The 72,089-nt window shown below is 41.0% G+C and overlaps 1 protein-coding gene across 1 annotated transcript; it reads left to right on the forward strand.

The window, feature by feature from the left end:
* Window positions 1-18,605: 18,605 nt before the first annotated feature.
* Window positions 18,606-53,743, forward strand: SAMSN1 (SAM domain, SH3 domain and nuclear localization signals 1). The gene is made up of 8 exons (XM_084226483.1): window positions 18,606-18,702; window positions 35,369-35,440; window positions 36,020-36,175; window positions 38,132-38,252; window positions 39,621-39,772; window positions 42,316-42,522; window positions 44,000-44,150; window positions 52,573-53,743. The coding sequence occupies exons 1-8, from the start codon at window positions 18,646-18,648 to the stop codon at window positions 52,776-52,778; spliced, it is 1,122 nt and encodes a 373-aa protein (XP_084082609.1). The 5' UTR covers window positions 18,606-18,645; the 3' UTR covers window positions 52,779-53,743.
* The last annotated feature ends 18,346 nt before the right edge of the window (window positions 53,744-72,089 follow it).

Genomic DNA, 72,089 nt, shown 5'->3' on the forward strand with positions numbered 1-72,089 from the left:
TGGGTATATGTTTATTTTACTAGGTCTTGCTTGTAGTCAATAATGCTCAGGTATTAAAGAAAAGCAATATGTAAACAGCAATATGAACACTGGCCTAAGCTTGATGTTTCTTGTGAGTGGCCTTTTCCCCGTTTTGTACCTATTAGTCTGAAGCAAGGAAAAGCCTAAATTTCAAAGCATTGTGTCAGCAATCAGTTCTTTGAATGCAACACTTTGTCATTCCCAAGATAAACACCATGTTACCCTTAGTTTTTATTTTTTGGATTTGAATGATTTTAATGCCTTTCTTGTTTTGTTTTGGGGTTTTTTGTTTTTTTGGCAGGGTACAGAACCAGACAATAAAGCTGAGTCCAGGGGAACATTAAAAAGATTGCAGAAATTGGTCCGAACAAAGAAAACAAGTACACAAAGCTTGGAAGATGTCAAGCACGTTCTGGTTCCCCTCAGTAAGTACAGCATCACATCAGCATTCTTTCCAACATTTGGCAAATGACACTGGATTGAACATAACTGTAAACAATCCTGTCCTGGTCTGTCATTCACCACCCACAATTTTCAGCCCCCAACTGAGATGTTACTGTGATACCACTCCAGTGCTGACTTCCCCATAGTGTGAAAACCTGTTTCCTGTCGCTCTAGCTGGAGTTTTGTAACAGTAGATCTCGCAAGTGGGGATTTTAGATAAATGGAATTGTATAACAGTGGTGCCTCCATGCTGGGGACACTTTGGCTTTCCTAGTTTTGTATCACATTTTGGGTCAGGAAGGCGAAATTCACAAATGGGAAGATAATTTCCAGTGCTAATCCACGGGTCAGTAGCGTTTGCGAGTGCAGGAAGGTCTCAGGTATGACAAGCAAGTCGGTCTCTCACCACACCTGAGTGCCCAGGGCTGTAAGACAAAGGAATTCTGAACTAATTCTGGCCTCAGCTGATTTTCTGGAGTTTCCTATGGTTCTCTGGTCTGACTGCAAAAGTTCTTCCTCTGAACTTGTTTTGCCAGCATTGTTTTAACAGCGCCCACATTGGTTGTACAACGCACTTGTTTGTATGATTATTTATAATCCAGTATTAGCAAACTGACTTTAAACTGTCTGTTGAACTACTGCTCCAGCCAAATCACTTCTTGGGCTGAAACACATGAGGAAATAGGGATTTTTGTAACGCAATATTATATACAAGGAGTGGGAGAGCAATTGTCCAGAAAGCTTCCTGAGCTTTTCCAGCTCAACTCATGCTGCCTGAAACTATCAGCAATGTGACATTCAGTTAGCAAATTTTCATGGGCAGAACTAATAAAATTTTCCACACCTTTGAGGGAACAAGATGGATATATCAAATGGAAAATAAATCTCACTTTTGGCTCAGATGCCTGACCCAGTAAAAAATCCTTTCCATCAACCTAATTATCATAATTATTTGGTTTTGGTTTTGTTAGGGGTTTGTTTGTTTGTGGTGGTTTTTTTTGTGTGCATGCGTGGGTTTTGTTGATTTTTTGTTTGTTTTGTTTTGGGGTTTTTTGTGGGAGTTTTTTTGTTGTTAATTTTTTTTATGGAGTCGTTGACTTCTTCATCATATAGAGTGAAAGACAGCTATAAATTTTAAAAAAAGTGTGCTACTTTCTCTATGAATTGCAACATACTATAACAAGTATTTGCATTTTTAAAGATACCTTAGAAGACGCTTATCTCTCTGAAGAGGATGAAGAAGCTCTGACTTCTTGCATGAAGCTGACAAAGCCCCAGGAAAAGAAGACATGGAAAGATAACACAAGAAGAAAAGAAGAGCCTGAGACCAGGACAGATTTTATTTCTGCATCTCTGGGCCGCTCATACACTTCCAGACTTAATAACTTAGGAACTATTTCAATTCATTCTGAAACAGAATTTCACTTGTGGAGTGACTGGAAGCCGTTTCCTGACAACCAGCTCTGTCCTTGTGACTTTTTAATTTCAAAAATAGAAGAATGGGAAAACTGTACTTGCTCTTCTCATCAGCCACATCTTACATATTCCCTAACAGATATGGATCTACAGTACTCCTGGGTAAGTGGAAGTGGTTTCTTTTGTGCTGATACGCATAAAAATTGGAAACTTTTTGCTCTGATTCAGCGTTAAAGAGATACTGTCATCTTCTGTGTGGTTATGAAACGCTATAAACCAAATTTAGATTTCAGGTAAATGGATGTGAATGCATTGTTCAGGCTAACACCAGGGCTTCGTATAGCCGTGGGTAGTTCATTTTTAACCATGCAGACATCAGCAGCTTCGAGATGGAAGGCTCTAGGCTATTCTGTTTCTCATCAGCACACTCATGTTTTTTGGGTTTTTTCATCTGTACTATACTCATCCTTCCAGGCTTAGAAAACTTTCTGGAAGTCTGGGCTGAGTCAGTAAGACAAAATGAAGCTAGTTGACTTGGAGCAGGCTCCTAGAGGTCACTGCAATACTAGTAAGGGACACTAGAGTTATTTAGGCAAATGTCAGAGGTTGCAGAGGTATCTGTGTTTCTCTCTTCTTGGTCAGCTTAGCTGGTGGAGCCTATTTTTGCAATTACACGTGTGGCAGCAAGAAGATTCTGGAGACAAACAAAGAAGCAGTTTACCCTTGTTCTGAAATTATCTTCCTGGATAGATCTCTTGAGGAGGTATTCATGATTTAATTGCAGGCTTTTTTTAAAAGGGATATTCAAAACTAGAAGAACAAAGCCAAGAGAAACTCTTTTTGGTGAGATATACAAAACATAGACACTGCAACAAGGATTTTCCCCCTCTCCTCACTGGGCACAGGAAGTCTTCTGGCGCTCCACATAGTGGTGAGCACATGGAGGGTGAGTGGTACGGTGAAATACATCAGAGAAGCAGTAAAAAGTAGCCACTTTTCCCTTTCTGCCTGTTCCCTCTGCAGTGCTCCAGGGACAGAGCTGTCTCTCACTGTGGAATAAGACCATCACCCCTGAAAGCAGAGCCAAACCACAGGAGGTGAGACACCTGCAGAAACCTGAGCCAGCTGAGTGTTCAAATGCAGGCCTGAGCAATCCCAGCCTTAGATCAGAGAGTGTCCTGCTGAGAGCAGCATGATCCCAGAGTGCCCATATAGCATTAGAAGGGTAATAGATGGGGGTCTGCACAGCTGCCATATTTCTGAATTCATGGGGGAGGTCATTCAGTTCCTCTCCAATGACACAGTAGCTGACATACTAGGCAGGACCTGAAATGTGGGATTTATCTAGCTGTAGATTTTCCTGGGATTTGATGTAGAAAACAAGAGTCTGAAACTTTGACTGATGGATAATTAGAAAAATAATTTTAAAAAGCGGAGGGTGATGCATCAAAGAAACCCTGGACAGCCTCAGCCCTGCACACTCCCAGGGGGAGCACCTGCAGACACACCTGCAGGACAGAGAGCTGACAGAAACGGGCTGGGAGCCATGAACAAAGGCTGTGGTCTGTCAGAGGAGTCCCCCTGCATGCCAGGGAATAGAAGTCTCTGCAGAAAATGAATTGTGTCAAGGATGCTGGCCTCCATCATATGCCTGGCTCCTTTATGCAAGCAGCTGTCAGCATCCCAAGCAAAGGCTGAAGTCCCAGGTAAAAACAGTAATAGAGGTGTTGGTCAGATTTACGACAACATAAATGTCAATTCAAATAATTTTATTTCATTTTGTCACAAACAGGCTGTTAATGTTCCCTACCCTGGTGAGATTTGTCCTACCCATGTTACTATTAAGTGCCAGCAAGGGGTTTAGTGCTTTTTTTTCCCTGAATTGTTTATTTTGCCATCTGCCTTCCTGACGGGCTCTCTGACTTTAATGTATCTCTGTGGGCTTAGTGCCTTTAGATTTAGGTTACAGCCAATGGCAAGACATTCTTTGCATCTGCATTCTACCAACTGGCTCAGTTGAAGATTACAAAGGCTGGATTTTCAGTTTTGCTGTTTAAGGATCAGAAGGCGGACACTGGTGGTTTTGCTCTGAGAGGATCAGACAGAGGGGGTGGTGCAGATGTTCTTTCTGATGTTGATTTACTTATTAGAGTAAAAGCAATATATTCCATAATACTCTTCCCTATCCTGTGAGAAAGAAAGTATGGTTTCATTTTCTTGACTTGGTAACCCCTCTGTTGTGTCTGCTGCAGCAAATTGTGGAGGAGATAGCTGGAGATGAACTATCAAAATGTTTGTTGTACGTCCTAAATTGAGACTAAACTGGTAGATGCGAGACAAAGATCCAAGACTCTGCTATTCCATCAGCAAACTGCTGCTGATCTGGCTTGGGGGACAGACAAATATCTAGATCAGACAAATATTATCCAGACATATCTCAGCAATGCACACAAAGCTGATCCCACCTGGCCTTTATTAAAGCTTGAATGGCAGACCGTGAATTAAGCAGTGCTCTCCTGTAATCACAAGGAAAGACATGGATCTCTCCATGATGGATTGCTGTTTAGAGAGACAAAATATGGGTAATCCTCATTCCCTTCCTCCAATTTCTTCCCCGACACCTTTCTTCCCTTGACTCCTTCTTCCTTTCTTCTGCCTCAGCACTTTACACAGCCTCCCTTATGGCACTTCATATTGCCACTTTTTGTCACCTAAACCAGTAAAAATGCTGACAGAGGTCATCTAGGCAAAGACTGTGGGAACAGACTCCAAAAACCATATCCCTCTTCAGCTCCATCAGGCTCCTCCAGCCACTCTCCCTCCAGCCTCCCCCAGTTAAGCCCTCAGTAACCACCTGCATTAGCTGGAGAGCCTCTGGCACAAGGGTATTGCTGACCACCCACGTTTCACCCATCCTGCCATGGTGCCACCATTAGGTTCTTTGTGCAGAGTTAACTTAACCACAGGTCTTTTTCATATATATATAAAAAATCATTCAGCTTTTTAAAATACAATTAGTGTTTGGCCAAAATTTTGCTGGAGGCAACAAAAAGCATTGCTATTTTTGGTGTGTCAAGCTCGCCATGTGAAATTATTGTTACTGTTATTCTTTCCAGAGACAAGTAATTTATATATACGTCTCTCTTAGAAAGTGGAAGAGTGTATTTAAAAAAATAAAGAATACTTGAGAGAAAAAAAAAATAGAAAAATATTCCTGCCTGCTTGGATAAAGTAACTACTGTGCTGCATATTTTTCTATTTTCACAAAGTATATTGGGGATATCTGGGCTGATGTTTGTAATGTTATGAATTGACTGAAAAGCAGGCAGAGGATGGAAGAAAAGATTGTCCAGACACCACTTTAACAACCACTTGACCCTAATGGGAAAGGTTATTGGATTTTTATACTACTTTTTATTCCTCAGGCTTAGCTCTGCAGAAAACAGTTAAGCTGTCTGTCTCAGACCAGTTTTTTCTCTTTTTTTTTGTGTTTACTAAAAGCTGCCCTTCTGTCATTTGTATGCTAAGATACTCAGTACCCCGACAAAGTAATATACTTAGAAGTGCCATGTCCATATGACTTTTATAGAAGCTCTTTCAGCCTTCTGTTGCTTTTTCTCAATCTGTGCAATTGCATAAGACTTTTGCAACATCCAACATCATGAGGCAGGAAAAATCTACAGTCAGAAGGCTAAAAACTACAGGAGCTTGCTAGGCTTAAATGGGTCTGAAAGGCACAGTGGAGCACAGTGAGGTCACAGCTGAGGTCCTCTTCACAAAAGGGTTCCCAGACTATCCTGGACAGTGTGAGACAAAAAGAAGAAAAGCAGATGAGTCTTTTTCTACATCACTGGCTGATCCATCCACTCTCCCAGTATCTGTGAAATATGGAAGACGCATTTGTAGAATCACACAGGCCTCCTTTACAGGAAAAGGAGAGGGGACAACATCCTCTGTTGGAGACAAATCAGCAGAGTGTTACTGGAAGTGGGTTTCTCTTCTTCACACATTTTAGCAGCATGGTTATGTTTTACAGAAGAAGGATTTAGTCATTGATACAATAAGAATGTTTATTTGGTGCAACCTGTGTTTGGTATTCAGTGAGAATGAAGCATGAGGGACATTCCCCAAGACTAAAAAGACCTGGGATTTTGATGAGGAGGAAGAAAAAATTCTAAAGGTGCTGCAGAGGAAGATATATTTTCTCTCCCATTTTCAGGTTAAGAGGAGATTAGAAATCTTTGAAAGATTGGTTTCTATCTGATATGAATGTGTTGCACTGTGGTGGAATGAACAAGTTTGGGGAAACTGCAAAAGACTTTATGCCAGTTCCTGTGTTCATTCTCTCCATATTCCTCTCAGGAAAGTGTTGTGATCTTATCAGGATTATGTTTGCCCTGCTGTTACTGGCCATGGTTCTCTGCCATTTCAGTAATCTTGTGGCTTTTTCCTTTCCTCCTGGTCTGGCTTGCTTCCTAGTCAGACAAGCCATTTCTCAGCATCTCCCTTTCACCCCTAGGAGACATGGCTACTTTGACACTCATTTTTTTGATGAAGAAGCACTCTAATTGTCAATCCTGGTTTTGTACATTTCCTTACTCCAGCTTTTCCTGGTACATTGTGCCTAGGTTCTGGCTGCTGGTTGCCCCATCACAGCATTGCTTCTTTGCTGTGGTTGCTCTTTACCCTGCCCTGTGCACCTGCTCTGATCATTTTGGTTCTCAAAAACGTGCTGCATATTGCCTGGAGCTTTATGCAGGTGTGGGGTGTCTGTGATACCAGGGACTGATTGCTGCTTCCTGGATGGTGGAGTTGGGGAGGAAGGGTGCTGGTAATGAACAGACAGGGCAGAGCGCTCTCCTCCAGTAAAATGTGCTCCAAAGCTGAAAGCTGTATTTGCACTGCCCAGAGAATTTGCTGGGGTAAGATTTCTGCTCCATTTCAGCCAGCAGTTTCTGCTGTACACCAGAATGCTGTGGGCTTTAATGGACTTTCTGACTGCTCAATTTTCTTAAGCAATTTGACTGTTTTCTGCAGTTTTCCCTTTCTTCAGCTAATGCCCTTCTGTTGAGAGGCACCTGAACATGCCTTAGAAGAGCTTTCTCAATTGCATTTTGAATCCTCATTTGGCACAAATATAGCACTAAAAAGAATGCCTGGAAATCCCCAAAATGCTTTTCTGAGACACCAATTTTCAGCTGCTCCGGTCACTCTGGCTGCTTTACTGTCAGTAATAAGTGGTCCTTTTAAAAGCTATGGCTCTTGTTCCTATTTCAGTCACAAGGTAGGAAGCCAGATCCTCACCAAGTATAAATCTATTTTCTATGGGTGTTAGAGAGTCCTGCTCAGCTGTAGCCAAGCTGAGGCCCAAAGTCTTTACCCAGGGAAGAGATAAAGGGTAGCTGAAAGCAGTAAACAGAACCAATCTAGACCATGATATGCGTGTTCAGGTGACAAGCTGCGGCTAAGACATGAAAACAGGATTTGTTTCCTAAGATATGAAACTGTCCCCAGCTGCCTCTCTTTCATCTTGTCATATCTTCATTTACAAGGCCCTCAACTGGTTTCCTGTTGCTTTTTATAACGTTCTGGCTAATTTCGGTGCTCTCCCCACTGTTCCACCAGCTCAGCCCTTCTCCCTCTGCATTCAGCACCTCTCTTGCAACCTAAAGAGACAGCAAGAAACACCCCCATGCTCCCCAGACTGCAGACATGAGACATACAGGAACTGATAGACAAAAAGGAAGAGTGCAACAAAGGCACTCATCTTTTCCTCGTTCAAACCCCGTTCCAGAACCTTGTGAAAACTTATTTTGAATTTTAAGATTTGTGAGTGGGTAGGGATTTTGATTTATGCAAATCTATTGTAGTAAAGTGCTGGTGACATTTGGATGGATTTGTTTTTTTAAATTGATGAAAAGACGAGAGCCATAACTAAATTTTCAGTGGAAATATGAAGAAAAATGTGGACTCAGAAACAAAAAGACACAAATGCTAGTGAACTTAAGAACACTCCTTTTCTTGGTGCTTTGGAGTCTGTAGAGTTTTACTTTTTCTGCTGTCACAAGAACCTTTATTCAGAAACAGTTACAGCAACAAGTTGGTAAACATTATAGGGCCTGCTTCAGTTAAATACAAAAAGTGAGAGAAAATCACTTCTTAAAGGGCAAGGCTTCTCCCAAGCTTTGTGCTGGGAAGACAGGAAACTGAGAGGGTGTCCAGCCTCTCTAAAGATGCACCACTCCATGGTGCTGATAGCAAATATCTGTCAGCACCATTCCACTTCCTACAGGGATTTTTGCTATTTCTTGCATAGTAATGTGAAAAATTTGATGTCCTCATCTGCGATGACTTTGACCATGCAGTCTTAAAGCAGGCTTTAAAAAATGTGAAAAATCTGATGCTGTTATTCTTCACTATGGTAACTCTTGTCCTATTTTTTATTTTTAATACCTGACTAGAATTTTCATAGCTGTATAGGGAATGATATCATACTTTCCATTAATCTTAAAGGCATGCATACCTAACTCTATACCAAAAAGCTTCCCAAACTTTTTCTGCCACAAACTTCTGTGCTGTTTAGTGAAGTTGGATTGCTAGTACTTGCAAATATATGAGGCAGAATAATAATGAAGTGAATTTATCTGCACTAAAAGGTATTTTAGAGTATCACAACATTTTTAATATCATTACAGATAACTGCAGAACAACACTGCTATTCACCTCAGCAGATTTCATGAGTTTGCTTCTGCCATAGCTGCTAGGTCTTGCAGAGCTACAGCTAGAGAGAGAAATGAAAGATTTTGGATTACTGTCATGAATGTGGTATGAAAGGCAATGTGATCACTGAAATTGCAGGGAAAACTGTGCATTTCCTAGACTTATTCTTTATAAATGGCATATGACTTCTCAATAGAAAGAGTGCTACATGCTTCATGAAATATGTTTAAGAGTGAAAATATAATTAAGCTAAATGAAGTTGTTGGTAACAAACTGTCTAGTAAAAGGATGACTTCCTGCTAGCCTACTTTAGAATTGCCAAAATGATGCACTTTTGCATACTGAAGGAAATAGATTGCATTGCCTGTCTGCTGCTTTATTTACCTAGTCTGTGACAATATCATCCTTATGTGGATCTGCTATCAGTCCTGTATAAAATACATGCTTCTTGTTGTTTTTTTTTTTTTTTTAATGTTTTTAAGGCTATCATTTCTTCCCATACACCAAAAAAAGGAAAAAGGAAAGTACACATTACTCTGCTTGATCAGTGCTCCTGCTGAATGAATTAACTAATGTTTTTAGCTGTGTTTTCATGCTGTGTTGTGCTAATGCATTAGCTCCTGGTGCTGGCAGGAATACCTTGACCAATGAAACCACCAGGCAATTTTTAAAAATTTTTACAGTGCAGTTTATCTCCTCATGCAAAGTAATGCAGCTTTACTTCTGTGTAGATTCACTTTTGAAACATAAATATTTTCTAGATCTCGTGCTTGTTGAGTTGGTGACAAGCTTCCCATTTGCAGCCAAAATGTTTAATCTTCACTGTGCTTGCAGTAGCTCAGTGCACTCTCTGAGTGTGCTCATCTTGATGCAGGAGAATGAGCAAAGTTAGCTTCCTCAGAATCCCTAATGAAACTAAAATTAAAGTGTTAATTAGGTAAGGATTTTGAGGCTTTGGTAAGGAAGCCATGGCTGAAGATGTCTCAAGGAACCTTAAGTTACAAGAATGGCTAAGTGGTGGCTAGCAGTGCACTCCTTGTCTTCTCCTCCAGCTGACTCAAATGGCTCTTCTTTTGGGGACATCATCTTTCTGGAAGTTCTGAGATGGCTCAGAACCTGATTATGTTTTCTTGCTTATTTTGTGAGTTCAGATTAAGCTTGTTATTCTTTTTGGTAGGTAACCTTTGTATACTTTAAAGTGCTATTTGTGAAATAAGCATTTCATAAATCAGAAGAAATTAGTTCTGCTTACATCTCCCTCACACAGAAGTGAAGGGAAAGTTACATGATATCAGTGCTCAGCAATGGCACAAATGGAAGAGTGAGGATTTTCAGTGCCAGAAAGGTACTAAGGTTTCCAGGGCTGCAGCATTATTATAATGAATGTGTTTCAAAGCCCTTTAAAAGAAGCCCTTCTGTTGTGACATTCTCCAAAAGCAGGGCATGTCTTGCATAATTCCAAACTTGTTTTTAGAAACTGAAAATTTAATGTGAAAACTGTGTGTTCATCCAGCTTGGAAAAAGAACTTGTGGGTGAAATTACCAAAAATAGGTCCTGAAAAATAAGACTGGAAATGAAACAATGAACACAGAGTGGACACACCTGTGATTCTGCTATTTAAATATTCTCAGATATATGGACAGATCATTGGAAGACAAAGGAAAAAATGGACAGTGATTTGTATCTAAGTATTCACTTTTATTATGAAAGGAATTCACCTATGGTAATGAAATTTCTGGACCATTTTTCTGTAGACATTTAATTGATTGAAGAAGTTCACCTTCCCTAATACATAAGAAAAGCAAATTGGAAACTTGAACATAACATAATTCTTGCTGGAAGTGCTTACACACCAATCCATTTGAAAAAATCTGGCTGAATAATTTTTGCAGAAGAACCAAATTAATTAGGTTAAATGATGTGAAACTTCTTGTTCACTTCTACTTACAACTTACCTTTGATAGCATAGCACAAGAAATGATGATAAACAGTGCGTGGGAAGTAGGAAAATCAGGAGTTCAGATAGTTTAAGATCATGAGACAGAAACTTTTTGCAGCTATCTTGAGGGTTTCTATATTTAGTTCTAGATGTGTAAGTGTTTTAATACCTAGATTTCCCTCTTTACATTTATGCTTCAGCATAATTCCCCTAAGAATTATGGCAGGATAGTATTCAGATTTTCCAGTCTGAAAGGCTGAAATCAAACTCCCCAAACTTTGCTTGCATCTATATTTCCTCTAATTTTCTGCACACCTAACCACAGGGTCACACCCTGAGAATTACATGCAGTCAATGATCAATTGCAAAGTAAATAACTTTTAACACAATTTCTTAGCACTCCCCTGAACTAGAAGGCCAAAATAAATTCTTACTCCACTTCCTTATAGCAGCATAGGTTATTTAAACCTATGAATCATGATCCAGTGATTAAGGATGTAGATAATGCAGATTCAACTCCCTGCACTACTACAGACCTCTTGTGTGACATTAGACAAATCTCTTCACTTGTCTGCCTCAGGCTTCATTTGCAAAATGGGGATGGTGTGTTCTTGTACACATCAGCTGGTTGTTGCACGAGCAAGGATACATATTCCAGCCTGTGCTCCAGAAGGGCAGCAGTTCAAACACTTTATTTGCAGGGCCTGACACTGTCATTCAGATTCATAGTTTGCACTAAATTAGACAGACATTCAGTAGAGAAAATGTGGTAAATGTTACAGCTGTCTTATTAAAACTGCACCATGAAACACACATGTGCAGGGGTGAGAATCAGGTACCACAGATAGCAAAAATTCTGCCCTTCCTTGGCTTCAAAAGTTTGTTTTCTTCATCTAATGAGTTTGGGTGTGTATTGTACATAAAGGTGCTGATTTTTAGGGGTTTAGGTATTATTCTTTCTACCTCTAGGGTTGTTTGAACCCAAAGATATTTCAAAGGTTCTTGTGAATTTTCCCCTCACAAACCAGAGGAGCATAATATCAATGTTTCTCCCCACCAGTTTCTACAGATATTAAAAAAACCCCAAAAACTTGTCAACTAGAAGGCCTGAGTCCAGCTTTCAGAGTTTCCTCCTGAAGTGAGGATCCTCTCCAGTTTGCTGTCTGTAGCTCAGTAGAACATTTAGGAGATTGAGCTGTTTGCAGGAAAGGCTTTGCTGCCTTTTCATCAGCTTCTGCTTTCTGTGGCAGCATTAAGGCAAAGGAAACAGAAACCATACAAAATAATATATGTGATAGAAGACAAAAGTATCACATAAATGAGAATAGATGGTAAAAAACATTCTCTAGAGAAGAGGTATGCAAGGTGTGAGTCAAAAGCTGTAGAAAGTGAGAGGGGAAGGAGCTGGATAATAGAATGGAAAAATATAAAGATTGGTGGAAGGAATATGGAAGGGGGTGTTTGTGAAGAGGCAAAGCATTACTCTCTTTCTACAAAGCACAGCTTTGGAGACAGCTTTCCACTTCCATTCCTTTGTCTCCCTAAAGACAAGTTACTGACACATAAGTAATTACCTTAAACATACTGAGCACGGCTACTGTCCCTGTGAGTGCATTCAGCCTACAGCCTGAGATAAAGCATGTTATCTAAAACCCTTAATGAAATAAATTTATGTGACTGGGCTTCACTTCACATGGTTGATGGGCTAAGGGCAAGTCCCCACCCTGCTAGTGTGGCTCAGCTGGCCTGGGGCAGCTTGGTCAGTTGTGACCCTGCAGCCACAGCCGGCGGCATCCCATGAAAACCTGAGTGGGGCAAGAGGAGCCCTGGCCACGACCAGCACAGGGTGCAGCAATCACCTTGCCAGTCCTGGCTGCCAAAATCCAGCAGGAAAAGCATCTCCTCTCCTTAGTCAGGGAGCCCAGCATGGCTGTAGCTTTCCCACACTCCCTCACTCCTGCCCTGGAGCAAGCAGCTGAGGGATCCAGGTAACCTCCTACACCTGCCAGAGCAGCACAGAGCATGAGCTAAGCCACCCTACACTGAGGTTCAGACCTGGAAGTAAGAGAAAATCGGCCTCTCAAGTCTCATTCCCAGAGTGTGTGATTTGGAGCTGATGGAGATACTCTGACCCACTTCCTGCCAGATTTTGAAGGTATTGCCATTAATGTTAGCACCTGAAATAAGTTTTGCCACAGTAAGCCCACAGCTCTGGTACAGAGTGTGGGGAGGAGAGGAGGGAAGGGATGATGAAGGTTGCAGATGTTCACCTTTTTTTAAATGATGAAGACTCTTTGTGTCTCTGCTGGCTATCAGTCAGGTATCACATCATTTAAATAGGTAGAAATAGATTTTTAAAACAAATTACAAGTTAAACTGTCTTGTCCCTCTCTGTCATTTCCAAATTATTATTTTCACCCACTTTAAACTGTGTTAAAGGAGAAAGGGAGAACATTTTCCTTTAGAATCAGTGTGAAATCCAAGCCCTGTAAGTGAATGGATGTGCAGTGTGCTGTGTTATTCCTTTTCCTGTTAGCCTTTGCCTAGCAGTCCTAACACTGTGATGGCACAGCAATGTGACACTCTGACACCAGTGAAGAAATTCAGCAGGAGATGTTTACTGGGAAAAGATGGTTTCAACTGCAGAGTGTTCTGACAGCAGGCTGGCATTAGAGTTAATCAGAATTTACTTCTGTTGATCTTGATTCCAATCAGAGATAGGCTGGCAGACGTCATGTACATACCTTGAAAAAATCCCCTGCTGCACTGTCAGTCTCCTGTGTTAAGCTGGTCTTCTAAATACCAAACGAAGCATGTCATGTTTTGTGTATGAGATTAAAACAGAGAGCCTAAATTTATTTTTATATCAGTTTCCCTTATTGAAAATCTCATATGTGAGCTTTTTAAACAGATGTGCAAGGCAAGCGTCGCTATTTATGTGTAAATGCATTTCTGGGAGGCTGAGCTTCAGCTGGATGACTATAAAGCAAGTCATCCAAACCTGCAAATTCCATGGGATAAAATGCCCTTGTAGCTGATTAGTAATCACAGCATTCACCAACAGAATCCACTGAGATGTTCTAGGTATGAGCACTGCAGTGTATTTTAGCATTGATTTTAACATTCACACTGAAACAGTGCGGCCGCTCCCCTGTGCGTCTGAACGCACAGCAGCAGCATCCTGCTTTCTGCTGTTCATCACAAACTGGAAAGTGCACTCCTCTGCTTGCAGAGTACAGGAATTGTACAGGAAAACCACCAGTGACGCACATTTCTGCAGCAGACTTTACACGGAGGCTGGATAAGTCTGCGGCTTCTGCTTTACCACACACCAACCTTGCTGACTTTGAGGTTTCTCAATAGGAACACCTAGAAGATATAGACACAACTTTGGCTCTTACTCTTCAAGCTAATAAGAAAGGGATTTGTTCAATAGGTGAAAGCCAATCTCCTTGAGAATCCTTATGTCACAGTAGTATAGATTTTTATTAGTATTAGGGCTAACCTGACATAGTGCAGGTATGACTGATCTGTTCATCAACTGCTAATGCAAGGGAATGTGTTGGGATCAAAGCCTGAGATAAGTTCCTGGTGCTTCAATTTCCCTTTAGGCCAGGTGGTGTTGGGAACATGCCAAGGACACAGTCTGAGGGCCTGGCAATGAGACACTTTTTCTTACTCACAGAGCATCAACCACTCTTTTGGACCAGACACCTCTTTAAACTCTGGAAGTGCTGCTCTATAGCCTGTCCCTGCCATATTTCTTCATGACTCCATTGACCTTAAAGGCAAAGGGTTAGCACAAAAGAAGGAAGAATCACAGTAACATTTTTTTTTCAGGAAGAGAAGGAAGCCCAATAATCTGGGACCTGGCATGGTGCAGGTATTCCTGCTGTTCTGCACCCTGGTGGTTGCTGAAACAAGTTCTGGTTCCCACTCTTTGTGGTGTCTTTAGCCTTTTCATTTTATGTATGTCATTAAAAAATCCACTCAATGCAAGTGACTTACCAAAAATTAAGTTTTTGAAGCAAAAATGTTTGGTTTTGAACTAAAAATTAAGCTTTTGAATTTAGGTGTTAGTTATTCCCTTGGCTGCATAGGCAGGTTTCATAAGTATTATACTTAGTATGGGATAGGAGTCTTCTTAATATAGGGTCAACACAGCCACAAATCAGAACTGCAAACTTAAAACATTCTTTAACTTAAAACTTTCATGTCCTGTCTTTCTAAGACTCTGAGGTTCTGTAGCTTCTGCATTTTCTATTCCTGATGAGAAAATCACGTGGGAGCCTATTCAATACGAAATCATGCACTTGGTTGTGTGAAGTCCCTAAATATTTTGGACCAATTTTAAATACTAAGTTCTGGTTGAGGAGTTTTCAGAGCATGTGGGAGTCTTAAAGATGGGTCTTTAAGCATCCATTTCCATTCCCCAGCAATCCAGTGGAAAATCACAGCCACAATCTTTGGCATTAAAATTAAAGTGAGTATGTTGTTTAAATAGTTACAGCCCAGCCCTCAACCTCTGTTTTCTTTCAGGGGTTATCAGTGGAGAGAAGGCCTGATTTGATTTTTCACACTTTTTCCTTTTAGTTTCTGAAGAGCCTTTGCTGTGGTAGTTTATGGAGAGAGCTCTGCTGAGGATTAGCAGCGACTGTAGCTGTGGCTGGCTCAAATCAGACCAGGAGAGGGAAGTATCTAGCTAAATTCTGGCCCATAATTAATACATTTGAGGAAATTGTGTTCTGCTCACGAACATTCCTTGAGGAAATAAAGATTAAATTTGTTGAGTAAATTATTCACTGCAAATTATTCACTCAGCTTCACTTGCTATTCTGAGATTTCTGCAATATCTAAGTGAGTTAGATGGCACAGGGAGATGCACGGCCATAAAATCACAGGCTGAAGGCAGGATTCCTTTCTTGTTCAAAATATGTCTTCTTTTAATTAAAACAAACAGACTAAGACACTCTGGGCTTGTTTAGTATTAGGGAAAGCAGTGTAGAGCCCCAAGGTATCTTTGAGCCTCCAGTTAAACTTGGACCAGTTTTGTCAGATGGACAATGAAAAACGAGTTGCTAACACAGAGAAAGTCTCGTTTCATTTGCTTTTTGACAGGTGGCCAGAGTGCTAAACCCTTCAACCTACTTCACGCCCTACTTTCTGCTTTTATCAGAATAATCAAGTGTTGAAAGGATAAGTGTGCTCTTGCAGTTTGCTCTGGAAGGGATCTCTCCTCTCAGGGAAGGTAACTGGATGGAGCCCCTGAGGGAATATGATACCATGTGGGAGGGAGGCACATAAAGCACTTGAACATCCAGGACCATTCATCACAGTCCATTCATTAAAAGTGAGTAATGATAATAATAGGCTGTAAGGGATGTTGCCTTTTATAAATATAATGACAGTGAGAATCATTCTCATGGGGTCATCTTAATTATTTTTAAGTGGATAGCCTTTTTGCCTGTAAGACTTTCCAGATAAAAGTGACATTGCCTGGTTGTTTCGGGATAGAGGAGTCGGTCCAAGCCCCATAAAAATTACCTGAAAAACTCCTATTGATTTCACTGGGATTTGGATCAGATCCAAAGTCCAGCAAGGAAATGGAATAAGTTACAGGCAGTCATGTCAAACAGAGTACTAAGCATAAGAATTTTTCTTTAAATTTTACACAGGTACTCATTCCCCTTTGAAAAATTAGCTTCAAATACAGAGGATATCAGCACAAAGCTTATTATTAATTTTTAATTCAAAAGAGCTCCTTTTGAAACCTAATGATTCACTAATTTAAATGAACTTAATGTTATATATGTTTGATTTTCTTCACTTTGCTACTTTTTAAAACTAGTGGGTCAACCTTCCAAGGGCAAGAACATAATCAGGTCAGCCTTCAAGCTGCTATAATTTTTCTGATATGTGGATGAGGAAAGGAAATAGATATGGGTGGGTACTATATCTCTTGAAATAGCCTCTTTCTTCCTGTTTAACAATAAATATTCTACAGAAAGGAAGCTCATATATTACTCTTCAGCTGAGTTCCCATTTTATTAATCATGAAGATTTTAACAGTGGCCTGAGACAGGAAATCACAGTCTAATGATCAGCAGAGTCTGATTTAATCCTCACGTTTGGATCAGAGTAAAAAGAAAACCAATATACTGCAATGTAAATCTATGGAGATAATAATCAAGTTTAATTACTATTAAACATACATGCAGCTTTTGTAACAACTTATGGCCCTACTGAATTACTGAGGCTGACTAAATATCCATGGTGAAATCTCCTTCTGCTTAGAAACTTAAACTGATGATTCAGGTGGTCTTTTCAAATATAGGGAAAAAATATCTCTGAGTTAACCATTATTATAAAATAATTAATTATTAATAATCTCAATAATTAGGAACTCTAATGGTTATGTTATTTTCAATAATAAAACCCTCACTTTCAACTTTGGTTTAAATTAGTATTGTTCTGAGTAAAATGGGAAGTGAAGCTTCATGGGCTGAGATTCAAAACATCACCCACTGCAGCCCACTAACCCAGAGATTTTTGGGCTTGTATTTGACAAAATTTTGGTACTTTAACCCCACTTCCTCCTCTCCTTCTTACCAACTCCCATCTTAGAAAGCCTGGAAAGGAAAACCTCATAATACCATTATATGGTAACCTCATGTACCATTAATAGCGTATAACAATAATTCCTTCATCACTCAGTCTCAGTCCATCCAGCTGCCCATCCATTAGAACCCAAAAAACCCTCCCAAACTTCTTTTAAGCATTTAAGGAGAAGTCCAAATAGCAAGCCAAAATGGGAATTCATCTGATGAGCATGTCTTATCCCTCCTTGGAATATTCATATGGTAGAAGAGAAACAAGAGTATTTTAAAAAGAGCTTTTATTTATGCCAAAATTATGAGTTAAGGATGCTTAGAAAAAAAAAAATTTTGAAAAAATAACAAAATTTTGAAAAAACAATTACCAATTTTTTTTGACAGTTACTTACTCCTGAACCTTTTTCTTGCAACTTAATAAGACATTTCTTTTACACAGAATCTTAACTTAAGATTTAATTGAAGCTCTGTGAGGAAACTGCAAATTTGGGGGTTGAAACTGAGAATTTTCCTCCATTTCTCAGCAAAATGTTGGGAATATTTAATAGTTTCAAGGTTTGGGGCCTATGATTCACAACAAATACATTTTACTAAGGATGCTCAAGACTTTTGTTTTTCTCTAAGATAAAATTTTCAAGCAAAATGAAGCAGGAATTTCAGCTCTTTTAATAGATTCACTTTCTTTTAGCTTTTGGGCTGGTTTTCAAGAGGTTGTAGAGCACCTCTGCCATTTCCCTTGGCCTCTTTGTTTAAAGTCTGCTGTAAGACTTGCCTTTTCTCCCAGTGACTTTTTCAGCAAATCAAGGAAAATGGACAACTGAAAAGTGCTGTTTCAGGGAGTCCCAGTTCTGTGATGAATGGCAAAAAAATTATTCCACCATGCAAAAGAAAAAATGGCTTTAGATAATTTCCTTCTCTACCAAACAGCAACCTTTAATCTCATTTCTTTTATTGAATTGCTGGAGAGCCAAGAGAGGAATGGAGGAGTTAGGGGCCAATTACACCCACAGGGTAGCTCACATCTGATATCAATAATAGTTCTTGGTCCTCTGAATATCAGCACACCTTCTTCACACACAAGTCCAGCACGGGTGGAAATAAAGGTGCACAAGGCTAGGGAGAGAAAAATTGAGAGAGGAAAAGAGAATAATTTTCTTGAGGTGGTGCAAAATCTTACTAAGGGCTGATGGTGACGCAGCAGCAGATAAGTTTTAAAGCATTTTTACTTTGACCCCTGCCCTAATTTTCAACTCGTGTCCTTGGTGCACCTCTTTCTTTCTTGTCCCCGTCACTTCCTCCCTTCCTTCCTCACCCCCTCCCCAAAGGAAGGATTCAGTTTGCTGCCCCTTGCCACAAGGCAGCCACGTGAAGTCACATCCTGATAGAATAAGGAACTGCATAACCGATGCACACGTCCGGAGTGCCCTCCCTTGCACTCAGTTTGGTCACAAATTCATAGCAGTTGCACGTCCAGTGGATTAACTGAGTTAAACATGCTGAAGAGAAAACCATCTAATGCATCTGAGAAGGAGAAAAGCCAAAAGCCAAAGGTAAGGATGTCTTGTTTTTGTCGCCAGTTAATAATAATAACAGGAGTTCTTAACAATTTTTAATACGAGGGCTTCCTCTTAAATCCTAGCTTCAGGATTTTCTTATATGCTTGCAAGTACCTCAGTGCTATAATCTCAGGAATCTGTTTGCATATATACTCACTTTATAACAGTAAAGAGCCAGTTCAAGGAATCATCATTGTGAAGCTGCTATAGGTGTGCTAACGAATTCCAGTGCTGGACTTTGTCTGTAGTTTTATGCTCTGCATCGGTCTTTTAGCAGATGGGCATCCAAAATCCCCTCTCTCCATTTCATCTATGATAAACTAATGATGTCCCAGAAAGGAGTGTGAGAATCAGTCAAGAATTAGAAAAGCCATTAAATTTGTTCCTTATTTTAATACATTTGCTTTTGCATCACCATAACCACAGGAGAAGAGGGTACTTGGCAATCAGCACATACCATCTTAATTTCTCTGGGAATCATTAAAATATCAGCCTGAAAGAAACACTCTAGTATTTCTTTCCACTTTCCACAATCTGGAATTGTAAGAAAGGAAGTGAGAGTTTTGCAAGATGCATAAGGATGTGTCCAATGCTGGAAATTTATTTCCAGTGGATTGAGTGCAAAATGACCTCTGTGCATTGTATTGCACAAGTATTGTAGAGTACTGTAAGGCTGCAGTGCAACAGCGACTGCTCAACCTGAGTGCTTCAGCCTCCCTCTCTGCCTCTTTTATCAGTGCTGAAAATTTACCAAAGAGATTAGAAATGCCTTTTAGTATTTTTCTGCTCTCAAAACCTGGTATTTCCCAATTTATAGATCCACCTTCTCATTGTTTGGGAATAGACCTCCCTTAGTGACTTCCATGTCCTAAGAGATTACTGCAGACATTTCAGCAAGGAGGTCTTCTGGTTTCACACAGCATTGGCTTTTGTAGACTGTGCTTGCAATTTTAGACCACGACTCATTAACAGCTAAAATTAGCAGCTTTTTCCATGGATTTGAAGTGATTTGATACTATTTCTGCCCACATTTTAATATTTTTTTAAGCATTACACTGGTTGGCTTGGTATGCATTTTTTTCTGCTCATTCCTAATACTGTGTTTTAAAGGCAGGGAAGAATTATAATTAATACCTAATTACATTATCGATTAAGCAAGAAATGACCACGAAAGACTCTGGGAATGGGCTTTGATGGGCTTTGTTTCCCTGTCTTTAAAATTTTCAAAAGCCAGCTTTGGCCACTTTCCTCTTCCAAAACAAGGCATTCCGTAACAATAGGCTGATTTTTATTTTTAAAGGCCCACTTTTGTACAGACCTGTGTAAACTTTCCACGAGTGGAATGCCTTTTCTGGATTTGCTGCTCACAATCAGGGCAGGGGAGCGGGCAGCCCCACGTTGCACAGAACAGGAATCTTGGCTTCTTGTAGCACGTTTCAAAACTTGTCCCAGGGAAGCAACGTAAATACTCAAGTTGCTTAATGCTGAGTTGGGTAAGATGGGACACAAGTCCTCACCTCTTGGAGAAGTTACAGGATTTCACAAGTGACCTCTGTAGGTCATGTCCTGGCTGGCCCTGCTCCGTGCTGGCCACATTTGGTACCTCTTCAGGCTCACATGGCACGACGCCATTGCCACTGGGCAGGTCTTGGGCTACCTCACCTTGCCTTTAGGCCACTTAGACATCCCAGTGTCTCCAACACATCCACACAGACCCGTGGGAGAGCCATAAGGCCTGTTTTTCATTTTAAATGAAAATCAGGTTTGCAGCCATAGACCCTCAAAGGGGGCACCAAAAAGATCTTTTTAGATAATTGAATCTTAACCATGGTGACTACTTGTTTTTACCACAACTGTACAAATTTCTGTGTGTTAATTAGGGTGTTTCACCAATATTTTCTTTTTAATTATTTTGATTTTATTACTTTCTAATGTGAAGAATACTGGCATGAATTGATGCCTCTTGATAAAGATGAATGAATATCACAGAAGGCTGGTGTTAGAGCATTTCTGTCCCTGTATAAAACCTCTCATGGAGGTGGGCAATTCAATGACCAAGGCAAGAGAAATACAGGTTCAGGGTCTCACTGTTCACTATGTGCAATGCAGTTACCTTATTTATTATTGTGGTGCTTAAGGGACTTCTGCAGATGTGTTAGATGCTGCATAGACAAAAATCTATTTTAATGCTCTCAGTGTATACACTATGAAAAAGTGAATCTATGCCACAAAAGAATAGTTTTGCCGGGTTTTTTTGTCATTCAGCAAGATTTCAGTAGTGCTGCAGCCATGCTAATAACTTCTTCTGGCAGTTCTTGTGTATTCATGGATATGCATATAACTACTGAATCTATTTATATAAATAAACATTCATTGTTAGGCAAAAAGACATCTAAACCAGGGGTAATTTCAGAGAGAACTGGGAGAGAAAAGAGAAATGAATTCAAAAGAGATACTGGAAGGATTCTGATCCTTTGCAAATGTTTATCATTGTAGCTGTTCATACTAGTGCATATTTATACCTTGTATAACAGCTTAGGAAGCTGAATTATAAAGGAAAAGTCTTAAGGGTTAAAAATACCCTGCTTAATGTTGAAGAAATTCAACCAATTGAAGAGTTGAAGCTCTCTATTCTAAGCCTATCTAAACTAACCTATCTGCCTATCCAGGACCTTAAATGACTTTCTACCACAACAGAATGTGTGCATCTCCCATCCCTCCCTTTAGGGAGTCCTTACCTGCCCTCCTTTCATTTCTGCCAGATGAGACACAGCTTGGTTCACACGGTGTAGCTGCTCAGAGCTGCAGAATTATTTGTGGGCAGGTGAGGTCAGACAAAGTAGGTCTTGCACAAAGCCCTGAGGTCCGTGGTCACGCCGATGGCTGGAGTGGCTCACTGTGGCTCCTGCATTCCTGGAGCATGGCAGAGCAGGAAAGTAAGTGGGGAAAGGACATGTGTCCTAGATGAGCTTCAGCTATGGGTCTGTTCAGTGTGTCCCACCACCCCTCAGAGAGCTGGGGAGGAGGAGAGCAGTTGGTTTGGAGGATGAAGGAAAGAGCCCTGAAATCACCCAGATTTCAGCCTCTCTGAGCTTTATGATGTTACAGATGTCAGTGCATCTGGGGAGTGGAATGAAGCAGATTTAGAACAAAGAAAAAACCATTCTAACAAATTATACAGGTTCTAGTCCTCTTTTTCATACACCCTTCAGGCAGCACCATACAAATAAAATCCCATTAAAGCACTTCACAGCTATTCTGCATTTCACTTCGCACTGTTTTACACATTTGCACAGGTGCAAATAATCTGTAAAACATCCCTGCATTGTCTTGCCCGCTTGCCAGCGCATGTAATGTGCCGGGCAGAACCTACTCCTTTCTCTCTCTCTCCCCCTCTCTCTTCCCCATTCCTCCGGACACAGCAAACTTGAGAACTGCCTGATGATTCTTGGCTTTACTTCAACATGAAGCAAAGACGAATTTGTGCCATTTTTCCTGGCTTGACTGAAGAAAGTCTTGTGTCATTATTCTACATGACAGTTGATCTATGTTTATGCTAAAGGTTTGAGACGTTTTTGTTTCCTTATTCTGCTTCCAAATGCACTTGGTGCTTTAAACTCAGCTTACTTCTGGTGTGTAAGACAATTCAGGGTCAATGCCTCTGCATTTCGTTTAGGCAGAAAAGATGTCCAATCTTCTAATTAAATCAATATTTACTTACTTAGGTGATAAAACATTATTTGTTTTCAGGGTTATGAGAAAAAAATGGCAAATCCAACGGGAGGAAACATTTTAATATGCAAATTTGTTCCCTAGTACAATTTCATACCAGCAATTTTACTTTTTATAAACTTGAAATGAAACCCTGATATTGCAGAAATCAATGCACATTTTTGTCATATTCTTGAGGCTAGAATTTCACCTTTTTATATTTTCTTCACAGAAGGCCTGATCCTGATTCTGACTTAAATGAATAAATTAGCTGTGATCCCATTGATTTCAGCAGGATTATCTGAGTTAAGTTTATTGCTTGCCTAGGTGTTTGGAGCCTGTAATGCAGACAAATGCTATAAGGAAATTTTTTGGTGCTGCATTTGTCTCAGATGGTGGCTCGTGCCTCTCCAATGGGGAATACTAATGAAAGAAAAGAAAATAGAAAATAGGTACAGCAAACCTAAACACCAAAAATAATTTGAGACATAATTAGAACTTCTGTAGGACAAGATCTGCAGTGAAGAGATTGCTCGCTGTTAATGAATATTAACTAGGATTTATCCTTGAGTGGGGAAAGCTGAAGGTTTTAATTTTATTTCAAAGGTAAAGACTGGTAGAGTTATGAAGTTTTATATTCTTTTCTTTCCCCCTGAAATTTCGAGCGCATAATAAATGAGCCACGGCTAATGTCACAGATGCTAATTTTCACAACCATGACTGAAGTGATGTTCGTTTCCATTTGCATTTCATTCTAACAATGATGAGAGGTGATGAGTTGATGATAAGCTGTTTTCACCGTACTGCCCGCTGTGCAAATTTATGCTTATAGGCAAAGATGACACATAGTTCTGTCATTAAAGGGCTTTAGTGCATTGCCTCTTGAGCAAAGACTGTTTGTCAAAATCCATTTGAACTCTGGTAAATAAGCAGGAACAGATGACAACATCTGGGAAGTATTTTTAAGAACCTGGTTTATGGTGTAAATACCTGTGGGCCTTTAGGTGGTGGTGGGGGGGGTGGTTCAGAGAAAAATATTGATACTTGTACAAACCATGTGTGTGGAGATGGGCAAGGGAGGGATTGCAGGTGACACTTCAGAAGGTGTTTTCTGTCTCCCCTAGGCTTCATAAAATAGTGGAACAAGGTTAGAGTGAACCTTGGGTTATTTTCCTTGTGTGAGTGGGTGGTTCTACAATCACATCGCTGCTTCTCTGACTTCTGCTATTTTTTCTTTATTTATATTACCATTGTGCTTCTTGGTCATCAGCTAATTATTCTTTATTTTCATGAGCAGCTTCAGAAAGTTGTGTCTTAACATATATACTAATGTATCTCTTCTGGAAAGCTATTGAAATTTGAGGAATTTTGTTTTCTCAGCAGGAAGTAAAGGTCCAGAGTGTTTGTAGGGAAAGAAGAGTCATCTCTCACCTGGCCTTTGGCAGGAGGCTGTTTAGGATGACCAGACTCCCCATTTTATGCTCACATCAAGACATAGTCTCACAACTCTTGGCTAGCTTTTCTTACAATGAAAATTATATCTGTGGCCCGTTCCAGTGCTGATATATTTTGTGTGTCCCCTTGATTAAAGCACCTTTTGACATTTTTGTCAACTTTGCACAATACTAATTTATTTTTTTTTTCTTCCCTGTCTTGGTTTCCTTCACTAGCTAGGCTTAAGCCCTAAAGAGCAGAATATTTTAAAACAAGTGAGAGCAACCTTCTGAAGGGAATATTTACACATTAATATTCATTTTGCTTACAGTAACAAATCCAGGGTTTTGTTTGTTTTCTTAAGCAAGTAGGAACATTTCAAAAAGTCTGCCTGAACCACCTTATCCAGGCATTTTTAGAAACCAGACTATCAGCCTATTTATAACTGTGCTCTCTGATAAATAACGTAGCACAACTACCAAGGTGACACAAATAAACGTTAGCTGCCTCCTAATTCTTTAAGGGTTGTTTAAGAGCAGTTGACTTGCTGTGTTTCTAGGAAAACCTAAATACCCCAAAGTAAACATTGGTCAGGATACCTGTCATTGCTGGGGAAAAAGCAGTAAAAATATAAGGGCAGGACTGGCAGAGGATGTGGCCTACAGTTTCCTGTACTTCCATATTTGTCTAGCAATCTATGTCACAGCATAAATTCAGACAAAAGCTGTTATAGAGCCATCACTTGGCAGCTGTAAAGGCACTTTCTGGGTGGCCACAAACACTTCAGCCAAAAGACTGAATCCCTTGCTGTGTGGGTAGAACCTGCTGGGAATCCTCACTCCTGAGAAGGGGAAAAAAATTCTTCTGGGTCTCTGTAATCACAATATCCCTTAAGCTTTCTCTTCTGGAAGGCTGCAACAAAGACAGCAGAGTTACTCCAGTTGTTAGAAACAATTATATTCTATTCCACAAATTGGCAGTGTCAGTGGTTTTGCTCAACATTTGCTGCTTGGCATCAGGCTACGGATTATATATGCTCTGAATATTTAGCATATCATATATCCTTGAAACCATCCTAATGGAAAACTTTGTTTTGTGAATCAGAGGTCTGTTGTATGCCTGTTGTTATTCCACAGGAAAATGAACGATGACTTATCTTTTTTCTAAGTGAAATCCCTTCTGTATTCATGCTTACTTTAACCATTGTAGCTTTTTAAAAAAAGTTATTCCACTGACAGTGCACCCAAGAGCATGTTCTTTATATTTTTTTTCTTCTTGAGGGGGAAATCCAGCCTGTGGACAAGTTTAGAGACTTCTTCAGGGAAGCTGCTTCTTTGACTATTCACAATATATACTTTTCTGCTGCTTTTCCTCTCCATACTTTCTTTAGTTTATTCCATGGATACACAGAAATCTGGATAATGACTTCACCTGTACAGTCTCTTCAGGCTTCTTAATTGCCAGTCATAACATCTTCTGGCCCCTTTCTGGAAAGCTGAAATTCAAGAGCAAAGGGTCTTCTATCTCATCACCCAGCACTGAAGCTGACAAATTTTCTCTGGCAACAAGCTCTAGTGACCTGCTGGTTTGCACCATTATGTCTTCTGGGAGGAGTTTCAGTCCTTTTTCTACCCTTCTTTGTCTTCATCTCTTTTATCCCCTTCACAAGAACAGCCATGTAACCTAACACTGCTGAACTAGATTTCTACGAGGTGCTGAATGGTGACTTCCTTGACAACTGTAAGAAGTGAGAGTTCCCCTACTTGTCCATGCTGAGGTTTGGTAGGTTTGCTGTTGTTCCAGGTGTGTTGAAGGACAAGTGGGACATAAGTCCCTGAAGCCTTGAGTACTTGGCTTTAGGTTTTTCTGCAGTGCTCCTCATGGCTTCTTCAGGGAGAGGATAAACCAGAGGAGTTCTGCTCAACCAGAAAACACGCTGCAGTTTCATGTCTCCCCTCTACCACTAAGTTTGAGACAGAGATGGAGATGTGGCACTGACAGGCTGCAGTCCTGAGACAAAGAAATCAGCTTCCCTTAGTGACAGCACAGCCCAAAGCAGATGTGTGAGCAGGGGACAACACAGTGGCCGAGCCAGCTGAGCGAGCTCAAGTGGTTTCTCTGCTGCCTGCACCTGCGCAAAGGGGATGCTTGGCTCTACTGCTCATGAATGGTTTCACTGGCCACAGCTGTGCTGTTTTCCTCTTACATTTCTGTCTCTCTGCCTCCTTCTTTAAGATCAGATGTAATGCTCAAAAACCACTTCAAAAAGCTGAAAAGGCGATGTGGTTCACTGATGGTTAAGCAGCTCAGAAGCTGTGGAGAGGTTGCATGAAATGACTGATGGTGGCACAGCAGCCCTCCAGCTCTAGCACAAGCATGTGGCAGGGCTCTTCTGATGTTGAATCCTGGCATGTTTACATTATTTTCTTCCTGTCTCTGTAATGGAGTTTGCATTTGCTTGACTAATACCTTGGTAATTGTGGTAAAATGTTTGAAAATGTCTTTGGGTTTGCGATTTTAGCCAGTATCTGAAGGAGGGGAAAGAGGCAACATCTTCCTACCCCTTCAAGACAGCTTAAAATAATGTAGTTGGTAGAGTTCCCTTTGCAGTAACACAGCTGATTTCAGTAGGATTTGGAATATGTCCTTAAATCTGGGGTTCAAAAAACACCTCAAAGCCCTCACAGGTGTCACTGCCTCAGGAGCAGCACCTCTCTGGTGGGCATCTCTCCACTGCGTGTAGTTCTCATGGAAGCTGCTGGAGCAGGGGAGGGGGAATGTTTAGTCTCACTCTTCCCATGTGTCAGAATGAAAACACACTTCAGGCACCTGGTACACTTGTTTTTCATGAAATGAAGCTGTAGTTTTCCACTGAGCTGTGATCACAACTCGTGCCACAGAGATAGTCAAAGGGAGAGAGGGGAATTGATGCGCCCTTACTGGTATCCCAGTGAGCTGATGATGGAATGAATTCCTTTTCTGGAGTGACCTGAACAGAATCAGAATGATATCTTCAGATATCTAAATTCCTAGATTCTTTTTCCCTAGGATTGCAATTATAGAGCTTGCACTACAAAGCACACATGGAATTTAATACATTATAACTTGGGCACTAAGAAGGATTCTTACACACTCCTGCACCATATGGAAACCCTGAGCTGCCAACCTTCTCTCAGCTTCCATACAAAACCAAAAGCTTGCTGACCTTATGAGTTCAAAAGTCCCAGGAGCATATTTAGGTTTCCCAGGCATAAATTGTGCGAGCATGTCCAGTTTTTGAAGCCTGAGAAGCTGCAATGAAGTGCCACGTGTGCTTTCTTCAACTGGACAATAAGGATAACTTTGGCCTGTGGATGACAACAAGCCAACATTGGAACACAGCCATTTGACAAGGGAGGACACAAGAAAGAGCAAAAATGGTGACCCTAGTCTACATCTCAAAGGAGTCAAAGGTTAGCCCACTCTAATGAACCTAGTATTTTATTTATTCGTTGGTTTTTTTTTGCTTTGTTTTTCAATATAAAAATGATTTAAATAAATGGACAGATAGATCTGATGAAGCACTCAAATTCACAGTGACTGATGATAGATACTGCACTGAATTTTGCTTCTCTACTGTAGTGCATCTCCATTAAGGCAATTTCAGCTAATCTCACTATGGATTCATTAATCAAGTGTAGTCAGGATGTCTGAAGGGAGATAATGAGGGGGAAAAATGGCCTACTGTTTGGATCTTATTCTTCAGCTAGTTATTTTGTTTATCATGTTCTGTAATATTTGTACCCCGGTAAATAAGTTCCAGTTGCAATTAGTTATCATAGCAGATGACTGGGACATCTTTACTTACAAATTCAAAATCATTCCATAATAGATCAATTAAATCTGGGCTCTCTTTACATCACATGCCTATACAGTATCAGTTAGCAGTGAAATGGAAACAGGGTGGACTGGTGCATTTTAAAATCTCCTCCCTTTATCCAAAGATGCAAGCATCCACAGAGATAAAGTCCCTAATCCCACATCTTTTTCTCTAAGCACTAATATCCTGCAGTATCAGCAGTCCTTAGTGTCTTCCAAAATTTCTCCTCTAAAATGCCCAAGAAAAGATTTGTTCATTTTTTACTTACTTTTTACTCATTTAGGATTACATACTGTATATCTGCCCCACATAAAGCTGTCACTATATTACTAAAAAAAAAAAGAAAATGTTGAGGTTCTAAGAGCCCGGTGGGTTTGGAGAGTGCTGAAGATGGGAATGTTTATAAGCTCTGTGATATTAACTGCAGCACTCAACCTCAGGTGACATAAAGCATGCAAAAAAGAACTTTCTGTCAGTTTTATTATTTCTAAAAAGGTTCCCCTTGAAAGAGAAGAGTGACCTTGCTCTGCTGAGCTGACATATGCCACTGAATTAATGGCTGGGCTTTGCTGTAGGGAAGCTTGCAGAAACATTACAACTCCAATGGCTGAGTTTGCTGCGAACATTAATCAGAGGAACCGAGATGATGTATCAAACACTCATTTAAAAGTAATAAAAACTAACTCTCTTTCTAGCCCCCTCCCCCAAGTTTCTTAGAATTAGCTTATTGTTGGTCATTACCTGTTGTCAAGGGTAAGGCTGCAGTAGGGCAGTGAAACTCATGTAAGGGCTTTCTGAAGTTTGCTTACTCTTCAGAAAAAGAACAAACAAGCTTTCTGGACAGCCAGACTTGACCGTGGCTTAGAGGTTATTTTTTTAATCTTGTTTTTGTCTGGAAGGTCGTTTGAAGGGACACCTTCCACTGAACAGCCACGTTCCCACCTCCTCTGCCACTGCATGCTGGTTGCCCCTCTTGTGGGTGTGCTGGCCAGCCTGGGGGTCCCCGTAAAACTGAACCTTTGGGGCTGGATTCTTCTCAGCCCCTCTTCAGGCATATGTATTTTTGTCTTCACTTGAGGCAAACATGCGTGTGAGTAATTTCTCTCACACAGGAAACCCAGCAAAACCCTGCAAGGTCAGGACCTAGATAACACACAGCATTATTAAAATCATGCTGTTTAAGTAAGCAGGGAAAGGACTTTAATTGAAGCTGCTAGGTGATTTGGTTTTAAAATGTGAGAATTGGTCTGTGAATTCAGCGGGTTTGAAGAGGAGGAAGTTTCAGGAGAGGAAAGATGTTGGTATTTAAGGGATTAAAGATCAAAGCCTGCAATGCTTATGTAGTGTTTAACCAGCCTTTACTCAGGCAGTGCTCCCCTCTACTGCAGTGTTGGTTTTGTGGAGGGTGGATTTCAAGGCTCATCCCTCGGTGTTTCTGCCCATGTGTAAATGAAGGGTAGAAAAAGGATAGCAGGGAGGTGGAAGTGCATATCATGCCAAATCCTTAGCTGTCATTTTCATAGCTCCTCTGAGTTTGTCACACATCCTTAACCTTTTTTTAAAGTCATTTTCTTTTCATGGTTTTGTGTGCCACTGAAAGTCACTTTTAATTAAATGTCATATAAATAATAAAGCCTTAATTACATAATTATTGCAAATACCTGTGTGCACACTCCCAGAATTGGACAGACCGCCAGAGGAGCACTTGGAGTGACTTTTCTCACTGGGAACTGAGAGTGCTCTGCAGCAACTGGGCAGGAATGATGGTGCTCAAAACTCAGGGTCAATGTGCATTTAGAGAAAGTGGAGACAGGTCCCTTCCCCCCCTTGCACATTTTGCAATACTCACTTGCACAAAACTTTCCGAGCTTTAAGACTGGCGTTTCCTAAATTGCTTCCTTATTTTAGTCCCTCACTAAGTTGTTTAATCAACACAGCACTTTTTTTTCTTTTGCCTGACAAAACTGTCTCTTTGCTCAGATGTCCTACGTGGCTGCTCCTTCCAGGGGAAGACTTACAGACCTTGCAAAGAATCCCACTCTCATTTAACCTCAGGAACAGCAGCTCTGCCCTTCTCTCAGCTGCCCCAGTGCCTGCCCAGGGCAAGGTGCCCCTGGGTTTCCAGTGGTGACTCTGGCTGGGTTATTGGGAACTACGTGCCTGGTGTCAGCAGGGAGTCAGGGCTGAGAGACCGAGGCTGGTACCACTTAGAGGCACTGATAAAACAGCTGCTCAGTGTTTACTTTGGAGAGCCCAGTTTGTTCACCTGAGGAGTGTTAGTTATGATTAGCTCGTTTTTTAAATTCAGCTTTGCTTTTCCAGTCCTTTTCCACTGTTAAAATTAGGGTGTTGGATCTGAGGCTTCGTGGTGGCAGTTCTGTTCAAGGTCCACTTTGCTCCCCTCTCTCCCCCACCTCCATGCAGCTACTGAACACCAAGCCATGATAACAACCAGTCTTTTATAGAGTCATTTTTAAGCCAGTTAAAAATGCCATTTCAGTAGATTGCTCTATTTGAGTTAGCAGGAACAAGCTGTATCTTTTTTATTGCTTTTGACTGGTGAAGTGCAAGGTTTAGGCCGTGTTTCATGTGGGCTATAAAGTTATATTAATGTGTTGGTTAGTGGTCAGAAGTTCTGTATGTGTAACTAATGTGTAAATAGGAAAAATTCCCTGTGGTACAGAGGTCAGGATGTTTTCTCTTTTGTTGCTTCCCTTACCCTTTGGAGAGTCACTAAATCTTTTATGCAAATTCTCATTCTTTATAGAGAAGTGAGGATTTTTTTTGGTGGTGTTTGGTTTGTGTGGTTTTTTTCCCACAGAACATCCAAAAAGCTATAAATTGCTATGTTGCCATCTGGGAAAGTAGGAGACCATTCTTTTGATTATCTATGCAAGAAGATAAGCTAGCAGAGTGGAAATATGCATCCCTCCTTGGTAACTCTTTCATTCTCAGAGTGGTCTCCTCCTTCTGAAGGGACTAGAACCATCAGGGAATAGAACAAATGAATCAAATCCTGATCTCCACTTATCTCCATCAATCAGAGCAGCAAGAACAGGCTGTTCTCTTGAGGGCTGCTGTATCTGCTCTCAAAAAAGAGGGAAGAAGACAAGTGTCTGTGGCAGGCAGGGAAATTGAGCAACACGCTGAGCTCCCTTTTTATTACTTCCAGCGTCCACGCTTGCCCCTGTACAGCTTACATGGTTTGGGTAGTCTAAGGATGAATGGAAGCTAAAAATTAAAATGCATGGAGGAATTTTAAGAGATTTACTTGTGCGAGAGGGTCAGTACAATGCCTTTGACACAGGCAGGATTTAAAAGCTATTTTGAATAGGACTTGAAGCAAAATATAACGGGCCAGAATTTATGGCAGCAGGCAACCACATTGCTGAGCAGTGTGAATTGTCCAAAGAAAAATATGGGATGAATATCTCCCATAATTATTATTTATCAGGATAACTGCAGTCAGTTTTGGCTCAAAGGTTGTTTTTAGACACAGGGAAGCTCGGACTAGTTTGTCACAGACAAGAACTTACTTCTCCTATGATATGTCCTACAAGGGAAGGATGTTTCATAACAGAAAGACATGGATTGCAAAACCTGCTGTTGTCCTACTATTTGCATAACATACCATATTATTTTCTAGGGAAAATGATAGGCTATTTACAGTCAAACCAGACAATCAACTGCAGACTGTCCAAATTAAAATAAACAACAATTACATAGCACTTATCCCTTTAAAAGGATTATTTAAAATTCCTGGATTGCAGGGAATAAATGATATAGGAGAAGGAAGAAGGTTTTCAAACACTGAAAAGTGTCTTTGATATTTTCTAATATATTAGTTTGGAATACTGAATGGGAAGAGATGAAAGTTAATGCGTTGATCTATAGAAATTATTTGATCAGTCCTTGTGCGGGAAAACACAGTTGTTTCTCCCTCTGCCCATGCCTCCATTAGATTTTACTGAGCAAATTCATATTTGCTTAACATATCCCTGGGTAGCTCTTGCATGAATTGAGCCAGAAAAACCACTTAACTTTATAGGATGCTGAATCCTGGTATCAAAAGTCAATAGCGTATTTTCTCTTAGTAGCTTTGCATTTACTTTAAAAGCTTCCCTTCACCTGGAAATAAGGCCTGTCCATATCTTCACAAAGTAGGTGTTCCCTGACACTAATGCAGTGACTGACACTACTGAAAGTAATAGTCCCATTCCCTTTGCAGCCAGGAGCTCCTAAATCTGCTTTTCGTTATCAGTATAATGGGGTTGGATACATTTTTAAAAGGTGGTGCCTATTGATTACTTAATGGAAAAAGTTAGTATAGAGAACTGCTGAAGCAGCCCTATTCAGTGCTCTCCAGTGCAGCAACACCATTATCTAGAACAGTGGAAATCATCCTGTAACCCTTATTAATATTTAATAAGGATGAAGCAACATTGAAGTACGCTACCAAACAGCCCCAGGCTCCTGCACGCGTAGGATATAAGGTTGTTTCGAGGGTCAGAAAAGAATAACTGTGCTCAAGTGTTTATAGGTAAGACCAACACTAAACAATGTTTTCCCTCTTGTTCCCTTTAAACTATTTCCAGCACATCTGCACTTTAATATACACTTATTCCTACTAGACATATTGAAGAGTTGGAATGCAACAGAAAGGTCAGTGTATGTTTAGAGATTGCTGAGACAATTTGATACTTTCCCTTCCCAGTATTGCTTTGAATCCCAGGCTCCCTTCTCCATCCTGCTCTGTGCTGCAGGGCACATTTGGCTGGGCTGACAAGCTAGTCAAAGGTGTTAATCCTGTCTAATAGAACCATAATCCTCAGGGCTGTGTTTTTATATCATACTATTGAGCTAACCCCTTGTCACAGGATGTTCTTCATCTACTTAATAGCAAAGCTCTTGATGGGAATTTTAGATAAAATTAAATGTACAATTCAAATAGTAATTTTCAGTTCCACAATGAAAAAAAAAAAAACCAAAACAAATAAACCAGTGTTTAGACAACAGAGATTTTACAGTCAATAAAGAATGATTTTTGTAGTTTCTTTTTTATTTTCCCCTCAGTGAATAGTAAATGTCATTATAGTTGTCCAAAAATATTCACAAATCTGTGTCAGTTTCTTCAAATAACCTTTGGCTGGAAATATTTTTCAGGTTAGATGTGCCCAGAAATATAGGGCAGGGGGGAAAAGAGGATCTTATTATTCTTTTAAGCTGCACTGCTTAGAATATGGAGCCAAAATATGGGTAGGCTTTTCTCTTCCATCTGACTCTGCTCAGGCTCCCACATTCATTTTTTGGGAGAGGTGGCAGAACTGCTTAACAAATAAGTTTGGGGAAAACAGGGAAATACCTCAAGGAGGGATTCCTCCTTGATTTCTCTGGCACTAAGTGTGCCTGCACTGTGAAGGCAGACAAGGGCACTGGCTCCCAAACCAGTCCTTTGCTCCTCCTCTGTGGTTGCCCAAGTGATGTTCTACCTCTGCTGCTTCTGAGGCTGCCTCATGAATGTTTTTTGCCTGGTGGAGAAGATTGGAACTCTGCAATAGGAGAGGTGGGAGCTTGTCCGGGTTCGGGCTGTTTTTTGTCTCTGCCCAGACAAGGGTGAGATGGGCTCGCTTTTCGGGCTCCAAAAAACAAGGCTGGACTCTCAGATTCGGTCTTCAAGGTTGTTTATTATTTCTTATCTACAAAAATTTTCTTTCTGCCCAGCCGGGGTCTGACCAGCAAGGCAGCCAAAGGCACTCTGACCGCCCACAGGGCGGTCACCTCTTTTTATAACAAAGTCTACGTAAACTATATTTATCTTTTGTCTCCAATACTTATAATTTTTATTACTAAGTGTACCTTTACTATAAACCTATCAAAAATACCTACGTCACCCGGAAAATGGAAGACAAGAAGAAGGAGGAAGAACCATGTGGCAGGCTCTAACTCCCTCCATCTTGTTCTTTTCTAACCCCCCCTGTACCAAATCTTAAAAACTGTGCTTAAGCTTATAAATGTTCTATTTCTATATCTTTTACACGCCAGTGATTCTTATGTCCCCACATATAGGTGGAACATCTCTTGCAGGGTCAAAGTTGAGCCACCAGGTACTTTTTGCAACATCCCAAGGCTCCCGAGCTCCCCAAGGGTTCTCTCGGTAGCTCTGGCCCTCAGGAGAAGTGCGCTGAGTTCCCACAGGAGCTCACAAGCCTTTTATGAAGTTCCTGGATTGACAGCAAAAGGAGGGAGCTGGAGATGCCAGGTGAAGAGTGCACAGTGGGTGCTTCAGAAATCTGGGGGAGATGAAAATATGACTCATGTGGCTGGGGGTGGGGGAAGGAAGCAATGGAACAAGGAACTAGTTTGGCTGAAATCACATGGGCAAGGCTAAAGGATGAATAAGTGCAGGAAAAGCTGTAGCCCAGATGCTCTGAAATCGCTTATTAAATCAGACAGAATGTATTTATTTTGTGGTTTACTATTTTGTTCAGTGCCTTTTTCCTCATGAGGGGATTTTGAATACTCAAAAATAGACTGAGTTATATTTCCTCATGTATAATAGAAAGCCCTGCTCAAGAACTCTCATAGTGCATTAAAGATTTTCATTTAGTATGAAAGAGGGAAGTACTTAAAAAAACCCAAGCCACTCTAGATCCAGCAGTGACTATTGGTGAAGACATAAAAACAAGCTCTTAAGGACACTGTAGAGTGAATAGATGTCCAAATTCTGGCTGTTTCTAGTGCCACACTTAAAGGGACTCCAGACTTGGCATCAATGCTGATTTTATGCATTTTGCCCCCATGGGCAGTGCAGTGTCAGGCAGCTCTGCCTGAGCATGTCTGACAGGTATTTCTGTATGACTCCACTCCTCAAAATCTGCTGTGCCACCTCCCTCCTTTCCATGCCACTTATCCACATGCAGAAAGAGTGGGAACGAGAAGGCAGAGCAATCCATTCACTGTGTCTTAATGCACACCTCAGGTGACGTAGCTTTGCTAAGCCAAGTAAAGCTGTGGAATGGCAGAAAATTGTACCCATCTATGTTTAAAAATTGGGATTTCTAATTGGAAAGTTGGGAAGAAAAGCACGAGGCCTGCCTGATTATCCTGTTACTTACTCCCTCTGCAATGTGTGCGTTTTGGACAACACGTATTCATAATCCTCAGCAGTTCTTGCTCATTCCTGATGGTAAAGAATCATAAATTGTCTTCCCAGCTGCAAAAAATACATTGTATAAATTGCCACAATTTACACCACCACAACCAAGTCTATTGCTTGTATCATATTTACGATGACACCGTTTTTTTTTGAAACTCATAAACAAGTCTTTCTTACCTGCAAGTAATGCATGGTTATTTGCATACATAAGTAATGCAAAACAGATGCAGAAGAACTCATAATCATATCCATTACCTAATGAGTATTTGAAGCAGTATTGTTTCTCTTACTTATTTTTCTACTTCTGCCTGTGCAGTCATAATTTTTTTCCCCTACAGTCACCTCATATTTTGTTTCTAGCTGGATGCAGCAGTTGATGGCCCACTGATATGGGAGGGATTTTTAACACCAACAGGTGGCTTGACAGTTTTTAAGTCTTAATAACAGAAGAAAGCAGAACAGCACCAGTGAGTCAAGGTTTGTCTTCTCTTCTTTTGCAGCGCACAAGCAGCTTTGGGAGCTTTGACCGTTTCAGGCACCACTCGATATCAAAGACAGATGATTCAGCTGAGGTCTGTAGAACACCAAGTTTGAATTTCTGCAGTTCACTTTCCCATGACAGTTATGCAAAAAACATTGGGAAGCTCTTGTGTAAATTTTGCAGTGCTGAGAACTTTACTTGTATACCTGTGTCTGTTCAGTGATTGAGGCCTTGACAAAAAAAAAAAAAAAGAGAATCACACCTAAACTTTGGCACTTTGATGTGAAAATAGAAACAATTAAAGAAAAAAAGTGCACTTCACATTGGTGCATGCCCAAAGTAACCAGCACTTAACAAGTAACCCACGGATGTCTCACTTTTGTTTTCAAGACCTCTGCAAAAATTCCCTCAATTCTTATTGATATTAGGGACAATAAATAATGGGAAACAACATTACCTACCATAAAATAGATTTTCTTTCTGTCATTCATGCATAGAGTATTGCACTGCAAACCTGTTTAGATACACAGTTTCCAAGGAAAATGGCCATGACTGAATATTGTCATGCTAACTGTGTTAGTGGCCTTAATATTTCCCTGTAATTTCTGCTTCAGTTTGCTGTGTTTTATTTTCGTGGTGAGTTATTGCTTACTTTCTGATTTCAAAACAGATATCTGAGCTGGAGACTATAAGTGACATTGGGGAAGCAGTACAAATCAAAGCAGCAAACAACGGAGGAAGCCTGAGTAAGAAGATGAGAGCCATTTCACTTACCATGAAGAAAAAGATGGGCAAAAAATACATCAAGGCACTGTCTGAGGAGATGGTAAATACGGCCTAAGAGCCTCGTGTTTGTTGGAAATACATGTGAAGTAGTAAAAATATTAGGTGCATTTTTTCTGTTCATGTTTCTACTGTCCTTAGTTGTGACAAACCACAAAACCAGGGTAACAACACATACTGAATTAAACCAGCTTTTGGTATGTCTTCTCTTTCATGTGCATTTTTGTGTATACACAAATCACACAGTAAGGGCCCAAGAGAGCCATAAGAATTTTACTTCATTTAATTTTGTTTTTTCATCAAGGAGCACTTGTATGAGCATGTGTGTATGAGCACAAAAAACCTTCATCATATGGACTTAAGGGAGTTATGGTTGAACCCCATCATCAGTCTGGTGCTCTGTGTGTACAAAAAGCTTCATTAGAAGAATTTATCTCCCAATACAAGAATTATTTCTGAAGTCCACTTTGTAAAGGTCAGCCAGCATCCTAGAGAATTCCAACTCATATGCCTTATCTCCTTTTACCTTATCTAATCTTTGTGAAACTATCTTTATTAATCATAAAAACCATAATCTTGCACATACTGAAAACCCTGTTTTCTCAGTACTTTGTATCAGTAAGTTCCAAAATTTAAAACCATAGGGAAAAAAAACTTGTCATACTTAACAATCCCCCAAAAAATCTATCTAGTCTGCATCCTATCTCACGTGTAAATATAAGGTATGTAAGGAAAATCAATGAGGAATGTCACAGGTAGAAAATAATTTTTTACAGGATACCTTTAAAAATCTTTTGGAGGACCAAGACAAGGATCTGTATTTCATTAGTTTAGTTTTCTTTTATTTCTTTTTTCTAAAGGGCAATCGATGATCTTTATATCATATTTTTATATTTCCTTTCTGCACATTTAAAGCAACAATTCCCATGACAGAAATTCAATGGATTATCTGGTTGGACACACATGTAGCATGATCTTCCTTCCTGCAGGAGATGATGACAATCAATACCAGCCTCCTGATTATTCTGTTATGCTGCTGGCTGGTGTAACAAGCACAATTCTTGTTGAAAACCAGTACAGTTCTTCATTTTACTGCTCTGCCTAATATGTACCTGTATGGGTCTCTAATTCACACGTGCACTGTCATCTTTGCTTCATCATCTAATAGGTGAATAACTAATTTTTCCCCAAATACAATGTGCTGAAGGAAGTTTCAGTTGCATCAGGATATCACATGCACTGGCAACTGATGGATTGTACTGAAAAATCCTTCCCTTTGAAAGATCATCCTTATTTAATTTATCTGCTACATCGTCTCGAACCTAACTGTGACTGAAATATGGATCTTATTGTTTTGAACAGGCTGTGATTCCTGAGGTGTGATTAATTGGGATAAACTCAAGGGGCCAATTTCATACACCATTACACTTTGTAAGAGAAACATGTAGCCGTTAATTCTGAAATTCCCTGGATTTCGAGGACGGGGTGAACGTGGGCAGTGTGGTGAGCACGGTGCTAGAACACACCAGTGTTGCAAGCCGTCCCCAGCCTGCCACCAAGCAGCCACCACCTTCCCAAGCTCAGTGTGAAACACAGCTGTGCCAGCCAGCTCTTCACCACCTGCTTTCAGAGCTGAGCTTTATATTTCCTTCTCTGAGCAGTCAAAATCTTATCAGGCTGCCCACAAATTTCCTGTCAGAAGTTTCAGCTTTGCCCCACAGTGTGTTGCAGTCTTCCTGGCTTAGCTGTTTGAGCAGGGAGGGGATGAAGTGAGTAGGGCAGAAAAAAGAGGGAATTTCTCCAGGATCATAAAATACTAGGGGTGATTGTTGGGCATGGTAAGTAGCAGGCATTAACTTCAAAAAATGCCTTCTCTCACAAAGGAGTTCTTAATAAAGTGCAGCAATGAGCTAATCACCAATGATGCTTTAAAACAAACAAACAAAACATTCTCTAAAACACATTTCTTGGGGGCTAACATTTGTTTTTTGTGTTAAAGAGTGAAGAGGGAAAAGATGACAGTGATCCTGGTGGTGGAGCAAACACTGAGAAGGTCTCCCTAAAAACCAGTGACTCTTTGGAAAGTCTCTATAGTCTGAACAGTGGCCAGAGCTCATCTAGTAAGTACAAGACACCTATATTTCTTATTCAGTCCCTGGATCAATATAGTTATTGCTTATGTCTGTGGAATCAGAGCTGGTGATCAAAAATGTGATGGTAGAGACCTCTTCATTCTGGCAGACAAAAGTGTAATTTGGTTAAATGGGTAGCAGCTAGCATAACATTTATCCAGAAATAAGTGGAGTGTTTTTAAGAGTGAAATACTAGCTAAAGAAAAAAAAAATAACATTAATTATAGGGCCTAGTGCTGGTATATACACCACAAATTTTTGTGGGGTTATCACTGCCTCAGTGCTGGGTTTGCAATCACTGGGTGCAGCCACACAAGTGTCCTCTCCTGGTGGGCTGGCTGTGAGTTCATCCTTTGCCCGGGAGATGTGGGCAGACAAAGCCTCCCTGAGATGGTGGGGATGTGGGTCTCACTTGGCAGCTTTGGGACCTGATGCAGAGAGACACAGCCCACCTGAAACTCACTGAAACCCCTCCCCCATCAGGGTAGCTTTGGTCAGAGGGCAGGAGAGTCTGCTGAGAAATGTGCCTCCACCTCTCTCTGTGTTGCCCTGCTGTAGATATCTGCTGGGTGGCAGGCCACAGCTGTCCCTGGTTACACTGCTGTGCCACCCTGCAGGCACTGCCTGAGCCCTGAGTGCAGACTGGAGCTGCAGTCCAAACCATTTGCACTTAGAGGTAATCTGGCCCTGAGATGGAACTGTGCACTTAAGCAATCACCTCAAACAAAACTGTTTTTATGATCATTTTCTGTGACGTGATTTGTGAAAATCGTATATGGGAGTTTACTTCCAATACACTGCTGCTCTTATCTAAAAACATATTTGGATGGGATATTGCAGAGCTTGCTCAAATTTGCTTGAATTACTCTGCTGATATTTTATTGCTCAACTTGGATAAAATGACAGGCAGAAATGTTGATAAGATTAAAATTTCTCTCTGCAATGCAGGTTCCTTTGATGTTTCAGCTAGCTCTGGAATGAAATAAAATAACTTCTACAGTACTTGTTTTCATTTCTCTGAATAAACAGGAGAAGTTCAGCAGAATTAATTCCTTAAATTGCACTTTTAGGGTACATTTTATTAATCTGCAGAGGTGATATTTCAAAAAGTCTGTAAATAAAATGCATAGTCTATTAGTATCATCACCAGAAAAAGATTACTTTAGGGAAGATATTAATGAAAGATCTCCTGCCCATTTTGTTCTGTCTCTTGTAGCATGATTTTTATTGAACGTAGTTCTCCTGGAACGCTCTGTCTCTGATTCTGTGGTTTTGAACCCCTTCCTTTGGGCTGCTGTGCAGAGTTGCATGTCTGGGCATTTGGTGCAGGGGTGTCTCAAGGTGCCTCTCTCCCAGGTGGGGTGACCAGCTGCTCCGATGGCACCAGCAACAGGGACAGCCTCCGCTTGGACGACGAGGTCCCCTACAACGGCCCCTTCTGCGGCCGAGCCAAAGTGCACACCGACTTCACACCCAGTCCTTATGACACTGACTCGCTGAAAATCAAGGTGAGACAGACACCAGGGCTCCTTCTCTCCCACTAGCAATGCCAGGGCCACCATTTAACACGTAAATAATACATTTAATAATGATTCTTTTACCTACTTAAGCACGTGGAACGTATCGCCAGCAGTTCGTATACAGACACGAACAGGACGGGGCTACCATGACAAGCATCTTGAGCTATTTATTTTTCAGCATCAGTCTCATTACATGATTTTGACAATGGAGAGATGCTAACAGCTCGCTGTTCAGGCAGCAGGCCAAAGAAACTTAATGTTACAACATATCATAAAGCCATCCTAGCCAATTACATAGAGCAAAAGCATACTGACAGTAGTTCTATCCAATCACCTTAAGCACCTCTAGCTTTGGTTGGCCTATTCTTGCAGACAATGGCTAGTTTATAAGAGACAAAGCACAGAGAACTATTCATACTTAACCTTCTAGATATTTACTTAAAATAAACTTTTTGCAACTTAGAAAGCCAAACTACACAGCTCTATTGTTCTATCTCCCATGTCTTCGCTACCACTTAGATATTTTTTCTGCTGTTTTAGCACTTCACAATTCTGCTGTATCTGAGGCTTGTCTTCTTACCACCTTCTTAAAACTCTCTGATTTTATGGATTCCCACAGAACACTCTAAAAGCAAGGCTGATCTGGTTTTGCAATGCTTCTATAAGGACTTAGTTCAGAAAAGGCTGCAAAGCCAAGGGCTGCTAAAGGCTTTTTAAGGCACAGATTCCAGGTAGGAACCCCTTCATGGTATCTCCCTACATACCCCAGCCTTCCTCAGAGTTGCTTCCCACAGACATGGACTGGAGTAAGGAAGAGTAAAATCTCATGGGATGTGACGTTGTCTCCCCAGGCTTTCCCAGTCACAACTAGGATATATCCAAAGCTCAGTGGCACCCGTTGCCTTTAATAAAAGCAGTTTGCCTTTCCATTAAACTTTTCTTTAAGCCTATGTTTGAGCTGTGAACATTCTTCAGCCCAGACATGGCAAGGGGTGTCTGGGTTGTGTGAGTGAGGAAGAACAACAGAGGCCCACTTGAACATTACTTTTAAAACTCAGCCCTTCAGACTCTTTTCTTCTTCACAGCTTCTTCATTTTGCCAAATCCTGTATCTCACACAGACTCCCTCTCCTCCTCTCTGGCCTACATGAGAGCTGTTGCTCTGCTGGTACTCGCAGTCTTCAGCATTTGCCCTCCACTTCCACCCACACCTAGGGCATTTCTTTTAATGCAATTTAAAAGTCTTAACTATTTAACTGGTCATGAAATGGCAAATATCTGCTGGCTCATAAAGGTTTCTGTTTTAGTCATTAGGGTGGTGTATTTTGGTGTATTATAAGCTGATACTTGGGGTTGAAATCCCCTGTATTTATCAAACAAAATTTAAGTACCCTGAATCTGAATTCAAAGTGCATCTGCAGCTTGGCTTGGAGCCACTGCCTAATCCCGACCTGCATCCACATCAGAAGCTCCTGAGCCTGCACGTGTTTGTAGAATAACATGTGCTTGTAGGCCTTTAAATAAATGTTTGTTTAGTTTCCATTTCAAATGTGCTCACAGCTCTGAGCCCCATGTTCTAACCAAACCAGGTCACCAGCTCACAGTCAATTTTGTACTCGGGTTTGTACAAAAACGAGGGCGACCACTTGACTTGCTGTTCCTTGACCAGACCAGAAAAGATGTACATCATGGAGCTGTGGACACATCTCAACAAACTGAGTTTGATTTCTAACTTTGTAACAGAATCCCAAACCAAGCAGGCATTTGTTGGATAACTCTTCAAAGGCTTTCAGCCTTTTTCTGTGATGCGTGCCAAGAAGAGAGGGCTCATTTTTGAGGTCCTTGGGAGCAAACTGTGCAGGGTGCATGACTTTGTAAGAGCCTTTTTACTGTGAGAGTTACTCAGAATGACTGTTTTCCTGAGCTGAGACCTTGGTTCCCACAGTGTGGCTGTGAGCACCTTCACCAAAAAACCTTCTTGATATAGCTGTGTTGTCATCCTTTTAAGCACCCATATTTAAGGGAGTTAAATGTTCTTTATTATCTTTGACAAATGCAGCCAGTGATTTTTCCTGTAAAATGGGTAGGAGTCCACCTTTCACATAGATCAGCTGTCTGTTTTTGGAGACCCTTGAGAGGCTAGATAATAAGATTATTTCTATAAATGCTATGGCACATATTTTGAAAATAACCTTACAGTCATCCCTTGATTTTTGCCACAACTATGCCCCCTGCCCATGACAAAAGTTAATTGCTGATGCAACCCTATCCCTTTTCAGGGACCAAGTGAAGCACAAAAATAGTGAGAGGGGCTGCTTATGCTCACCTCTCCTTCACAAAGGTTTGGAGATAAGGGCTAGCTCCACTTTCTGTAATTATTTTCCTGGGATTTTATAAAAGCAAAGGCACTAAATCAAGGTAATTAAAAAAAGTTACTTCACACTGACTAGTTCTGGTTTTGGTCCATAGAGGAAAAGCTACATATAACAAACCAGAGGTGTAAGCAGTGGTGTGCTTTTTTTATTGTTCTAGAAAGGAGACATCATAGATATCATCTGCAAAACTCCCATGGGCATATGGACAGGCATGCTGAACAACAAAGTAGGAAATTTCAAGTTCATTTATGTGGATATTATCTTGGAAGAAGAAGCTGCACCCAGAAAGATAAACCCACACAGAGGAAGCAAAAGGACCAAGCCTAAAACGTTGCAAGAGCTCCTGGAATGTGTCCACCTGCAGGTCAGCCAAGGCATTTCCCAGCTCCGTTTGAAACGTTCCCTTCCTGTGTGCTCGGGTTTGAATGTCATTTACAGGCAGGAGGGGAAAGGCAGGTTTCAGCAGTTTTGATGGCAGCAAAGCAAAGCAACCTCAGGTCTTTTATCTGATGTGAGTGATGCCAAGATGATTTTCTGCCTTTTCTTTATATCCCTCTTATATAACTTCTATGTAACCTCATACATGTAATTCCTTATGTCTGACAACAGCATAGTCCCAGTATTTTGTTTGGCCAGGAAACCAAACATCCTAAAGACCTCGTGGTAGAAGGCCAGAAAACCCTACACTATCTTGGGAAACCAAGGTCCTCTCTAGAAAATATCCTGAAAACGAGAGATTCAGCCCATCCAGGGGGGAATTCCATGGATGGGGGAATATCACACCATTCATCCAGGCCTCCCATTGGGGCATCCTTGTTAGATATGCTGATTTGTAAGGTCTATAAATTACATAAAATCAGTGGTGTGTGTGCATTGTGTCACATTCCACCCTGGTGAAGTGTGCACCAATAAGGATCCTTATTAAATACTGAAGTGAAACCCCCTTACCCCTTAACTGTGTCTGGTTCTCAGTTTTTGAGACCAGGAAAGGCCCCATGAGTGGCTTATAGAGCTGCATTTTACCTCCTCCACTCAGAGAGGGACCCTGGTGACTTGTCAGGTCAGCCTGACTGCTGTTGTGTGTTTAAGTACAGGAGATGTGTGGCTGTGGACGTTTCAGGGACAGTATGCACTGTCTGCAGTCTGACTCCAGAGCCAAAATTGAGAATTTGTGTTTCTCATTTCTTGTGATCTTTAGGGAGCAATAGCATTTTTGCACCAGGCTCATGTTGTGCCTCTCTCCCTCTCTGCAACCCTAGATCTTGACTGAGTGTCAAAGTGTAATGAGGTCATGATTTACAAGTAACATTTTTAATAAGGGTAATTGCTTTGCTGCTGATGCAAACACTCCTTTCCCTGGAGCGTGCACAGAGGTTGGTACTGAGCTGACACACAGCTGAAGGGGGACCTTGTGTGACACAGCAGGGCTGAGGGCTCGCTCTGCCTCTCCCCTTGCTTGTGTTGAGGAGTTCCTCCCGTGAAAAGGCAGAGCACTCCTCACCTCAGAGCCCCTCCTGGGCTCTGCGTGGGAGACACTCATGGAGTGACCCACAAAAGTCCAGACACTCAGCAAATGAAACAATTTCTGACAGAGCCCTGCCCTGGTCCTGTTTGCTGGTGGGCTGTGCTAGGGAGCTCAGGCACAGATGCTGGCATGGCCAGGAGCACTCCCAGGCATCTCTGCCTCTGTTCCCTCTTGCTCTCCAGCTCTGCCAAAGGTGAGTCAATTGCACTGGAGAACAGAGCCCATTTCAACCTGGCCAAAAAGTGAAATTGTGCCTGTTCCTCTACTGAACATAATGCTTGTTTCCATGAGAGGATTTGCTTGTTTCCTTTCGTAGGAGTATGCCTCAACCCTCCTGCTGAATGGCTATGAAACTCTAGAGGACTTAAAGGATCTACACGAAAGCCACCTTATTGAATTAAATATTTCTAACCCAGAAGACAGGGCAAGATTGTTATCAGCAATTGAAAATCTCCAGGACTGTGACAGTAAGTGTTTAAGGTTTCTCAAGAGTATATGCCCTAGTATCTTAAGCAAAAGAGAGCTTAGGTCAAACAGTTCCAATAAAGAATTTTCTTTAATTTTTTAAAACAACATTCTGCAGAGAATTAAAAATTTTTCCTTCCCTTGCTTCATCCCACACTTAAGTCCTTATCCAAATTAGCTTTTTTGCTAGGAAAGTATTGTAAAAAAAAAAAAAAGCTGGTTTGCATTCTTCTCTCAAAATTAATCTAACTTCTGTTTCTGGTGAGCTTCCAAGAGTTGAACATTTGGGGTGTGTATATGCATGCGTATTGGTCATGATTTTGTTTTCTTCACTTGCTCCTTTTGTGGGGAGTGGAGAAGCTAGGATAGAGAACAGGAAAAGCTTTTCTTATGATATTTTAATGATATTTCCAGTCTGACTTTGAATTGTAAATAATTTATGTCAATTTTTTAGAAACTACAACTAAGCACCTACTTAATTAGGTACTCAGCCAAAACAGGAGGGGTTTTCATCTTCATTAATATTTGTGCATACTCCCCATATGCTGAGCTGTCATGTCATCAAATGTGCACTTCCAATTGAGAAGCACAGAAAAAAGAGAGAGAAGGATAAACAATGTCTTCCTGAGATAGTTTAAAAGCAATTTTTTTCAGGCATCCACTAATTATCTCCTCAGTAGGTAGATAGTTTTCCATTTTTTTTCTGAATGCTTGGGCTTTTTTTTGGAACCCCATTTGTACATTAAGTTGTTCCTGTTCTTATTCAACTTCCAGTGAAAGGCTCTTGCAAATATGTTGGAGTGCCATTGGAAAGGTTTTCTTTGCCCTCCAGGTTTAGAAGTTCTTTCTGGTCTATAGCTTTGTGAGATGACAGGTTTGAAAAGAACTCTTGAAGGGCTGTCTATGTAGAAGCAATGATTGAAAGAGAGAATCCAGAAAAGAAAAGGGTTACATTTTGCACAAGTTTTATTGCAGGGATCTGCCAGGAAGGCACCTGAAAATGTACATACTGAGTATAGTGTGTTTGTTGTGGGAACCAGCCCTGCTGTGCTTTCTGCACCTATTACTGCGAATGTTTTCCCACATTTAATACCAGAAAAATAGTAAAGAAAAATGCTAGATCGTAATTTTGCAGTTTTGCATAGGTGTGAAAGCCAAACTGAAACAAATTGGTTTCTAACAGACCACACGAGTGCTGAACTGTTCTGAAGTGGTGAGAGTATGTTTTGCTATTCGTATTTGCTGGGTAACAAAAAGCAGAGCAAGCAGCTTTTGATACTAAATGTGTCTTAACCCCTAATGTTCTACATGCACCTGTGCAAGAACCAAACCTAAGGTCTTTATATGTCCCATATTCTGAAAATTAATATATTCACCCTTATTATCCAATCTGGGTTCTTCCTACATTGGCAGCATAGGATTTAGTCACTTCTCCAGGCAAAACAGTGTCCCTGATGCTGTCTGCATGGTTTAATAGTTCAAATTCCTGTAACAGCTCTGGGAATAATAACATTAAATCTTATAAAGGGGTCCATGCTACAGAATCAGTGATGGCACTGTAGCCTTATTTCAAGAGATGAAATGAATATTTGTTTCACGTGCACTTTAGATAGGTACAGCAAATCTTTCCAGTATTCAAATCCAATCAAATAATTTTCCCACAATTTATGAATGCTCACAGGGACCAGAACCACAACATCTTTTTGTGTCATACCAGCTGTAAGCATTCATTTAAGTCTAGTTAAATTTGGTAAGATTCATGTATATTTTAAGGGAAGCCATGAGTAAATGCTGTCCTAGTTCAGTTCTTGAATCCTTGCTGTGTGTGGTTGCAAAGGGATCAGAGCATTTGTCACATGACTGGTGGGGAGAGAACTGAACAACCTGTTCCAGAAAGGAGGATCCTAAAGACCAAAATGGATAGTAGCTATCTGTTAAGTTGTTATAACAAAAGACAGGGCGTCAAGATGATCTTGGGGATAAGCTCCGCATGAGTCTGACGTTGTACGAATCATTTGACCTCTTTGTCCTTCTGTCAATCACATTGGAAAATTGGGTTGAAAGAGGTGGGTGCTACTCTGAAAGTGAATTCTGCATCTGGACTGAACTTTACTGGGTCAATATTTTTTTTTTCCTAAATGGGCATGGCTCAGTCCAGCATAAATGATTTTTTAATTAAAATTGATTTTGTGCATTGCTTAGAAGTGAGCTGCATAATTACCCACAGCTACAATGTAATCTGTTTATTGGCCAAGAGAATTCTAGATAGAATTTCAGCACTTTCCAGGTAAAAATTTCACTTTTTAAAAATAAGCTTTATGAAAAGGTAAGCTAAGGCCATAGACTGTATTTACTGTTCTAGGCCCATCTTTCTCACAGAGCTTGGAAGACTTCCATGTCTCTGCATTCCATTCATGCTTCCATGAAGCACGTGTTTGATTAATGGGTGGAGAGGCAGGTATGGCCCAGAGTTGAAATACAAAGGTTTCTGAGTTTTTGTGGCACTGCCATTACTCAGAACAACCAAGTGTGCTGGAATATAGCCTCATTTTACTAGACCCTCCTATAAATGCAGTAAAACAAGATTTCATATTTCTTTAATGTGAAATCTGATCTTGTGAGATGTCCAGAGGTTTTTACAAGGCTTTTAATTTCTTTGTCATTCCTTGGCTTTTTCTTGACATTTATTGCATGTTATACTAAGTAATTTCTTCATGACACATACTTGTGGTATATAATTCATCTCGCAGAATAAACATTTTTTGAGTTTTCAAACCAAAAGACCTGCAGCAGTAGTTTCTACATTACATGCTACTTTAAGCCATGCAAAATACAGGATTTTTGGCAGTGACATTTTTTTAAACTTACATTTGATTTAGACGTGAATGAATTTGAAGGAATAAATTTTACCCATCTTATACTATGAATTAAAAAAAAAAAAGTTTTATTTAGCAATTGCTACCACAGAGTGTTTTTAAAGCAGATTTTTTTCTTTCTATTACTGCACTATCTTCTTCCTCCCTTTCCTGGGAGTCAAGGCCCAAATTCATCATCCTCAAGTACTTCATGTAGCAAGGCTATCCTAGAACTGCAAGGATTTGTAAGCTCTTCATGACCTTCCCCCCCTTCTCAGACATTTTTTTAGATTTTCTATAAGTTGGTCAAACCTATGTATTTGGGGCGAAAGTCTTGGTTTCCATGAATTCATGGCTGTGAGGTAAAAAAAAAAAAAAGGCTTTTTCATAAAGTATTTCTTAATAGCTTTCCATTCTTCTCCCAGATGGCTTCTAGACAGGAGATGGATGTCTGTGCTTTTGTAGGATGCTATTTTTAAAGCGAAGCAGTTGCTGGATGGTTAATGAATAAAGTAATAAAAGAAGTTTGGAACTTCTTTTCTTGACCGCTTCCCAGGACACAAAAAAAATAGGCTTGATTCTCTTCTCACATAGATGATTTAAATCAAGAGGGTCATCCCTGAAATCCACTAGGTTACACTAGTCCAAAGCTATTCCAAGCTAAATTAGACTTCATTGGATATATGCATACAGTTCATTTTATGGAAAAACCCCAAAAGGTGAATATGTGCAATTTTGGGGATATTATTTTACACTTATCTCCCCAAATCCATTTCCTTAGCTTACTTTTCATATATAAGTGCAGATCATACTCTGGATTCCACTACTAATACCAAATAAGGTTTTCTCTTTATTTACTGTTCTTGTACCACAACATTGGAGATAGATAAGGACACAACTTTCAGTTCTCAGTCACATCCCTTATGTGAGAATCAGGGACCAGGAGTTCCATTTTACACTGGGCAGTGCCTTTCAATACATGGGATCACACAGCATCTTGTCAAGGTCAAATAGTGCTCAAAGACAATCTCCCCTTCTGCACTGTGGTACAACACAATATTTCCAGATTTCCCAAGGAAGTTCATCCTTGCATGAGTATTAGCATTTTTCACTTTGGTTTTTTTTCAAGCACATCTGTTTGCTTCCAGATTTTAGATAAAAAGAGAAGCTTCTCATTTCTGTTTTCACCACAAGTTCTCACATGAGTTCAATAACTTTTTCCTCCCACAAAAGCTGTGCCACTGATTTCAGTGAACGCAATATTTTAAGTTCCGTACCTTTAAATATCCACAAAATATTTAGTCTTTTGAATGCCCAAAGTACTGCACAAACCTCTTCAGGTTTCTCTGCATCTTTTCCAAGAATTACTGCTCCCAAATGATCCTTTCTGAGTTTGATGCATTGTGTGCATTTCATTTTCACACTTAGATGGTCTAACTGGTACAGGTGATACATGGCCTGGGTACACACATAGGAGCTCTGGCTTCACCCTCCAAAACCAACTTTGTTCAGTGAGGGCCAGTGACAGGGCAAGGAGCAATGGCCATAAACTAAAACACAAGAAGTTCCACATCAACATGAAGAACTTCTTTACACTGAGGGATGCAGAGCAGAGAGGGGGCAGAGTCTCCCTCTCTGGAGACACTCCAAACCCACATGGACACATTCCCAGGTGACCCTGCCTTGGCAGGGGGGTTGGACCAGATGATTTCCAGAGGTCTGTTGCAAGCATCCTGTCATTCTGTGATTTTGAGCCTTTAGTTATTGAAAGGTGCTGCTCAGTATGGCACTGCTGCCCCTCCCAGGAGGGCAGGTGAGTGATTCAGCCTAAAGCACTTAGGAGCCCAGTGCTCCTAGCCCAGCTGACAAAACCCACAAAGACAAACTCTCAGAGACCACACTCATGAAGTCTGGTTTGCACTTGGGTCACCTTCCTTTTGTCCAAGACAAAATCCAAGCCTCCTGCCACTCATCTGGTTTAAACTGACATCACTGCACAGGAGTTAGAGTGACCTCTGTGCATTCTTGAGGTGAATTCCCTTAAACCCAAGCTTAAAGTGCTTCCCTAATCAGGACTTTAACCTCATTAGAAAGGGGAAAAGCGCTGGTGAGGGAAAAAAAGAAATCTATCCTTGCACGTGTCATGCACATCTAAGTCATTGAATAACAAAAACTCATTTTAAAGGTCTAAGTAGTGAGGATGATAAGGGATGCATCACACATCTCTTACCAAGGCTAAAGGCCTCACATTTTTTTCAGAAGTCTGAATATAATCCGACTGTCTAAAAGAATACTGGAATATATGTGTCAAAATGATGCATATCTGGGGCTCTTCTGGCCATATCATAGACAACAGTGACTGAGAGCCATTTATCTTATGTGAAACTGCTTTACTGTAGAAAAATGATAGGACTTCCATTTGTTGATAAGATAGTTATTTCTGATGATTCCGCAACATCTAACGGCAGTTTAATTTTATCAATTCCTGTTCTCTGTGCAGCGTGGCTTTCTTCTGATGCCCAAAAGATTAAGGCAGCAAACCCACCTTTCCTAATGTAGAACTTGAGCATGTACACATTAGAGAAAGGACTTAAGTAGAATGGAATAGAAGAGCCAAAAGCTTAAAGAAAAAGAGCAAAAGTTCCTTTGCTCTTGTCATGAAGCAACTTCTAAAATTGCACGATATGTATTTTTATAATACTCAAGATCCTCTTCAAATGGTTTAGTAGTTACTGCATAATATTAAAGACTTTTTTAAAGAGCAAAAAAGGCACCAAACTTTGCTTATAGTCTTTTCTTCATAAAAATGGAGGGAGGGGGAGGGGTGTTCTTCCAACTTTTTCTGCTTAGAATGAAAAATAGAAAATATAACATTTCTACTGTCTCAAATACATGAACATTTTTGGTTTTCAATTTTTCATGTAAGAAAAATCAACTACTTTTACAGGAAATTTTACACATATGTATGTCTTCTAAATAGAAATGTCTCATTTTCTCAATTGACCTAAATTCAGATTAAAAAAAAAAAAAAAAAGAAAAAAGAAATCACAGTTCCAGGCTTTTCTGTGCATTTTCCCCTGAAACACAGTAGGGAGACATTGATAAAAAAAATTAGGATCTGTTGTTCACATAGGAACTGCTTAGATTATATAGACAACCAGTTACAAGGCACTAATACAGTGACTAAAACCACATTTTCCTTTTAATCCACTGGCTACTCGGTCTTCTTCCCATTGTAGAACAAAGAGGATGGGGGCCCCTCTTTGACCTTGAAAACGTAAACAGGATTAGCATTTTTTAGGTCAGTGCTTGCCAGGGCAGCAGATGATCTGGAGCAGCAGATGAAAGGGCAGCGAGCAGCGTCAGGCGGCCGCGGGGATTAGGGGGAGGCAGGAGGGCTCCCGGTGCTGCACAAGCCTCGGTTCCCTCTGCCCCAGGGCTTGCCCAAGGTGGGATGGTGTTGCAGGGATCTGGGGACACACTCAGGACAAGGCTTTGCTGGGGCATCGCTGCTTTTTGTGCTGAATTACTTCTGTCACTGCCAACAGCAGTGGGAATTCCTTCGCCGGTGCGATGCCTTTGTGATCCCTTCCTGACTTCAATCAGAAATCAATTGGACCCTACATGATCAAATATTTTCCCTGCAAAGAGAGAGATAACATTTGACATGACAAACTGTGTTCTGTAAAGTGAGAAGGAGATCAAACAGTCAGAGATATCAATTAAACCTGCTGCAACGTGTGCTCTTTCACGCAAGTGCAATTAATTAATTTATTAGAGAACAAGGTGGAACTTTTATTCCTTGGAAAATATTTAAAGGAAATTTTTTTCATTATTCTTTGAAATACATCTGGTTACGTCTATAGCCTAAGACTTCATTGAAAAAATAACTTAAAAAAACCCAACTTTGTATTCTTTAACAAAATCAGCTAAGTTTTTCAATTCATTAGGCAGTTGGAAGTTAGAAAATATTAAGCAGATTTAATCAGGCCAAACAAATCTACAAGACTTCCATCAAGACCTCAAAATGCTTCTCAGTAAATCAAAATGCTTTGCGAAGGTTGTTGAAATCTCACACAATGAAAAAGGTCTCCAAAGAAACTCTCCCACTGTTCCATTTCACTGTAAAGGAGTGAAAAATTTCAGTCTTTCATTTCTAATTCAATACAAGATAGAAAAAAGAAAAATCAAATCAAAAATCTTTCCCATTTTACCAAATAATATAATTTCCAACAATTCAATTGAAATAAAAGCCAGTATGAATGTTCTTTGTGGAAATTTTAAAATTCCAGGAACTAAAATAGATGTAGATTTTGACACAGCATTAAATCCTTCATGTCTTCGGACTTCCATTCTGCCTGAACTTGAATTGAGACAGTTTAAACATGACTAAAGATCCAGAACTGACTGTTTAACCAAAGAGTAACAAAACAAGTGGAAGAAGGGAACTTTGCAAAAAAGGTTCCATTTTTCTGAAGGGCTAAAAATCTGGATCAAAACCATCTGTTTCCTCTGAGATGTGTTCCCTATACTTTGTTCAGAAAGCCAAATACAGTTTGAAGTAAAACTACAGCTACAGGTGGTTGGTAACAGCACAAGAAAAAAAGGAAAAAATTGAAAGATTTATATTTTATAGCTTACTTTCTTAAGAAATTTACTGTGAGTGAACATGTACTTCACAGCTAGAGAACAAACAGGAAGAGGAAATTTAAAACCAGTACACATAAGAGTCATCATATACTTGTCCTCTCTTGAACTTTTCTTGAGAGGTGTGTTGATACTGCCACTGAGTTCCAGATTTTTGAATTTGAACAGATTAGTCATACAGCAGCTAAACAAGGGCAAATTATTTGCAAGATAATTTGCTTCTACTTAGTTTTGGAACAGTGTTCAAAAACCATACAGCAGAAATTAGGCATCTTAGCTTCCTCTGAGGTTTCTGTGTTTTGGAAAATAACCTTCTGGATATCAAGCTAAGCTTGGTGGAAGTTTCCACCAGCCACCCACTCCTGCTGAAAAGCCGTGTGCTTTAGAAAAGCCGGCTAGCACATCTTTGTGCCAAGCACTTCTGAAGGGCAGTGCATTCTCTCTGCTGCAGGGAGCACATCAGGTGGAGGGGGCTGCACTCCAAAGACACAGATCTATAGAGAAGTGTGTTTTTAACCTGGCCCAGTGGTTAATTCGGTATCCTGCTCTGCGATACACAGTTCGGGAGGGGAAAGGCTCCATCTCTGCTGTGGGCACGGGGACTGCTGTGCTCTGCACAGCCTGAAGGACCTCAGCATAAAGGATCAGGCCAAAGCCCCCAGCATTCATCTCTGAGACACATCCAGGAGGAAAAAAGACCAACCTCATTGTCAACTCAGATGTTGTTGCACTCCTGTAATTGTACTTTTAATTCTCTGCTGCTGAGGTTTCTGTTTCTGATGGACAAAATGTATTGATGTAGTCATGTGTAGATCACCAGCTCTGTTTCCAAAGTTCTTAAAGATCAGTCATGCTGCTATCTCAGCTCTTTCCCAAGGTACTTGTATTGAACATTTTTTATTTCTTTTTCTTTTCTTTCTAGTTGAAGAACAGCAGAAAAGTGAGGATGGTCAGGAGGCGCAGAACTTAAGCCCTCACCAGAGTTTTGACAAATCACAGTTAAATGACTGTCCGAGAGATTCTGGCTGTTACATCTCATCAGAAAATTCAGATAATGGTAAAGAAGAAGCAGACCCAGAAGCCCTGTCTGACATGGTGCAGTCAATAACAATCAGTGAGTCAAACTGATTCGGTCCTGCTGCTTTTCTGCAGATTTTCAGAAAAGACAATCACATTTGTCAGTATGGTGGCACAGAAGCAGAATACAAAATATTCTCAACACTGAAAATCTACTTTTTTTCTGATTCATGATGCTCTAAACTATTTCATATGTGGACACTTGATAGCTAAATGTTAGTTGATGATAAGAATTTCTCATGTTTTTCTTTTCAATGAATCCACAGGTATTGCCCTGAAAAAGTTTATACAAAAGTATTTATAAATATTTGTACAGCAAATGCATTTTCTATAATAATAGAGACTTTTTTTAGGTAGTGGTTCATAATATGGAGATGTTAATTTCTGGAACTGTCCAAAATGTAAATATTGTATATATTTATTTTAAAAATATATGGATTAATCACGCTGTCTCTATTTTCAGCTGTGTTTTGCTGATTTGTGTACAGAATGTTTTTCATTGATAAATCAGCATAATAAAAAGGTGGGTACAGTCATACCTGACTTTGAAAAGTACCAAGCCAATTCTCACTCATATTAAAGCTGTTTCACACCACTTTTCTCCAAAGTGGGCTCTTAAGTAGACTGTCATTTCCTGTACTTTTTCCTGGAGGCATGAGAGAACTGTAGGGTGAATCTGAATTCAGTTCTCTGTGGTCTTTATGTTGTGGAAGAACAGAGCCATCCCAATGGCAGTGGCAATTTTTTTATGGCTCTTTTCACACCTGTTCTCATTTGTCCCAAGCATTATACAGAGAATTCAAACTCAGAGAAAAAAAGCCATCAGGATCAGTGCTATGCTTTTATGATAATGTTTTGTGAAGGTGTTGCCTTTTGTTTGTGGTGTGAAGTTTGTGACTAGAGTACGTGTTTGTATACAGAACTCGGAGGCTAACATGGTTATTGTACCTTACAGTCTTTCATATGAGATTTTATTGTCTTTTCCCAGTATGTTTCACACTGGAATTCACATTTTAACTGCATGTCTTCTTTTAGAGTACTTCCTTCAATAATAAACAGAACCATGTGTTTAAGTCCTTTAAAAATACTTGATTTTTAATGTGGTCATTACATTTCAAAGACTGCTCTCTTCTAAGACTAACAGAGTAAATAGTAATTCCACTGAGCATTTTTTAGCATGCATAAGAACTATGTATCAAGTCAAGAGGGGCACTTTTTGCTCAGTTATTAGTCACCAAATTTTCATAATTTAAGGCATTTTGCATTTGTGTTAAAGATTTTCCACATATTGCTGACAGCTTGAAAGAAAATCACCTTCAGAAGAGATGAAATGCAAAAAGTTCCACCCCTAAAAGAGTGTTTCTGAAGAAGCTGTAAACAAATGGAAAGCTTTTTTTCCCTTTCTTTTTCTTTTCCCCAATGCAAGTGTTTTCTCTACTTTTCATGACTTCTCAAAAGACTGCTGCTGTCAGACTCCTAACACACAAGTCTGCTTTGAAGGCTGTAGTACAAAATTGCCATTTTGGAAAATTGCATTAACAAGATTTCAAAGATTTGGAGTAAATAAACTCTGTTTAGGAAAAAAAAAAAAAAAAAAACAAAACAACAACGAAACACCAGAAAGGGAGCTACTCTGATTTGTTTCTGGATTTAACTTACTTTTCATACCAGCAACAAATGTCATCATTTAGCAGCAATGACCCCATACTGCCAGGCGTGGTGGGGATGCAGAACCCTTGGTGGGATGAAGAAGGTGAGAGCTTCTATCAAGCAGCTATATTTGTTTCTTAATGCTTTTCCAGCCAGTAGTGCATCATGACATGCAGTACTGACATTACTTAATATGACTTAACTTCTGAAATAATGGGTTTGAATTGGCTTCCATCATCTCCTCATTCTAGAGAAGGACTAAATTCAGCTTGAATTTCTCTCACAGGGGCTCATCTTTTGGCTTTTGTGGCAGATTGCACTTAGTCTTCAGGTTCTGAAGACATCTGCAAAATTGCTGAACCTATAAAAGTCTGTTGAGGTGAGCTTAAATATGATTGTGACTGTCAAGAAGCAGTTAAGTCAGCTGGGTCAAGGACTAACAGCCACAGAGACCAGAGCTGTGCCCTGATAGAAATACTCTGACAAATGTTAATTTGCACAGGTTTTCAAATGAAAACAGGCCTCCCTAAACAGTTGCAGTGAGACAGGCAAAGCTTTCAACAGAGCAAAATACCCAACAGCTGCTGTGTTTTACAGGAGTTAAACTCTGCCTATTGGGCTGATGGCAAGGGGATGCAGGTGTAAAGTAAAGTAGCTGGGAACGAAGGGCATGAGTTGTAACTGCTCCGATCTTTAATCAGTAAGGCTTTGCCCAAAGGGCCTCTTATTTAGAAAAATATATCAACTGAAAGCTTGTTTGAGACTTTTGCAGCTTCCTGTGAAGGCAGAGCAGATTAGATCTCAAACTGAGACGCTTCCGCTCTCTCACACTGTTCCGAGAAAAAGAATGAGGAAATTTTGTACCGCAAAGAAAAAAATGGTGTTTCCTACAAGCAGCAGACCCAACCTGCTTTCCTCTCTTAGTGGTCTCATTAATCACACTGATCATGGATTAATATGTTTGGAATAGCAGAAGCATTTCTCCAACTGGTTTAAGTGCTGGATAATCTGAATAAAAGGTTATTCTAGGAGTTCTTGGAAAAAGTCTGGTGGAGATCTAAGTGACTTTCAAGTAATTCTTAAACAGTCCCTGAGATAGGGAAGAGAAGAAAGCAGTAGAGGTTTTGTTCCTCTCTGTCACTTGCTCAAGATTGCCCTGTCCCTTTTCATTTTTATTAACCTTCCTCTATATTTAAGGAGGACCAAGACATTTGCAGGCTCTAATTTGGAGCCTGTTCCCTGCAGTTACAAAGAGATGCAAAACCAGTCAGTAATAGCAGAGGCAAAGCTGGTGAGGGGCAGCCCTTGTAGCCTTTAGGCAGTGGGGATTTCCTGGCTGCACAGGGCTGCGGTGCAGGTGCAGCAGACTCCCCCAGAGCTGACTACTGACACGTGTGCTGCTGCTGCCCACAGCTGAAAGCCACAACTCAGAAAGACTTGGGTGACCCCCACAAAAATTCAGAGGGTGGCAGGCCTCCTCCTTCTCCAAGCAAAACCATCTCTGGTCAAAGTTAGCAGTGTTTAATTAACATTGCTGCCCCATGCTCAGCCCCATGTGACTGCCATGCACAGCAGGCACCACATTAAAGCAGGGCTGCTCTACAATTCAAAAGAGGACCTGAGTGCCGGGCCATGCATGATCCATGTGGACTAGCCTGCAGATCCCTGGAGGCAGCATCCTGCTCTCCAGAATCTGTAACATCTCTGAAAGTCAGAGTGCATGAATGCAGCAGCGTAGGGGCTACCAGCAAGGAAGGGCTTGCTTTCATTTTGCTGAGGTGCCCATGAGCACAGGAAATGCAAAGAAGAATTTGGGCAGTTCTGTGGGAATTCTGGAGAGGATTCATCTCTGAGGGACTCAGCTAACTACAGGCTGCCAGCTGGACTTCACAGCACTCACACAACCCTGCCAATTGGCCCAGCCAATTTTCCACCCACCTTACCACTCAGTTTTCCATCCCATATCTCACCAGTTCTACCCCTGAGCATCTGGTCTGTGATGTGCAGGAGCCCACAGCTCATCAGCTGTGATAGAAAGGGTGCCTTTGTACCACAGCACTTTCTCCCACGTAGTGGCAATTGAGATAATTTCTGGCATTGCCATGGAGCTGCATCACGCTGGTAGACCCATTTGTAAAGTAGGCTGGTGCACAGATAATAAGGCAATATTGAAAGAATAAATGGGTGCTGTGAAACAGACAGGCCAGTTTGTAGATGTCACAGTGTTCACAGGATGAGTACAACCTGCCCCTTGCCTGGAAATCACTTTTTCCATCAAGTCAAGGGCAGTACGGTTCTTTCTGCCCACGCAAACACGCACAGATCTGGGGACAACACGCAAGGGAAGATGTGCCACAGGCTGCCCCAGCGCCTCGGGTCACAGTGGCAGCTTGGTATCTGTCCTAAGACAGCTTTGATGGCAGTCGTGCAACTGAGTCACAGTGTCACAGATGCCTGAGCCTTTTGTCAGTCTTGGAGAAGCAGTCTCAACATGTCTAGCAACAGCATGGCAAACACTCTGCCTTTTTCACAGCTCAAAGATGAGGGTTTGGGCTATGTTAGCTTTTGAATAGATTATTTGCATCACGCTCTGTCTGCTGGCTGCGTATGTTGTGGTACTGCTATGTGCAATGACACTCTGTGCTGGTCCAGGAATAGGTGACACAGGAAGGCACAAGGATATCCCTTTGCTTTAAGAGTGCCTCATCTGTGTCCCTGATCCTCAGCTCAGGGGAGGCAATGAGCAGATTTTTGCCTACAACTGAGGAGAATGAGGAACAGGCTACATTATGGCTGTATGGAGCATTCAGTTTGTAGGCACCCTGGTGAACCCACGAGCCTGCAGCTCCTCATCTGCCTGTGATTTCCTGAGGATTGGACAGAGAACTGACATAGGCAGGAATCCTTGCTACAGGCAAGGAATCCTTGCTGCAGGTTGACAGCCCTTAAACTGAAGCCAGTTTTGGAGTTCCCAGCACAGGAAGGACCTGCTGGAGCCAGGCCAGAGGAGGCACCAAGGTGATCAGAGGGATGGAGCAGCTCTGCTGGGAGGGAAGGCTGAGAGAATTCTCAGCCTGGAACAGAGATGGCTTTGGGATGATCTAATTGTGGCCTTTCAGTAGCTGAAGGGAGCCCACAGGAAAGATGGAGAGAGACTATTTACAAGGGTCTGGAGTGACAGGGCAGGGGTGAATGGCTTCAAACTGATGGAAGGCAGGTTTAGATAAGAGATTTGGAAAAAAATTATTTGCTGTGAGGGTGGTGAGGCACTGGAACCGGTTGCTCAGAGAAGTAGAGGATGCCCCATCCCTGGAAGTGTTTACAGCCAGGCTGGATGGAGCTCTGAGCAACCTGGTCCTCTGAAAGGTGTTGGAATAGATGATCTGTAAGGTTCCTTTCAAAACTCTGTAATTCTATTAGAATTAGATATAGAGCCATTCTATGGCCTCATAATTCTGTGATTCTTTGATTAACTGATCCTAGAGGAAGAAGGGCTGGTCTGTTCACTGCAATACCAACACAAGTGGTTTCAAACCTTCTATTTTTCTCTGGCTAGGAAAGGCCAACAAATGTCACTACAGACACATAGGCAAAAGGGGCTGGAGAACAGTCATGAATTCAGGGAAATACAGCTGTTGAATCTACAGAGTTGCATCATGGATGCATAAACAGCAGTCACTGCAATGAACATGAACTAGGTATACAGAGAAATACATGTTCTCTAGAAGGAGGACACAGGTGGGAGGAGGTCCACAATAGGATTGGAGGGTCTGAGAGGGTCATTTTATTTTTTGTGGCTGGGCAGAATTATGCTCAGAAATCTCTGCTAGGCATGAGGACTGTCTGCTGACAGCAAGAGCACAGAAAATCTGCCAGTGCCAAGAAGTCAAACACAAATGAGGGACAAGAGGGCTGGAGGGCAAGTGGCGTTCCGTAACAGTTCACACACCTCGGCTGCTTGATTTAAGCCTGGCCAGTGTCCCACAAAATGCAGGTTTCCTGGACAAAGCACACATGTCCTCAGACCCCAGGGTGCTTTCCCCATGCCAGTCAGAATATTTCTCTGGAGCACCTCTCGTGCTGTGTGCCACACACAAGTCTCTAGGGTGGAACATCAAAGGTGCAGCCACGTTGTGCACTCAGCATTAGGACATGGAGACAGGTCAGGACTGTGCAGGGCCATCAGGTAATTTTGGCAGACTGCGGCCAAGCTGGTTGACACCCTTTGGCTACCAGTTATGTCCCTATGGCTGAGGGAGGGCTTCCACCTGAACCATTGCCAAGCCTCAGCTTTCCTGCAGAAGGAACCAAACTGTGTGAATTGTAGGTACCCTGAATGCAAACAGCTTGGGGTGGAGTTTGCATGCAGTGCATCCTCTGCCACCAGGACAGACAGCCTGTGCTGCCTCTATTCCCATCTCCAGAAGCTCCTCATCCAGACACTACTGACCTGCTCTGCTCTGATGCCCAGTACCAGTGCAGGTCTCAGTGACTGCTCCTGCAGCTGCTTAGCTCAGCCAGAGCTGAAATCAGGCCCCAGCCTTTTGCCACTTTTCTTTGAAAAGAAACAAGGTCTTTATGCCTGTGATGCACATTATGTCACAAATCTCTCTAAAATGTTCACCATCACATTTGGGAGCAGTCCCTTGCTGCCTATCAAAAAAAAAAGAAAATCCTCCAGGGAAGGCACTTCTCAAAATACTGTTGGCAATAACCTTAGACTTTAGAGAGTGCAAATGTAAAAGAAGTGGAAATAGAAAGCCACTCATGTGGGGAAAAAAAACACTTTAGAGAAAAATGAATGCAGCAAACCCAAGGAACTTGCACTCTTTTAAAGAAATCTCTCTGTACATTATTACCTAACTACTTAGCCTCCTAAGTTTGCTCTCATCTCCAACATAAGAGGTGAATGACTATCACTATTTACCCCAGCATATTAAAATAAAATGTAACTTACTCAAGAACAGTTATTTCTCTTTAAATGTCTCTTTGGTAAAAATATACATCAAATACTTCCTTATTGATGTTTTGAGCTACAAGGATATTTAAAGAGAGTGCTGAAGTATCAGAAGGAGCTAAAAAATCATACCAGCTAGCTAAGAGCTGTGCACCACTCAATTGTATGTACATGCCCACTGGTTATCTACCTGTCTTAGTTCTGCTTCACTTTTCAGCCAAAATGTAATAGCAGTCTTTTCTTAATTTATACCTGGTTAAGAAAGTCATGCTTTGTGACAAGAAAAGGCTTTGGAGGGGCTGCTTTTTCATTTTGCTTGCAGCATGGAGGGAAAGCCATCATCAGTGGAAGGGGCTGTGTGACCAGTGACTTTGCCAGCTCCAGTTTTATTTTGTTAAAGAAAAAAATTGGGAAAATTGACTAGTTTGGACTGAATTTGTAGACATATTTAACATATAGCTCAGGTATGATAAACTTTGTGTGTTGTGACAAGCATGAAGACTGTGGCTACATGGGTCAGCCCTACAGCTGTTTAGTGAGGTGAATGGAAAACAATGGCTGAGTGTCCAGCAAAACAGGAGCTGTGCAGGAGCATATGCAGACCAGCCACCTATAATTCTTGCATAAATTCAGTCTCTCCAGCACTGTTAATTTTGTTGTTTCCTCTGGCAAAAGACCTAAATCTTGCCCAACTGGCAGAAAAATTAGGCATTATTTGACAAAAAATAAACAAATTTGTGTGAGACATGATTGAACAATATACAATCCTAGATAAGAGGTTTAGGTACATACTGTACAGTACTTCATAGTTTCAAAATTGAATACAGGGGATCATTTAATTAAAACCTATTCAACTGAAAATCCTATTTATCTGAAACAAATGTTTGTCCTATCTATAATATCAACAAACTATTCACATGAGCAACTAGCAATAAACAACAGAAAGATGCACAATGAATGTCAATTAACACAATTTGCTATCAAATAAACTTGCAGTTTATGTGTACAGCTTTAGCACTGTCCTGTGTATCCATTATAAAGGTCAATTAACCTCAATTGCAGCTAGTCAGCTTGTTCTAAAACAAAATCAACACAAGACACCTTTCATTTTTTTTAAATCAGCATCTCAGCAATTCAGTTGCCTGGCACTGAAGAACTTCTAAATAGCTAAAAGTCTTTGCAAAAAAGTTTTATGTTGGCAAATGTCAAAAAAAAGAAAAAAAAAGAAAAGAAAAAGAGAGTGAGATTGGCTGAAATTGTCAAGGTATCACAGTGTGGCTGCATAAGGCTTTTAAAAATATTCATTATTCAGCACATAATCATGGATTCAAAACAACAAAGAGCTTTGGTATGTGTGTGCCTCAAAGGATGAAAATCTTCCTAAGTAAAGCTTTCGATGCATACACTAATCCAAGACTACACTAACAAATCTCTTGAAATGGAAATCCTTACTGAAAATGGCCTGTGTGCTTTAAACACTATCAAAAGTGTTTTTTAACTCCCCCTCCCCTTTGGCTGCAGAATGTCAGCATTTATGGTAAAAGTCAATCAGGTGCTCACTTGTTCTGCTTAATCAGGAAGAAGTGGTACCACGTGAGCACTGGGAGCTCTCATCTGGAATTGCACAAGCATCACTAACTCAAAGGGCCATCGATGCTGTAGAAAGCAAAGGCAAGTGGTTACAAGTCTGACATATTGGTCTGTAAAAGAGGCATTAAATATTTGAAATCACACTTGAAAATACAGGTAAATACAAAAAAAAAAAAAACAACCAAACAAACAAACAAAAAAAACCACCAAAGCAAACAAACCTGAAAAACAACACACACAAAAATAAACCCCAAACCAAACCAAATCCCAAAAAACTGATATGGATTATTGATCACTTTGCAGGACATTCTCCAGTGGCTATTCCAGCCACCAGCCATTGAGTTAGGCTTCTATCCAATCTGTCAGTGTTTGAGAGGCTGTTTAACTCAATTCTTAAAAAACAAAGGGCAAGGCGGTGGCTGACATGATGAATCACAATTCTGGCCCCTCCAGATGCTTCTACAGTCCTTTTAAAGCTGACTCTAGTTACAAAATGACTACAGTGGTGTCTTCTCTCTTTAGAAGGAAATCATAGGAGACTGTACAAAGACCTAAGGCAAAAAAAGATTGCTTTCTTGGTGCATACAAACACACCTTCCTTCTCAGAAGGTTAACAGGGGCTCTGTGCTTTCTGTGTCCTTTATGAACTTTGCCTTTGCTGTAGGCAGACTGTGTTCAGTGCCACAGAGCAATTTTTCCAGTGCTACTGCTACTGTGGCTCACAGAATATTAAAAACAAAACAAAAAAAAAGGCAGAACTTTAGAACATAATTATACCAGACATGAACCTGTGGGAAAAGGCTTTGTTTTCTGGGTAAATTTCTGTGTCCCTAAGGCCTATGCAATACTACAACTGTAGTCTGAAAACTACAGTCTCTTAACTACTTTAGTGTATCCTGACTCACTGCTTCATTCTACTTCAGTGCTTAATTCTTCCTAGAGGTGATTTTTACTTACCCCTTCATTGCTGCAGCAAACATCAAACTGCATTACACTGGTTAACTCATCAGGATTACAGCAGTAAAAAAGAACAGCTAGCATTCATAAAAAAAGTAAGAGTCACTTCCTCGGCTGATATGGGCACACTTTCAAAGCTCAGCTACAAACATGAACACAGTTCATGACTAAAGAAGCAGAGAGAAGTTTTCTTTGCATTTTTTCACATTGCTAAAAGAAGCCCTCCTAAAACCAGGTCAGTTTCTGAATCTTAGCATGACAGTCTCAGCATGAGATAGAGTGAAAACAGATGCTTGGCTTGTCCAGCTAAAGATGAATGGGTGATCTGTACAGATATGGCAGAAATCTTCAGATAGTCCTTAAGTTTCACGTAAAAATAGAAAATTTTCGGTTATTGATCCAGGATATGTGGGGATATTGCAGTTGCAACTCTAAAAAAAAAAGAAAAAAAATCATATTTACTATGATTTCTCTCTAGCTGATGAACTTTTAAATCAAACTGTTCTGCACCCTCGTAGGAACTTGCTAGAGGAAAGCATGGCTCATAAATCATGGGGCTTGGTCTAGTAACATTATTAGAAAAAGACCGTCTGAGTCAGCCAGCTTGGTGTAAGGTAATACCTCCTAAAAGGCATCCTAAACATCATCAGGGTCTTGTGAAACAACATTTTGATTAGCTAAGTGAAAATGAATCACAAGTGTTGGCATACAGCTATGCTATCATTTTATTCAAAGAATGATCAATCGGTGGCAGAGTGATGAAACATTAAACAGACAGATCAATTCAAGACATTATATTCTTACAAGTCTCCTAGATCCTCTACTCAAGATCTGATAGTTTCCACAAGACTTATCAGACAGGGATGATAATTACAAAGATATGGTAATTGAGGGCATTATATCAAGCGTGGGAGCTGGATCTGCTGTCACAGCAAGAACTTCTTCACCGGGAACTGGCAGAGAAGGATTTTCTTCCCCTGTGATGGCACAGCGGGATCCTCATCCAGCCACTGGCACAGTAACAGGTTCCACTTTAAATCTCTCCTATCTACACCCTGTTGAAGTAATTCAGTTAATTGTGTGCATCAGTCTGGGGAGAAATCTTTCATACTGCTAGTTACGTCCTTGGATGAGTAGGGGAGCAATCAAACACTGAGGGGGCTCTGCTGCCTGCTAGACCTGGAGCTGCTGCCTCAGAGCCAAGAGTCCACTTAAGCACCAAGGAGCCCAGCAGCCCACAAGATCAACTAAGCTTTTAAATGCTATAAATTACTCAAGAAGGGACGTGGTGTAAGCATAAATGTTCACTGTGGCGCACAGCACGGGGGAAAAGCTAGCCAGAGTATGACTTGGCAATTTAGAGAATTTGATGCTAATGTTAGTTTATTAAATTTCTTTTTTTAGCATTAGGGGAAAAAAAAAAAAAAAAGTAAAAGCAAAGAAAGACTGAGTAAAACTAAAAGAATTGCAATGAAGACCAGACAAAACATTCATCCTGACAGCTGAGACAGAGTTCTTCTCCAGACTGTGCCAATATTGACTTCCACATAAAGTCCTATTTTTTTATAGAAGAGGTTAACCTTTCACAATTTACTTACTCATGAAATATAAGGTGAACAGAGACACTAATGCAAATGATCCAGTATATTAAAAAATGCATTGAGCCAGGAAACATTCAAAGTTCTGTTATAAATTATCTTTTAAGGTCTGGAATAGTAGACATAGTGGCTGTGCCAAGCCCTATTAACTGGAATAGATGGATTTAGAAGGAATCTTCTTTTAGGGCTGGTCTCTAAAAGATATGGGGGCTTTCTGTCCCACTCATCCTTCAAAGATTATTTTTAAAAAGGGTTATAGATAGCCCATCATGTTGTTAGGACCTGAGTAGCAAAGTATATATGGGAAACTAGAAGTATATATTTCAAAGGAGCAAGGTATAATAACAACAGTTTGATCCCTTCCTATCCCATCCCATCCCATAAAAGTTATCACTATCATTTATAAGAGTGGGGGAGAAAGAGGCTTCTTTGGCTTGGTCAGCTTTTGATATGAGCTGCAAATGACAGGCTGTGCTGTTCTCCTTCCCCTACTGCCCTCAGACTGCAGTCAGAGCAGTAACCAAATACAAGCTGATCTGAAGAACAAGGTTTTTCGGCTTCTCCCTCCAGCCTGGGACACCAGAGAGATAAGTTCACACACCACTACTTTACTTTTACTACAATTCCACTGACTCAGAGACTTTTTTGGTAATGCTGGGAGTGTGAAAGAGAAGGAGACTAAGAGGAAGTTCCTCCAATTCTCCTGCTGCTTGGGGAGCTGAAAGGCCTGTAGGTGTTACCTAAATCTTGATAGCATGAAATGGCAAATGTGGGGTAGCAATACTGTGCCAGGCTTCGGTGCAGACAATTTTATCCAGCTGTAGTAATTCTTTCCTCTTCATGAGGAAACTAGGGTTTTAGGGGAAGTTTTTGTACAGATCAGTTCCAATTAAACCCCAGCTACACATATTTCTTGGTGGAGGCAAATCTTCACAAAGAGAAAATTTCTAAATCCCAGAATCAGAGAGCTTAGAGATGGGATGAATCCTTTTCCCTGTGGGTCTGTCCTTTAGCAGTCAGGTTTACAACTTGCCAACATCTGCTGAGATGAATGGAAAGGTTTTCATACAGACTGGCACAGGACAGTCTTTAAAAGGAACGGTACTTTTCCTTTAAGTATGACTAATGTGCTAGCTGGTGAGAAGTAAAAGGGACAAAAATAGAAAGATGAAAAAAAGAAAATCTTTCCTTGGGTACAAGATTTGATACAGAGATTTTTGCTACGTAGTCTGTGTTGAAAACCCTCTGGCACCTTGGAGGGACCATTCTGGTTTCGTTTACCTGCTGTGAACGAGACAGAACAGGGTTAGTGTTGAGACAGCAAGAGAAAAGGATTTCTTCTGGCAGGTGTATTGACCTAGCTAACAAGAAATGCCAAAGAGATGCTGGATGTGATAAGAGATTCGAGGATACCTTGCTCCAGTGTCCCCAGCTTCAGTCAGCTTGTGTGAATCCAGTGTTTCATACCTTGGCAAAGCCAAAAGAGACAGCAGACCATGCATCCAGCTGGGGCTGGGTTTCACAGTTCTTTGCTCAATATGTGATGCTTTTGTGAGGGCCATTCAAGTTCAGCAGTCAAGCATGGAGCAACCCAGACACCATGTCCTCACATGTCCAGGTACTCTTCACAGCTGCAGTATTGTAGTACTGCACGGAGTGCTACTCAGAGCCAAAACTGGTTCCTACACCTGCCAGAAGGTAAATTAGCAGTAGTGATTTTTTACAGTTGTTTTCTCAGTTGTTTTAAAGTCAGCCAGTAACTTACATGGTTACTTTCTTAGCAAGAAAAGTGCTTGTGCAGTATCTGCCCAAGGTGCTTGAACTATCTGGCATTTAATCATTCTTTTTAATTTAGCAGACAAAGATAACTCCTCTCGTGTCTAGTCTCTTCAGGAGGTGACTTACTTCCTGTGTAATTTCCCTTCATGCAGCATAAAAAACAGCTATGCTGTTCATCTCTTCCTGCCTCCTCATTTTTAGCTCTAAGGTACAGAGCTGGGTACTGTTGCACATTATGCCAGAGGTCTATTAAGCAGCATACTGGTGCACCGAGGTGGAAAAATGTAGCAGGCAGTGATGCTGGCTGCATTCAGCACGAGCCTCGTAAATCCTGGGCACATTCTCTGCCTCCTCTAAGAGGTGCTGAGGTAAAAGAGAAAAGCTGTGCTACCTGCACACGTGATGGATTGCCAGCACTGAAATGTTCCCTCACACTGTGCCGCCGCTCCTCTGCCACCTTCGCTCCAAAGCCCACGGCAGCAGGGGAGGCAGAGACAAGAAAGGCAGGGAAGGGCCAGGGGATGTGCCCAGGTTACACCATCCACAGGCATCAGGACTGAGGCCTTGGACATGCTGGTGGATGCCACACAGGAGCAGCTCCACGGCTTCCCCAGCCTGCTGTGGGCTGGCAGCCAGACACAGAGTTGGGAAGTCATAACCAGCTCCTCACTCTGCTGCAACAAACGTGGACTCAGCAAAACCAAAGCTCTGGCCCAGCGCCTTTGCTGAACACAGAGCCTGAGAGGTGGGTGTATTTTACCGCTCACATTCTCTCTTGAAGTCTGACTGGAACATTTCTGCAGAGTTCATTCGCTGAGTTTTTAATTCTTTGCAGGCAAAACAATGTGTCAGCAGGTGTTGTCTTGCTCTCTGAAAGAAGTAATCATCTTCAGCAGCACTTCCAGTCAGAGGGTCTCCAGGGTCAACTCCGAGCTCTGCAAAGTCAAAGGGGATATTTGAAAGAGAGGGCTCTGGATTTAGCTGCCATGCCTGTCAAGCAGTTTAAGTGTCACATGGCACTCATTAGAAGTATTGCTGTCCCCATGTTTTGGGTGTAAATTGCAATATAAAGTTTTTCCCTTTATGACACAAGTTTTGCTCCAGGCTCCTACAAAGTGGTGGTGGCCGATGTTAAGAGTGATATCCCATGTTTGTCCATGTTCTCCTTGGATGATGTACCTCTGAGAGTATCAGCACCTCAGCCCTCGCAGGTGTGAGCCAGCACACAGTTGGAAATACCCTCTTAGCTTAGCTCTGAGTCAGTGCCTGCTGGTCACCAGCACTGAGCCATCCCCCTGAGGCTATGCTGCTGGACAGCCTCACCCCTCAAGCCTCAAACACCAAGTGTCCAGACAAACATCAGAAATGATGCTCCAGCAAATTGTTCCTTCTATGGGCATGAAAACAAATAAATGCCCTTGCTTTGATAACTTCTTTTAAAGTTGTCCTCTACTCACTGAATGGGACTGGAAAAATTAAGGTGCTCTTCCTCCTCTGACCCTGTTATTTTTGGTGGCAGCCACTCCCCAGACCGGTCCTTCCCACCTCCCATGCGACCTCCAGAGCGACAGCAGACTGGGAAAATGCAATGGGTGAGGCTTGGCCAAGAGGATAACAGAGCACCCACACTAAAAATTCCTGGGGTGCATCTCAGACAAAGGTGAGTCCTGGGTCAGCACTGCTCACACCCAGCTCTGCGCCCTGGGGCCGCCGCTGGATTCATCCCAGAGCCAGCACGGAACTGTGGGGAGACAGCAGAGACACTGCCAGCCCCTCCATGCCGAGAGCAGATGAAGAGGGGAGCACCACCCCTTTGGAACAGGGAATAACCAAAACATTAGGATTTAGTTTGTTTATTTTTTGTCCTAAAAACAACTGCGTTAGGAAGCTCCTCTTTTCTGCAGGGTGGCAGAGGATAACAAACGGGTGGGGAGGCCAGGAGACAGAGCCCTGGCAGCTGAGGCAAGAGCCATGCTGAGGAATACCTCATGTTAAACAAGCAGGATAATTATTCTGCTCTACTTAGCACCAGCTAGGCCTCATTCGGAGAACAACGCTCATTTTGGGGCACTGCATTTTAAAACAGACAGAGACACCAGAGAGAGTTCAGATGAGAGCAACAAAAATGATTTAAGAGTTAGTAAATAAGACCTCTGAGAAAAGGTTATGAGAGCAGGGGCTGCTCAGTCTGGAGGAAAGAGGACTGAGGGGAAGCATTACTGTCTGCAGATATGCAGAGGGCTGTTACAGAGACGACATAGACCAATTATTCTCATTAGAGAACACGAACAGATCAAGAAGCAATGGGTTTAAGGTGCAGCAAGGGGGAATTTAGATTAAATAATAGGCAAATGTTATAACTATTGGAAAAGTTAGGTTACGGAACAAGTTTACAGTGAAGTTTGCAGAATCACCTTTACTGGAGGAATATGTGGCTGAGGTGAGAGACCTGTCTGTCGGGGCTAGGCTTAGACTAAGGACATACAGAGCTCTCCTGCACTGCACAGAGGTGATCCTGAGCCCTTCACAGGTACACAAGGATGGCTCCTAATAAACAGGAAGGAAAATGAGGGGTTTGTGTACATGCACATGAATGCACGTGTTTATGAATACTGCTGTAATTAACACTGCACAACAAAAGAAATGCTGTCAGTAGTCACAGCCCTTATTGTTATTCCATGTTTCATCCCAAAACACCTTCTCTCCACGTCAGTCTTTCTCCAGCACTAGGGAAGTCATGACTGGGATGGAGGGGGATATAATATAAGAAATTAAAGGTAGTATAGAAAGTAATCTTACACCTAAGGAGTTGCAGCTGAGCCATTTATTAGAGATTAGGAACAGGCCTGACTTTAACAGGCCACAGCTGCAGCTAATAAGAAGAGTGCTATAAAAGTGGATTGGTGGTTGAGGGGGAACTGGAGTCAGTTGGCTGCTTTGTGAAGGAGGAAGAGTCAGTGCTTGGAGGAGTTGCCTACAAGAACCATCAAGGAGGTAAGAACCTCTAGCAATATGGAATCTTTACAATATAATGATAATAGACTCTTTGCAATATAATAACAGCAGTGGGACATCAGTAAGACCACACATACATATTTGGGTTCCAGTTCTATATTATTTGTCCTACAGGATAGTGAGCTTGGCAGGAAGTTTGCAGAGTTTGATTTACAATCAAAATAAACACACACGATGTGCAAGTGCCATGCATGGCCAACCATGCTAGCGCCATGGAGGCTTACTGTGACAGCTCCATCATTTCACCTCTGTGCTAGTTCAGATACAACTGCACAACACCAGGCCCTTTGTACTCAAAGTTACCTAAACTACAAGCCAGAAATCAACAAAGGTACAGGTGGGGAGCCACAGATGGAAATGGAAGCACTGAGTCACTCCCTCTGCTACCTGCAGTTTTAGAACACTGCAAAGCCTGAGAAATGCCACTATGAATATAGAGTGCAAACAGAGAAATAGCTGTGTCTGAAACTCAAATATTACCTTGAATTCATGTTATCCCTACCACTTCTGTAAAGTCCTAAATGTTTTGAAAATTACACTTGTAAGCAAACACTGCACTATCAATACATTTGTTTGGGTTTTTTTTTCCCCTAAAACATTACCTTCACCTTTTGTCATTAATAGAGTGTCCAACCCAAACTAAAAAGGCTCCCATACTAGGTCTGTTGTGAGTCTTCAAAAGCTAATCTGAGAACTTTGAAAATTTTGGACTAAATAATAGGATTAATGTTGATGTACTGTTTAACCTGGAGTGAGGCTTTATGCAGAAGTTTTATAAATATATTTGAAACAGAAAAAAAACCAGTGGGCATAGGCACAGTGTTAGTCCAAATGAGAACACTGAGAAGAGTGACAGTATAGCCAAGTACAAACTGCTACTATACTATGGCTGCTCAGAAGCACTGCTCTCCTTGCTGTAGGTCACTGCTTTGGAGAGGTTATCACCACTGACCAAGCCCTTTGCAACATTTTTTTGAGGCTATCATAAAGGCAAGCAAGAAGCATGTGCTGATAAAGAACTGATTTGAAATGTCAGCCTTATGGGAGGAGGTGCCAGTACAGCTGGCTGGCTTTTTTTTTTTTTCCCTCTTTCTCAAGTACAAGAGGATTAAAACCTTCCTGGTCAGGAAGAAAACCCAGAGGAAAAGAAGCCAAAAGTCTGACGGGGCTATGAACCTCATAGCTATAGCAATAATTTTGCAAATGACTAATAATAAGGAGTCGATAATCCAAAGGATGATCTCTGAAGTGAAGAGCACCAAATTGCTTTGGGGAGAAAATCAATTATCTCCTTTTGTGGCTGCACAGCCTACAATATGCAAATGCACAGAAGTTACCATAGTCACAGAAACCTGAATATCAACTTAGGAGAGAAAAAAATAAGGAATTTTACAAGGCTTGCTCAAAAATATGCTCTTCATGAATGGATGTGTATCTGCTTTATTGACACAGCTGCAATGTTATTCTGATATTCTTCATCACAAAGGCTGACAGCCGTCTAGAGATGTCAGCATCTATGAAAGAGATGCTGCACTATGGTGAAAGCAGAATGGAGCAACTGGGTCTGGAAGGCAGCAGAGAAATCAAATTATCATCAAATATTGTGGACAGATTTTAACATCTCTTCTCTTGCTGAGTGGTGCCTTGCTCCATAACTGGGTCACTGAAATTAACGGAACTACTTGCAAGTAAAACAGTACTCAACGTGCCTTAGAGCATCAGAGTCTGACCCACAGCACATATTCAAATGTCACCTTGTATTTTAATGTATCTCAGACTTGAGGGGGTTTAAAAATATTATTAATTTAGAAATAGACTCCTTATTGGGATCAGGCTCTTTTTTTTTCACTAGAAGCACAAATGTCTTTAGAAGAGACGTCTGAACATTTGGCCACTTGTTACCAAAAATCCCATTTCCATGCCTGTGTAATCCACATTCCCTGAAGGTTTTGAGAGCAAGGAGCTTATTGTTGATGAAAAGGGAGAAGTGCAGCCTAAAGGCTGCTTGGGCGCTCCAGATGGATGGAGGTCTCCAAGGGGAGGGGTGCATTCCTCGAGCATCTGCTGGTGAGCCAGGAAGACTGTATGGGACAGACCTCAGACACATTGCAGTTAAGTATCGGGTTTAGGGACTTTGGTTAAAACGTGTTTAACCTCTGGATTTAAGGATAAAATACTATTATCCCTATTGGGGGATAACTGACAAAAGCACTGTATCAATTGTGCTTGGAACGATGAGCTTCCCTAATTACAAGCACCGCCCTTACGACCACACTAGGGAAACCTCTGAAAAGACTCAGAAATGGGACAAGGAAAGTTTTATCCAGAACAGCTTATTTAGGAGCACCGATTTTTCTCAGCCTCAGCCTACCCCTGGTATTTTCTAAAAATGGGAACAGAATGGTGTCACTTCTGAGATGTTGAAAAGAGCTGAAAGTACTTGGACTCAAGCCACAGAGAGAGAGCAACCCAACTGAGGGACATGGATAAGGACCTCCTAGCCTTATTATGTGATTTGAGAGAAGGCACAGACACTTCACTCAGTGTTGAAAAAAGGAAAGCAAAGCAGTGAGAGATCTTTGTGCCCCACAGGTGAATTTCCCCGCTTCTAGACAAAAAAAAAAAAAGAATCTAAGACTTAACACAGAATATGGAAAAAGTATTTGTGGATTTCCTCACTACTTAAGTCTCTGAGAGACAGACTGGGTTAAGACTTCACTAGGAGAGGAAAGTGTCACCTAATACCATTTCACTGTTCCTCAAGCTTATTCTGTGACCCCTTTAATATCTGTTCTTCAGAGACACATGGGGTGATTAACACCATCAGAGATAACTTCATTTGGTGTCCCAAGCTACTGGGATAAGGCACTATGCTGGAGCTATTTAAATTTTTTTTTAAGGTAACTCCCAAAGCCTGAATACAGAACTTATTAATACCTGTAGTGCTTGACTGAAAACATGATGAGGTGAAGAGGCTGCAAACTTGTCCTGTCCAAGGTCCACTGAAATATTTGTACTCCACAGGCCACCTGCCATGAAACCAAAGGTTGCCTCCGAGGATGGTTAAGGTCAGGCCTTAAAGCTCTGGGCTTTCAGCCTTCCTCTCTGCTGGGGTGTTGCTGCTGAGTTAATTTTCAGTCCTGAAGTAAACTGACGCTGCACCTGCATAAGAACTAAACCTTCAGTGAGGGAACTCCTATTTTTTTTTTTTTTACATTGGGTGAAAACTACAGCTGAGTGGCCCACAAAATCAACATTTATGACAAAAAAAAAAAAGTCAGTCATAGCTGAGAAAGCTGGGAAAGATCTACTGTGAATGTGGTGCCTCACCTATACTCTTCACTCTTTTGGAGCAGTGCTGAATTATGACCTCTTGCCAGCTGTAGGATATGATGTGCTCTAATATCAAAAATATGCATTTGGAAATAAATAGTAACAGCAATATGCACACCACCTCCATGCTACTGGGCTTTGCTTTGCTTAGGCTCATTCCTTACTGGAATTACCGTAGAAATAAATTGGTTGTCTAACACAGCAAGATATAGGAGCTGTCTCAGAAGGTGCTATAAAATATTTACACACATTAATTCTCTGGAGTCACTTATGGCATGCATAGGCCTTTAAAAAGTTTTGTCCTATCACCACTTTGTACAAGTTGGTGATAACTCTGCAACTTGAAAGTCCTTATCCTCTCCATCAGCTTCTGTTCCTGCTCTTATTGTCAACCTGAAAGTCCAGTCTGAGGCACCCACAACATTTAGCCTTTTATAAGACAAGCCTCATTAAGAATTCAGTTCAGCAAATCTTGACGAGAAT

Source organism: Fringilla coelebs (assembly GCF_963513975.1).
Source record: "Fringilla coelebs genome assembly, chromosome: 2".
NCBI classification, from domain to species: Eukaryota; Metazoa; Chordata; class Aves; order Passeriformes; family Fringillidae; genus Fringilla; species Fringilla coelebs.

Coding starts and splice junctions, on each gene's coding strand:
- SAMSN1 (XM_084226483.1), top strand. CDS start 18,646: ATGCTGAAGAGAAAACCATCTAATGCATCTGAGAAGGAGAAAAGCCAA. Junction 35,441..36,019: donor AGACAGATGATTCAGCTGAG/GTCTGTAGAACA, acceptor ATTTCAAAACAG/ATATCTGAGCTGGAGACTAT. Junction 39,773..42,315: donor CTGACTCGCTGAAAATCAAG/GTGAGACAGACA, acceptor TTATTGTTCTAG/AAAGGAGACATCATAGATAT.